Source organism: Herpailurus yagouaroundi, unplaced genomic scaffold (assembly GCF_014898765.1).
Source record: "Herpailurus yagouaroundi ecotype Mexico unplaced genomic scaffold, PumYag 210, whole genome shotgun sequence".
Lineage (NCBI taxonomy): Eukaryota > Metazoa > Chordata > Mammalia > Carnivora > Felidae > Herpailurus > Herpailurus yagouaroundi.
The window spans coordinates 22,712,635-22,784,723 of NW_024412441.1; positions in this window are offsets into that span (position 1 = coordinate 22,712,635).

Sequence of the window (72,089 nt, forward strand, 5' to 3'; positions counted from 1 at the left end):
CTTGAAAATAGTTTATGTGCCAGAGATGTACTTTTTTGTAACCAGATCCACCAAGTTCTGTTTTCCAAATTAATTTCCTATAAAAAAGCTTTTAGAAGTCATGGAAGCATGAGGCAAAAAGGGAGCTGCGCTGATTCCTGGACTTCTGTGGACACTCTGAATTCAGAGCAGCTTACTATCAGCCAATTTGTTATTCTAGCATTGCTATGGAACATTTCTTATTCACCAAGCTAATATGAATTTTTCCCCTTGTTGCTATATACAATCCAGCCACAAATAACTAGATGGCAATACCACCCGAATTAACTTATACGCAGAATGATTCCTGCCAAAGAAGAATGTATTGCAAAAATTTCTGGTTTTGCTCCAAAATCTACCCTAATGATTTACAGATGAGATCTAATTTTAGGGTAGCTAAAGTTGTTAGCAACCTGAGTTTGTTAAAGATTGAATCAAAGTTACTTGAAAAAAAAAAAGGTCTTTTATTCCCATACTTCTGAGTTTTGTTAAGGCCAACATGAATTACTGAGGTCCTATAGTAAACAAGCAACATCTGGGATAATGTGAGGTAATATGTGCAGACCAAGAACCCCAAAGTTTAACGGCAGGCATATATATTTTTGTATGTGTTCTTTTTGTGTGTGTGAGCTCATCTGACTTAATACTTGAGTGCGGGACTTTAAAAATGTACAAGAGGACAGAGAGAGCAATAGAAACCTTGATTGAACTCTTCTAGATGACAGCTCGGCTTGGGCTGATTTTTTTAAGAATGAAAACAGAAGAGACCAGTGCCCCTGCATTTTACCACTTTCGCCATGGATGATGAAGAGGAGGAGGAGGAGGGTGACCTGAGTGACAGGGGTGATGACAACCTGTGACCACAATGATCACGCTGCATTATCTGCTAATCCATGGCTTGTCATTTACATTATGATTAATTGCCTAGCGTGGCAGTAGGCTGTCTTAAAATGACTCCTTGTGAATTTCAGGATCTTTTCTTGCGAACAGGTATAAAATAACTATAGCTAAGTGTCTTTCTTTTTCCTTCAGAAAATGCATGAAATCATACCCGCATACTGCAGCTTACCCACACACAATAAAACTGGAGACAGAATTTGCTAATCAAAATCACACTGGAAACCTGGGTTGTATTATTCCAGAAAGCCCATGACCCCATTACTTGCTTTCTCACTTGGAAAAAATTCCTGTGAAAGATGATCGTGAGGTATTTGCACATATGCTGCATTTGACACAAAGATGGGATGCTCTCCATTTAGCAGTAAGAAAGGGACTAAGGAAAACTGGGAATTCATACTTAGAATTTTTTTCCTGGTCTAACAACAAAGTGGTATCTATTAGTCTGTGTGTTGCATTTCTAAAGCACATTGGATTTTCACCATTGCAGGCAAGTCTGATAACCTGTTACATTTATAAATTGCTTTTCTTTTTCTTAAAGATTTTATTTTTAAGTATTCTCTACACCCAGTGTGGGACTCGAACTTACAACCCTAAGATCAAGAGTCACATGCTTTACCTACTGAGTCAGCCATGCACCCCAAAATTGCTTTACTTTTTAAAAGCTCCTTGCATATACTTCTTTGTTTATTTAACAACATCACAATCCCAGGAGATTTGTTTTCATGTTATTTCCATTTTGGAGGTGAGGACAGTGGCTCAGAGTTGAAAGGGCTTGTCCTGGGCATAGCTGGTAAAGGTGTTTTCAAGCTCAGAGGCAGATCTGATGCTTAGGGCTTGTTCTACCCACAGAAATCTCATGCCTGGTCTTTGGGTATTTCATTGTTGCTGGAATTGTGTTGATCCTTCCCTAAACGTGGGGGAAATTTCTAGGACAAAACATAGCATTCAAAAACACAAGACTTACGTGTGAAATTCATGAGCTAGACTGGCGCTTTAGCTTTTGATCCATGCCTCCACCCTTCAAGACTTGGTGTTTTAAAAGAGTTCTCAGGAAGCATGTATTTATGATTATTCAATTAATGTTGACCTCTCAACAAAAGCAAATGGTACCCACTGCGAGATCACACTTACAGTGATTATATTGAGAAAATGTGTGAGAAAACATGGAATTTGAATTTACCCTCAGCCTACACAACACTGAATGTGTCGTCTGAATTTAAAGATACGTAGGGTATAGCACAACAAATAATGAAATCCACTGGACATGACCTCTAATGAACTTTGGAGATTTTAGAAGTATTCAGAGGAACATAAGGACCACTGGGGTCTACTTTTATTAAAGTATTGCATAGTTTTGTATGTTTCCGTTTCTTTATTTTGTTTTCTGTATGATGCAGTGTGAGTTATTGCATTTCCTATGGGGAAACAGTCACCGTATTAATCATTTTTTTTTATAAAGCTCAAGAGTAGTAATCAAAGAAATACTCAAGGAAAGGAAAAATTGGATTATTTTTGTCACACAGCCAATGAGAATTGACAAATAGAGTGATACTGGATGAAGACTTTCTTTGAAAAGAACTGTTAATTTCCATAGCTCCTCTAACTTCTGTTGGCTGGGAGAATTTGGATTTAGAAAAAAAAAAAACAGTAGAATTTAATATAACCAAGTCTTTGACATACAAAATCTTTTCCAAAAATGATACACAAATTGAGTACTATTAAACATATTAATAGTTGCAGAATATGTAGGGAAAATATGTGTGTGATTTTAAAGAGGTGCCTGAAATGGAAGATTGTAAGATCTATAGATCTGATTTCTACAGAGCATTCTTGGAAGGATTTTCAAATGTTTTAAAAGCCTTTGAGTTCAGTACACTAAATGCTTGAGGCTTAGGGGACATGTTCTATTTCTGGCAGGGTGCGGCGTATCACTCCATAGCACCAAAATGGCAGCAAGTTACCACTTCCTAAAGCAGCTCGGGGAACTTGCTCAATTACAGGCTGAGGCAAGTGTGTGCCATTAGGCCAGGGATTCCTTATCGTCATTTAAGAATAAGAGCTTGTGTTCCGTGGTGCTCCCAAGAGCTCCAAGATGCCCGGTGGATCCTCAGGGCACAGCCAGGGAGGTCATGCCAAGACTTCATTCTGGAGCAGCAGTCCTGCTGAGAATTTCCATCCTCACTCTCAGGTCAAAGAAGGAAACCTGAGGCATCTGGCTCTTGCTAGAAGAGGGGACCTGAAGAGAAAAATAAGGGCCTTCCTCATTTCTCTACCTTGGGGACACGTAACTGCATTCCCATCACCTTTATGCCCTCGGGAAGAGGCTCTCAAGGTGCAGTCCCTGGACTGGCAGCATCAGCATCACCCAAGAACTTGCTAGAAATGCAAATTTCTAGACCAACTGAGCAGGAAACTCTTGAGCCGGCTGCTTCCGTGTCTTCATAAGCCTTCCAGGTGATTCTGATGCATGCCAGTCTGAGAACCTCTGACCAAGTACTACTGTCTAATGGATAGTTCTGTCCTCTTCTCACCCGCAAGCTGTTCCACGCCTCCATCAGTTTGCTCAGAACTCCCCCCACCCCCACAACCCCCCGGATCACCCTCCTTCTCCTCAACCAGATTGCTCTCAGGCACCCATCGAAGTCCCAGCTTATAAGCCATCCCTGTAAAACCAGGTAGTGCCCAGGGCCCTTCTCTGTGCTTCAGTATCACCCTGAGCCCCTAGGCATTTAGCATCCAGAATCTTCTGGGCATATTGTCCGTCTTCGCAATGACCACGCTTCATGCAGACAGGCCTGGGTTTCATTCCCCGCATTGCTGTTCACTAGCCATGTGATCCTAAGCCGGCTGTTTGTACCACCCGTGCCATTTTCTCATCCCTTACCCCCCGGCCTGGCGCAGGGGTCAGGACTGCTGATCGAAGCAGAGGTTTACTCAAACGAACTCAAATGAAGCAAACCTAACGGAAACGCGTATTGACCAGCGGACCTTAAAAGCAAAAACAAAACAGAAACCTGAGCTCCCAGGGAGCCGTGCGACCACGGAGGTGGGTAGAATGTGGAGCGTGTACCCGATGTCACCTGCCAATCCTGAAGCAGGGGAGGGGCAGCAGCACGTCGTTTGGGGGGGAGAAAGACCACAGACGCGTGAGACCCGTGCTCATGCTACCTCTGCTGCATTACTGCTGCATTTTCCTATCTGTAGAGCAGAAGGTGGAGAGTCCTGGTGCCCATTACCCTACAGGGTTGAGACCTGAGAGTGTAGAAGGGCTGTGGAAACTGGAAGGATTGAGATAGGTAAAAATATGACAGCCTGAGGCAACTGAGTATCACGTGTGTGCCAGACACTTCACGTGTGCCCTTTAATTCTCAGGACTCACGAGGTTGGTGCTGTTCCTCTCCCCACACGGGCACAGAGACAGTGGGAGTTTCCAGGGGGTACTTGAGGGTCCCATACCTGGGAAAGGGCAACAGCAGGATTTGAACCCAGAGCTGTTGCCACCAAAGAGATTTTTTTTTTAGATCTTTACAAAATATTCATTCATTCATTCATTCATTCATTCATTCATTCATTCATTTTGAGAGAGCAGGAGACAGAGAATCCCAAGCATACTCTGCATTGGTAGCACAGAGGGCGATGCAGGAGTGGAACCCACGAGCCGCAAGATCATGACCTGAACCCAAAATCAAGAGTCGGAAGCCCAACCGACTGAGCCACTCAGGCGTCCCCAAAAGAGGAGCTTTTACCCAGCATGCTTTACAGCTCCCTTGCCCTCAGAGTTCTGATCATATTGGTGTCTGTGTGTGTCAGCAGTGCAGGAAGGGCCGGGACACCGGGTCAGGAAGCTGACATCAGGCCTTCAGTTCAGTTGCGTGGTGAGCTGGTGAGGGGCGCACGGGCTAGTCCGAGGAGGAGCTCATGCCTGCGCACTGCATGTTGCGCAGTCAGCCGACTGGGTCTCGGCCTCAGGGGAGCCCCCTTCCAGCCAGGTGTGCATTGTGCCAGCCCAGCGGGAGGAACCAGGACTCCTAATACCCCGGGCAGGCAGGTCAATCACAAAGTGCCGTGAGAGCAAGCACACACTGCATTGCAATGATGAGATCAAGTGGTGGAAAGGGAAGAAAAAACTAAGAGGGAGTTTCTGGTTTGAAACTGCATCACAGACCAAGAATCACACTACTCTTGCCGCTGAGGCACCTGCGGGTTAAATGATTTGCCCAAGGTCATAGAGAAAGTCAGTGGCAAGAGTAGGTTCAACTCAGCATCCTGAAAGTCCTACTTCTTTAAACGCAGCCCAGGGTGGCTCAATTTCCGGAACAATTCCTGCATGAGAATTCAGCCGCTCACATGCCGGGAAGGCCAGTCCTCATGGCGTGTATACCCGTGAACCCAGCATATGGGAAGATGCCTATTAGGTGGAGGGTATTTTTGAATCCCAAATTTTCTCCAAACTCCACATCGATAAGATGATCAGATCTTTGAAATATGCTGTGTTCTCATGTCTGAGGATTTGCTCTTACTTGGGCCATATGTTAAGGAAGCAACAGCTTAAAAAGAGAACCCCCTTCCCCCAAGCTCCCTCTTCCCCACTCAGCCAGTAAAGAATGGTCCCTTATACCTCTCCAGGCCAGAAGAGAGTCTCCCATACAAGCCCCATGAGCTGAGCTGATGAGGAGAGTTAAAGCATGTATTCAGGAATTGTGTCACTGCCTTCCAGAAACTGGTAGGGGCAGTGAGTGAGCCCTGCTGAGAACCAGGGGTGTTGAGCTCTGTGTATCCTGCAGGCAGGACCCCCTGCAGGCAGCAGGCTTTCGATAAAATGATTACTTACACTGTCTTGATTTCTTGGGTCCAAAAATGTATGTCACTGCAAAGTGTCCTGGATGGATTTCAAAAGGAAAGTGACACTTCATTCAGGATGGCTCTTTCAACGTCAGTGTCTTTGCTGCTTCCGTCTGCGGCTGCCCTTCCATAAATTATTATCACAATGACATTCTGACGGACCCAGACCCCTTGGTCTTGGCTCTGTGCACATGTATAAATCTAAAAAATGTCTGTACAGCTTTAATCGTCCTTTCTTATTACCTACAGAGGATGGCGTTTCTAAAGTGACTTTATTTTACATTATCCTTAATTTTTTTTAAAGAAGTAGGGGGGTCCAACAGTCTGTAGGAATCAGGGACCTAGGAGCTCTCTGTGGACCAGCTTCTATTTCTGAATCGACAGGGTCATTACGGTTAGGTGGGCTTGATCTTTGAATATAATTGTGTGTGTGTGTTTGTATCTGTAATAAGTATATAACCATAGGAAGCGTATTACTCAGGCAATTATTTAAATAGATTTACATCAGAACACGTTTCTGGCATTTGTAGCCTGCTTAGCATTCAGAGTGATACGGACTATAAAATTATTTAAATCTAATGATTAGTTGTTGCAAAAAGTCAATGTTATTGGGCTGATAATGTCTCCTGAAACAAATAACAGCAGCAGACGAAGCGTATCTCTTTCCCTTCCCTCCCCTTGTTGTTTAAGGCTAAGTTTTGTTTTAGGCTGGTGAAGATTTTCTACATAGATTTCAAATTCTGCTGCTTCGTCCTCACCATGGACATGAATTACAAATCTGTCGTCCTTGGCATAATTATCAACAGTGGCCACATTTATTAATTGACTGTTTTCGGTTCTCGAAACCTTCCTTAAAAACCTGCCTTGGCAATCTTTACCACCTAAGACATACACACAGATGCAGTGAAGATACACAGGATAACAAAAATTATAGAAACACATCCCAAGTGAAATTAATATGGGGAGGTTGCTTTTTGAATAAGAAAAGAGAGAAACCCTTTAAAGTGCATATGTAGGCCCAGAGATCTCTCATCAAAAGAGTAAATGCTGTTCAGACTCTTATACGACCATGTTATTGCCATGTTTTTAAAATACATTAAGCACATCACGGCTTAATGATAGACACGGAGTTCAACCTCCCAGGGAAGTCAGCCTCTTCTTGGCAGGGCTGAATTAGGCTCATTCGCTCTCTCTTTTTGTTTGCATTATTCAGTGGAAAAATACAAAGTGGCATAATGATGGGAATAAGTTATCTTTTATCAAATCTGACTTTAAAATTCAGGTTATGTAAAACATAGAAACTCATAGGAAATTCAATCAGAACCTCAAGTCACATTATGTACTCTCTGTTCTCGGGCAGCTGAACACTCCGTTGAGCCCCTTCCTGGGAGCAAGTCCCAGACTCTCCCTTCTTGGCTAGAACACCTTTTGCCAGCAACTTCCACCAGGGGAAGCTCTGAGCACGTCAGTGCTTCACAGGGAGCCGGCGAGATTCAGGCAAGACCGGGCAAAAGAAGCCGGCAGGGGAAGCTAACAAAATGTTCTGCGATCGCTTTCCCAGAGATTAATGAGACTGGATTTCTTTAGGATCATTACACCATAATTTAACTACTAGTGGAGAATGCGAAGCCTAGTAAATATGTAAACACCGTTTGGAACTAACACCTTCCAGAACCCAACTTCTTTAAGGGAGAAAACCGACTTGCTGTTTGCAAACTCCAGTCCTTCAAAGAGCTGAAATCCTGGTTTTGCTTCTTCGTCCCTCATCTGTCGGTTATTGAAAACTACTCTCATTCATTTTTCTAGTTCACCTTGGTTTTAAACACACACACACACACACACACACACACACACACACACACACTCCCCTAAATGATAAATTCGACGTCTGTAGAAAGACAGTCACCTAATTGCACAGTGAAGCAGAAGAAAGCCTTGCAAATGGTATACAATTTTCAAAGTGTTCCAAGCCTTAGGCAAAAGCCTTTCAACTGTGTCTAAAACTGAATGATAAAATATGTTGTACAAATTATCTGTGAACAGGAAACATGTGGTAGTGGCAGGGGACTGAAATGTAACACTTGTAAAGAAATGGGAACTGCCAGTCATTTAGACCTCTTTCTTTCCTTCCTTCCTTCTTTTTCTTTCTTTCTTTCTTTTTCTTTCTTCTTTCTTTCTTTCTTTCTTTCCTTCCTTCCTTCTTTCTTTCTTTCTTTTTCTTTCTTCTTTCTTTCTTTCTTTCTTTCTTTCTTTCTTCTTTCTTCCTTTCTTTCTTCTTTCTTCCTTTCTTTCTTTTCTTTCTTTCTTTCTTTCTTTCTTTCTTTCTTTCTTTTTCTTTCTTTCTTTGCTTTTCTTTCCCTTTCTCTTTCTTCCTTCCTTCCTTTCTTTTCTCATCCATTCTTTGTGTTTTTTAACTGCAAGTTTCATCTTTTTTTTTCGTTTCTCATCCGTTGATGTTCACGTTTATAATCAGACACTTATCAGATTTCACCAGGCCAACTGCAGCGTTATTTAAAAAAACAACAACAAAAGGAAACAGATGAGGCTCAAGCTTTGGTTTTGCACTCCCCCTCCCCCCTCCCCTCTCATCAGTAGAACTCCTTAACATTTCTCTTCTCTGTTGTTTGGAGGTCTGGTGGCTTGTGTGTGGAATTTTGAAAAGAACTGAAAGTCTTCTGGCATAGAAAACATGCAAAAGCTCAGGTAATCACAAGCGGAGTAAATGTTTCTTTAGCCTTCATTTTCACAAGGGAAGGGCACCGCTCAATCACTGCTAAACACGAGGCAGAAAGGCTTCACTGGGAAGTGATGTTTCTCTTTCCACTCTCCACGTTGATCTTGGAACGACCGACCAGTTGAAATTTTTGTCTTTCAGAGAAGCATCCTCTCTCCTCCTCAAGGAAGCCAATCACAATCGCCTGTGATCCTTACCGATGGGACTGTGATTAGCTCCTACTGTTTACCACCTAGTGTCTTCAATTCTGGATGAGCTCCCAGCAACTATATACATAGATATTTTAAGCCTTATGCAGCTATCTGAGGAAAGCTGAAGTGTTAGTAAATTTTATATTTACAGAAAGAGGAAAAGGGAGGGAAGTCTGTTCTGCTACTTTTGTTTTCTATCATGAAGTTACTCAGCTTCCATCTCATTGCTCAGTTACACTCTTATTTTAGCTCATCTTTTGGCACGTAACTGTTTAATGACATTAAAAATAGCATACTTAATATTCTGCCTGGTGCACAGACCCGCCTCCTTAGGGTTGGGGCTGCTTCTGAATGGAATGCCCTGGGAGAGTCATCAAAAATGAAAGAGGAACAAATTGTTTAGTTTGCAACCCAAACTCAATCAGCAGCAAGAACAATGTGTTGAAAGAGTCCACTCCGAGTGAAAACTGACAGAGATCATTAAAAGTGTGAGCCGTCCAGCCAGATATACACCCTCCGTTCCTGGAGTGACATTATATCCACCTGCTCTGACGATGAAAGTTGCCTTTCTCCTTCCTTCCTCCCCTCCCTCCCTGCTTCCCTTCTTCCCTCCATTTCTTTTAATTCTACAACTTATCGAACACTTCCTTCGTGTCACTCATAGTGAGGCGCTGTGGTTGTGACGCAGAGTAAGGTACGGTCTGTCTCAGGAGTTTGTGATGTGGCGAGAAAACTGGAGGAAGTTCATAGACAGACTCACAGCACCAGACTTCTCTTTCCCAACATGCCAGAGTGTGCGTCTTGCACTCACCAACACACAGTTATCACATTTTGGTGTTCTTGAAATATTGCTTTGGAATGCCAATCTTTCCATCCAATTTCCCTGAATTTCAGCATGTTGCTTAGAGGGCATATGGTTCTCCTTCTCTCCCTCTGCCTTATACAATCATTCCTATCTTTATGCCTTCTTGGTCTATTTTTTTTTAATCCTTTTCTGAAACGTCCCCTTTTCTCATTTTTATTTAGCTGAGCCCTTCCACTTCTCGTTAGTTCCTATCATGTAACTATTTTACGTGTACCCTCTAACACAGGTTATTTCTCGTTCGGATTGTTTACACGCTACAGTATATGCTATACCTGTTTTGTTTCACTTATGCTGTATCATTCTCTTGTCACCCTAAACAAAATGAGAGCAAGAATTATATCGTATACTGCACTTTAAAAACCTTGATAGCATTAATAATAACAAACACTGGCTGAGTATTCAATGTGTGCCAGGTGGTGTGCTAAGCTCTTTCCATGTATCTTTGTTTGTTTGTTTGTTTATTTATTTATTTATTTATTTATTTGGAGAGTGCATGTGAGCAGAAGAGAGGGGCAGAGGGACAGAGAGAGAGAGAATCGTAAGAGACTTCATGCTCATCATGGAGCCCAATGCTGGATTTGATCTCAGAACCCTGAGATCGTGACCTGAGCAAAAATCAAGAATCAGATGCTTGACTGACTGAGCCACCCAGGTGCCCTCCACATATCATCTTATACTCATGACGATCTTCTCATGTAGGGTGTTACTGTCTCCACATTTTTCTCTCGAGGAAACGAAAGAAGGGATTTTTAAAGTTAACTTGTCAAACTGGCAAAGTCTAAATTTGAACTCACATATCTTGGCTCTAGAGCCCATGCTCTTTTATGCTGAACACCTAGGAAGTTTTCAATAAACATCTGCTCAAAGGAACTGAACGGGAGACAATTTGCAAATCTGAGAACCATAAAGAAGCCTGTTATAGAAATGTCTTGGGTGAGTGAAGGGGGCAGGTGGTAAATACTTTTTTTTTTTCTGCCATATGATGGGTTTGGAGGTTTGCATGTGTTTAACCTTCATACCTCACAGGTATCTTTTGTCATGTAGATATGTGGAGGAGTCTGGGAAAAAGGGGGTAGGCAGGATAGGCAAATAGGGTTGGCTGTGTGTCTTGTGGCTCAAAAAAGAGCAAAGAAATGTAATGAATACCCCATTTTTGTGCCAGTGATTTTTCATATTTATTTACTATGGCTCAGGTGCTTCATAAATTCTGTTAACTTGTTGCTTAGATGTTTCCCCCTGACATTCCTCATTGTGGCCACAGGTGTGAAGGTAAATTGTGCCATCCTGGGGATTCCACCAAAATCAGAAATGGAACACAGCCCCACTGTTATAATAACATCACACAGAACCATCTGTTGACGCTCAAGCAGGGCCACTGATTACACAGGTAGATATTGAGAATGCTGCTATCCATGAACATGGGACCTCAGGGGCTCAGTAATAGGGCAGGACATTCTGTAACTTTGTACCTACTTTCCTGCAGCTACACACTGGTCTTTATGGGGGAAGCTAAACATGAAAACCGTGCCCTTTGTGAGCTGATAATCTCAGAGAAGAGTTTGGCACTTGCACAGTGGTCATTCTACAGCTAGTCATGTGACATTTCCACCCACTCTGCATTTTCATCTCGTGAACAGCTGCTGGTATTCTGGTATCCACAGCAAAGCAATGGATAGGGTATGATTAATCTCTGAATTATACAACATGATCACATTGCAAACGACGATCATGGAAGATCCAGGTGCTTACACCACCCAATGTTAACATACAACAGCCTGGTGCACGCACTGTGAAGGGCTCCCCATAGTGACAGGTAACAGTGACCCTGTCTCTTGCTAAGCCATCCTCCTCTCCATTTCAGCTCCAGCCATTACTGTTTGTGTGATCAGTCTATTTTCCAGGCCACATTCAATAGGGTTTGCTTCTGCTCTACTTAACCATTCCTCACCTTAACCTTTTGTTGTCTGCAATTGCTCCCCTGTCATGACTTTACCTTCTCCACCTGTGCCGTTTTTTCACAGGTACTTGACTCCTAGGCTGTTTCCTCTTGACCCCCGTCTATCAGACTTCTCCTCTTAGCTTTTCTGATCCTTCATCCAGCCTGATCCCCATGATCTACTCCAGCAGCATCCACAGCCATAATGTCCCTGCTGTTCTCCGACACGAGGCACGCTCCCCACCCCCAGACTAGATCATTCCAGGGCTGATGGACAACTTTGACCAAAACACACACCATTTGCAGCCCTACATGTCCCTGACGAACGCTGTTTCCCATTTCAAGCCTCCATGTTTCCTCTTGGACATCTTTCCCCATCTCCGTTCTCATTCTCAAGCAAGGCCAGCCTTGACCCTTCTCTCCTTGACCTTTCCCTGCCTCCTCTTCTCTTCTTCTCCCTCCCCCTTGCTCTTTATATGTCTTGTTTCTCCAAAGAGATGGAGGAAAAGTGCCAACTACGCTTCTACAAGTCTATCTCCATCTCTTCTCGAGAGCCCACATTTTCACGTCTCCCTTCATGCCTCTCTCCACCAGTTAGCTCCTCTATTTCAAAGACTTTTCACGTCCTCTTTTCTGCTAATTTCCATTGGTATGCAAACATGCACAAGCACCTCCCATCATTAAAAGTGTTATTCATCTTGTGTCTTTTATAGCCATTAATTCCCCATCCCTCTCCTTCACTTCTTAGCTAGACCTCCTAAGTGGGTAGCCCCCACTAACAGTTGCTACTGTCACTTCTTTAATTCACTGAAATCTGCCTCTTGCCCCTGTGCTCCTCTGGGACTGCCCTCTTTAATGTCAATAATAATTTCCAGATGCAGAATCCAGTGGACACTTTTAAGTCCTCATGCTTGCCTGATTGCCTAGCAACATTGGGCGTCCTTAGCTACTTTCTTCTTGAATTTCACTGCTCTTTTTGCCTCTAAGACACTAAAGCTTTCCTCTTTCCTCTCTGGTACTTCTCATTTCCTTTATTGGCTACAATTCCTCCGACCATCACTAAAGACAGGGCGTCACAAATAGTTCCCTTAAGTTTCTTTTTATATAGACTGTCAGGAGGCCATTTCATCCATTGTCTGTCACTTAAACACCAACGACTTTCATGTTTGTATTTCTAGCCAGATTGCTCTGCTATTATTAAGACAATGACTTTGACCCCTTACTCCATATTTTCATCCAGGTAAACAAAGGTACCTCAACACAACACACTCAAGCATAGTTCAGTTTCTTCCCACACAAACATGGAATCCTTCTATTCCTTCTCTGGCTAAGCAGTTCTGCCACCTGCCCAGCTGTCTGATGTAGACATAAAGGAAACACCTTGCATTCCAGCTCTTCCTCATACCCCAGAACTAGTTCATCACCGAGTCTTATGACTTCTAGTTCCTGAGTTTTCACGAATGCATCTTCACCGCCCCCGTGGCCATTGACTTCCTTTGAGTGAGTTGCTCACTGAGTGGGAATGAGCAAATGCCTCTCCTCTGGGTGCATGAATGTCAACCAGACCATGAGCTTGCCACATCCCCTTTCCGCTTTGCCCATCTCTCCTCTGTTGCAACCACCTTCTTCTTCTCTCCTCCCTATTGCATTCCTGCTCATGCATTACCTTCTTTGTAATTCTTGTCCTGACTTACTCAGGTTGTCATTTGCTTCTGTGTATTTCTGTGATATTTCTTGGTCTTCTGTGTATTTCTGCAATATTTCTTGGTCTTCTAGTGGGGCACTTTTATCATTTTTTTTAATAATAAATACCTCTTTACTTCTTTCAAAACTAAACTGTGAGCTCCTCCATAGTGAGATTTTTTGTGGTTATTGTTAGGTTTTATCCAGTGTTTTCAGCACCTGTCGCAGTGCTGGGCACATGCTTATTGAATGAGTACAATGAAGTATGAGTAGATTAACATTGCTAAAGAGATTAAACCCTTCCTCATAGGTATCTGCCACCCTTGTATTTCAGTTATTTAGTTGGCAAACAAAGAAAGTTAGTGAGTCATTGCATACTTCAGTGGAAAGAGCACTGATTCCCCTTGAGAAGAACTAGGCTAATCCTGGTAATTAGGTATATGACTGTGGGCAGGGAGTAGCCTCTCTGGATTTCTGTTGTCTTATCTTTGATAACAGAGAATAGAATTAGCTTATTTTAAAAGGTATTTCGAACTCCAAAATATTATAATCTAAAATGCTGTCTTCTAAGATTCTAAACAAGATGCTTCTTAGCCTTGGATCCTTGGTTAGGATTCTGGAGTTCCCATAAACCATGTGAAATTGCATTCAAGTTTCTGTTGTTGTTGTTACTTGTTGTGGAAGGGATTACTCATTGATAATGAATATGTATTCACTTCCATGAATATGGTATACAGAGTTTTATTTGGTCAGATGGCCACTCAGATGAGTGTATTCCCCAGTCTCCCTTGCAGCTGGATGTGACACAGTCACTAGGTTCTGTGTGACAAAAAGACTAAAGGAGCATAAGCAAAAGTGATATAGGCAACATCTTGTCACGTTTGCCTGTCCTCCATGCTTCCCTCTCTTTCCTCAGGATAGAATGTAAATATGATGTTGAATCAATTTGGGCCAAGAAGGGCAATACCGCAGGAGTTGATTGAACATTAAATCAGAAGGAACCTGGGTCCTTGGATGACCATATGTGGCTAAAGCTGTACCCCTGTCATCCTAGACTTCTGTGTAAGAGAGATTCAAGCCTTTTATCTTATTTAAACCACTGCTATATTTAGTGTTTAATAAAATATTGAGCTAATATCCAGCTTGGTATATTTGCACGTGTTTATTTCTAGAAAGAGGGCTCATAAAGTTCAGTAAATTTGCAAAGGATTCATTGGCCCATATAGTGGCAAATTAAAGATGGCCACAAATTAAAAAAAATGTTTTAATGTTCATTTACATTTGAGAGGGGGGAGGGGAAGAAAGAGGGAGACACAGAATCCCAAAGCAGGCTCCAGGCTGAGCTGTTAGCACAGAGCCCGATGCGGGGCTTGAACCACGAGCTGTGAGATCATGACCTGAGCCGAAGTTGGACGCTTAACTGACTGAGCCACTGAGGTGCCCTGCCAAAAATTTTTCGATAGACTTTCCAATTGAAAGGTGGGCTTATGTACCTTTTCCTTAAATCTGCGACTGATTTGCCAAAATGAATATATTGTACATAAAGTTACCAGTTTCCAGTCTAGGGCCTTAAAAGAATGGTAGCCTCTCCCTATCTCTTGGAAGACTGCTTTTTGGAACCTCACTGCCATATATCAGGAAGCCCAAACAGCCCAGGGAGGAGGTTGTGTGGAAAGGCTCCAAGACCTCTCCTTTATCTCCATTAAAACTCACAACAACACTATGAAGAATATATTATGATCCTGGGGCGCCTGGGGGGCTCAGTTACTTAAGTGTCTGACTGACTTCACCTCAGGTCATGATCTGGCATTCTGTGAGTTCAAGTCTCGTGTCGAGCTCTGTGCTGACAGCTCAGAGCCTGGAGCCTGCTTCAGATTCTGTGTCTCTCTCTCTGTCCCTTCCCCGCTTGTGCTCTCTCTCTCTTCCTCTCTCAAAAATAAATAAAAAACATTAAAAAAAGAACGTATTATGATCCTGTATTACACATGACAACAACCAAGAACAAGGACTTTAAGTAACTTGCCTAAGGCTACTATTAGGAAGCGGTAGGTTTCAACTTTGAACCCTAGCCATCTAACTCTGAAGCCTGTATGCTTCATCACTGAGCTTTGCTGCTCAATCAGACACTAATATGTATTAGAAGAGGTATAAAAATTTAACCAGATTTTGTATGCAACTGTCTCTTTACTAATGGACCTTTTAAATAGTACTATGGCAAGCTAGTCTTCATACAATCCATTTCTATTTTTGTGGATTGCCGTGGAGACCCACAATAAAATTTAAAAATATTTTATTGTGATCTTGTTAGCTATTCGTCCTGCCCAAGAAAGCCCTGAGACATAGAACTTTGTAATCTTGCTAACATTACCAAGTCCCAAGCACTTCCGCCTGCTTTCTTTTCCCAAGTATACCTTAAAGTATCTTGACATTGGAATTGCATCTTACAACATGCACCTCATGTTCTATATTTCGTAGAGGTGCATGTCCAACATTCACATCCCCGAGTTAGCACTGCTTTTTCTGCACAAGAATCCAAGTGTTCAATCTCTGCTCATGAGCCTCCTTAAGATTCTGTTGGAACAAGCCCAATTAATGCCTGAACATGACCCCTTTGTGTGGATTCATGCACAGTTATATGCACAGCCAATCTGCCAGTCCGGACCGACAGCCTCACACCAAAGCCTCCATTTCTCAGCAGGAATCCAGCAAACCAGATGTCAAGTGCATATTTCCTGAGTATTTTATGGGATCCATAGAGAGGCTCTCACAGTATGGTTCAGGCCTCAGTTTAGTGCAACTTGTCAAAATGAATTGTTTCATTTCTGTACCACAAATGCCAGGTTGAGGGGAAAAAAAATTTTTTTTAAAGAAATTCTACATTCGAGTTTAGGCTTTCATGTTCTTAATGAAAATCCCATGGACTTGCGGTTGGGATAAAGTCCCGAGGCTGGGGGTGGGGAGTGCGAGAGTCTGCTTCTTAAACAAGGTAGAGGGTAGGACAGTGTCATCTATCTCAGCTTAGTCAACTCTAAGGAAGAGGAGATAAGGACGCCTCCAGTCAGTTCCATCACACCCCCAAGGTGGCTGGGCAGACATGTGACATTATGGCGTGGGGCAGAGTTTTAAAGATCTGCAAATATAAGCAACGGGTCATTCAATAAATTCTCATGTTCCCCCTGGGGTTTTCTAACCTGGTGTCCACCCCTGGATCCCAAATGGTGGCTTGCCTGTTTCCTAACTGCACAGTGGAACTGTTTATCCTGGCCTTTACAAGTTAATCGCTTAGGAGAAGATTGCTTTTGTCACACAATGGTTAAGAAGCTGGCGTCTGCATTAGGCAGAGTGGGGTAAGCACACTGATTCCGGCACTCATTAGTGATGAATCTGGGCAAATCAAGGAGGTGATTTTCAGATGTGTAAGATGTGGATGGTTACTGTACATTCAGCTGTACTTCCACTTAGCTGAGATATGGTGTGTACCGTGCTTAGCCCAGGGCGTGCCAAGTCAACGCTCTATAAGTATGATTATGCATTGCAAATGCTCCTATTGATATTGCAATAATAATTATACTTATCGATTCTGATCCATGATAGCTCTTTAATCAACTATCTTACAAGAGAGAGATCTTCCGGTGACATAAATTGTCTGTAGGGGTGCCTGGGTGGCTCAGTTGGTTAAGCATCTGACTTCGGCTCAAGTCATGATCTCATGGCTTGTGGGTTTGAGCCCCATGTCAATCTCAAAGCTGTCAGCTTCAGATTCTGGGTCTCCTTCTCTGCCCCTCCCCCACTCATGCTTGCACTCTCTCTCTCTCTCTCTCTCAAATAAATATTTAAAACATTGTCTGTAAATTCTCCTTTCTGAATTAATAGTGTCCTATTCTAGGTCCCCCGTCCCTCTCAGCTGAGTTACATGTAAATGTTGTGCTTTCCACCGTCAGTGACTTTATTTGTCGTGCCTAATTTTCTCAGTTATTCAGCCACAGCCTTCCTTTCTCACCAAACTGAGCTGCTGGTGCTCAGTGATACCCCAGCTAACTTGCATTTTTGAGCCCAGCTTGGGCAGGCACACTATTTCAGGAGGTTCAGAGCCAGCAGCCAACTGGTAGCATATAGACTGAGTGTGGCTACTGTAGATTGGGCGTCTGTACTTGGATTACTACTCTAAGGTGTCCACAAGGTCACTGTCTTCCCTTAAACCCAGCAGACCACCATTTTTACTTTTCCTGTTTAAGCCCCTGGAACCTTGCCTTTAGTGTGGGCTTGTCTCAAACTCCAGTTCGTGTGTCTTTGGTACTTACTTACCCAATCCCCACTATCCTATGGACTAATTTCCAAGAACTATATAAAATTCTGAGTCCACTTGGCTTCAGGTAGAATTTACCACCTTCTATACATATTCAGTCTCTCCTTCCTTTGAAGCTTTTTGGCAAAGTCTGAATCAAGTCCAACCTATTTTTTCCTAACTATTGCAATCACCATTGATCTCTTGCCTCTTAGCACTTCACTTAATTACGGATTATATTTTCCTTTATGTCTAATTTGTCTCCTTTACATGGAGAGACTATCTCTGAGATTTCTCTGAATCCTTGACTGGTCAGCCCTATACATAATCTTTATTAATGGATGGATTAAATTGCAGAATAAAGAAAGGGGTTTCTATGTTGTCATCACTAGAAGTCTTGGATATTGTCAAAAAGTGAATATTTTAGAGAACGAATGTTTCAGCTGAAGGAATGCTAACATTAGAATCCTAGGAGCCTGGTTCAAGTCTTAGGCCTTCCACCCACTCGTTTGTTACAGAAACTCAAACGTTCTGACTCTCTGTTCGCTCATATTTAAACTAGAGACAATGTATCTACCTAATATTTTTTTCCTGGAGGATTAAATTCAATGATTTGTGTGAAAATGCTTTGTAAAGCACGATGTTATCATTACTGGGAATCCTATATTTTACAAATAACGGCATCAAGATGAATTTCTGGTATACCCTTATTATGATTCTATTACCAACATCCTTATATTGTAACCAGGTCATGTTTAGTTTTGAACAAATGGTTTTGCTTCTAACATGTGGGTACATTTTTGGTTGTCATTTGCAGATGTATTATTGGCCTGATGCTGTTCACCATTGGTTGGTTGTCATTTGAGAAAGTGATCAAGGCTGTCTTACTCATATGGCCAGATTCAGATCCCAAAGGGAAAGAGAAGATAACATCTAGAAACTTCTGACTTCAAACGCTGGGATGGGAAAAGGGAAAATTCTTTAAAAACATAAACTAAAAAGACAAGTGCAATTCGTTGGTTCTACTCAGACCAAACCTCCACTGTCTTCAGTACTTGAGTTGAGCTCACATCCCCTATTAACGTGGGTGGGCTCTGAGAGGCAGAAGAGAGCCCTGGTGATTCAGAAACCCCTCCATGGTGTCGTAAACAAAAATGAAAGAGGCTGCATTTGACTTTGATTTTTCTCTTGAATCAGTTGCTTTTTCAAAGCCAGTTACTTCCAGTGACTATTTGTCTTTCCCGTTCTGCAAATTTTTATGTAAGGAGTTCTTCAGAAACAGTTCTTCGGAATTCTGTTTAGGAGGATGCTTTGAACATCTAAGGTACAAAATTCCCTTATTAGTTGTACCCTGCACATCCCTAATCAGATCCTGCAGGCTCTGAGCTCAGGCAGTGCTCCTGTAAGAAATGATGAGCTGCTTGTGGGGCGCCTGGGTGGCTCAGTCGGTTAAGCGGCCGACTTCGGCTCAGGTCATGATCTCGCGGTCCGTGAGTTCGAGCCCCGCGTCGGGCTCTGGGCTGATGGCTCAGAGCCTGGAGCCTGTTTCCGATTCTGTGTCTCCCTCTCTCTGACCCTCCCCCGTTCATGCTCTGTCTCTCTCTGTCTCAAAAATAAATAAACGTTAAAAAAAATTAAAAAAGAAAAAAGAAATGATGAGCTGCTTTTTTGGCAGCTGTGGCAAGGTTAGAAGCATCGCGTGTCCCCTAACTGGCTTCTTTTAAATACTTTGGGCAAAGCCTTCAGTTAACATTTTTGCTCAAGTAAAAATGCTATTGCACTTTGCAGACTTCGTGAAGAAGAGGCATTGGGCTGGCAAACAGAGCTGGTGGGATTTACCTATTGACATAGACAGCTATTTGAAGACATGACAATGTCATATGCATCGTATCACAGCGTCTGGCAGAAGGTATACAGGAAATCTCGCTAAATTAATGATGCCATGGATAGAGTCCAGCCTCGCATGTGATATTTACATCCTGTCCATGGTGTTCTTGCCAGCTGAGTGGTTGTTCAGTCTATTCTAGAACACGTCCACTGACAAGAAGCTCCCCATTTCTGGGCATAGCAAACAAGAAACAATTCTGAACCAAGTCAGAATTAAAGTGTTACTTTTTATCTTCCCATTCTGCCTCTTGCCTTCCATGACTTTCCCACCTTCCTAAGCCAACCTGGTCTAAATTCTCACAGCATGTCTCCTACACTATCAAAATTTACTCGTAAGAAAGGCTTTGACAGGGGCGCCTAGGTGGCTCAGTCGGTTGAGCGTCTGACTTCGGCTCAGGTCACGATCTCGCGGGCCGTGAGTTCGAGCCCCGCGTCGGGCTCTGGGCTGATGGCTCGGAGCCTGGAGCCTGCTTCCGATTCTGTGTCTCCCTCTCTCTCTGCCCCTCCCCTGTTCATGCTCTGTCTCTCTCTGTCTCAAAAATAAATAAACGTTAAAAAAAAAATTTAAAAAAAAAAGAAAGGCTTTGACAAATCCTTCACCCTGAGGTATATACAAGCAATAGCGGCTCAGAATATTACTTCCCTAAGGATGATTTGCATTTAACCAGAGCATAGATCTTTACATTTAAACAAGTAAATATCTAAGAGTAAAATTTCAGGCTTTTATCAATGGCTGGGAGAGAATTCCTCCATTCTTCTCTTGCCAGCCACGAGGCCTTCCAGGACCCTGAAATCATGGGCAGCTGTCTTACATCCTTGTGCAGAATCTAAGAAGAAGCATAAGCAAGCATCATAGAGTGTTATGCCCTCAAAGTTAGCAAACTCCCGTTTATTTTTTCTCAGGAATTTGCATTATCCTTTCTGTTTCATCAACGACAAAATATTTTCCAACCTCAGCACACTGATGCATTTTATTATTTTCCGAGTAAGTTATTTTCTATGATTTTGGAAATAAAAAAGAGTTTTGGACTATCCCATTGCTAAAATATGCCATCTGGTTTTTTGATGCTTTCATTCCCCTAAGAAAATAGAAACATTTTTGCATTAAGGGAACTATTTTGTGGACGCTCTACTCAATCTTAAAGAAAGACCCCCTCAGTTTCAGGGGGCAGCCAGAACACTAGCCTGGAAGTGATCTTAGCGCCAACCCCAGACCCAGGGCTGGCAACTAGCAGAAGCTCTGAGCAGATGCCTGGATGATGAAGATTTGTAAACCAGGTCCTTCTGACTCCCCAGTCCTCGTGAGGCCCATTGCAGTCTAGGGAGGGCTTGTAGTGATTTTTGCTCCTGCTCAAAGATCTATAGAGTCTGCCAACAGAGTGAGAGAATGGTAGAATTGAAAAGAATGAACGTGTGCATCCCTCCTGTTGCCAGATTTGTCCTGGTACATGTACCTTTCCCTTTGGAACCATGGCAAGGAGTCATCCTTTTTAAATGGAGGTCTTGGGGCGCCTGGGTGGCTCAATCGGATGAGCGTCCGACTTTGGCTCAGGTCATGATCTCGCAGTCCGTGAGTTCGGGCCCTGCGTCCGGCTCTATGCTGACAGCTCAGAGCCTGGAGCCTGCTTCGAATTCTGGGTCTCCCTCTCTCTCTGCCCCTCCCCCCCACTCTCTCTCTCTCTCTCTCTCTCTCTCTCTCTCTGTCAAAAATAAATAAACATTAAAAAAATTTAAATGGAGGTTTTGCCTGAGACTGGAGGATGTCCCGCTATTGTTTCCTGGGGGAGAAAATGCTGAAGGGATATACTCTATTTACAGCCCCTTGCTCCCCATCAGGGTTACAAATGCGCAGATAGCAAAGTAGCAGTGGGAACAGCAAAACAAAAGCACGAAGTTGGTAGTTTGGTATGTATAAAGAACAGAGATTATTCCAAAGGAAAAAAGACAGGCTGCAGACTATCAGGGCCCTTAGGGAGATATGGGTGAGAGCAAGAACATAGTTCCAAATATGAATAGAGGACAAGGATGATTGCAGTTCATCTGAGCAGAGCATACTGAGCCTGAAAGCCCTTTCCCACTTGCCATGGTGAATATTTAAGGGGAGGGAGGCAGGGAACATATTTCCCTCCCTTGCATAGTGAGTGTCTAGGATCATTAGGACCCGAAGTAGAAAAATGGAAATAATTTGACAAAATGCCCAGAGGCACCACATGATATAAAGCATGACATTTTTCACATATGTGTAGGCTTGTTTCAAAACGGGCATTGCTTCTAAAAAGGAGAGCTTTGAAAAAATACAGATACAGAGTCAACTTTTAGTTGTCTGAGCTAACGCAGTTGCGGAAGATAAGCAAAGAAAAGTACATTTTTTTAAAGGCAGATAATCACAAGCATGCATGTCTGGTTCTACAGAGCATTGTGGTGTGTGTGTGTGTGTGTGTGTGTGTGTGTGTGTGTGTACAGATTTGGCATTCTGTGAGTTGCTTAGTATTAAAATGAATTTGTCTTTCTGTGAATACAATATAAGATGACTGAAGAAACATAATTGTAGACCTGATTTCTAGTTTTCTTACTGCCGGTAACCCTGGAGAAGTCAGATATCCTCACTGGCTGTCACTGACAAACTGAGAGAGTTGGTCTTCCTATCCCTTCGAGGTACATTCCAGCTATGAAATGTAATGATTTTATTGGTTAGAGTGTCCAGGCATATTCCAAGTGTTCCATGATAGGGAAGCTATGTATGTGTGTGTGTGTGTGTGTGTATATATATATATATATATATATATATATATATTGAAGCTGGTGGACAGATGGAAGGGACAAAGAAGAGGAAAACAACGGAATTAACCCAGTGATGCAAAGGAAAATGAATATCGGAGGGCAGAAAAGGTTTGAATTCAGAAGCGGTTCCTGAGGGTAGGCCTAATGATCTTTGCCACAGGTTGTTCTGTGTGCCTTGAGGTTGGGCGCTGCATGAGCTGGGGGGCTCTGCTTCTGCCCACAGGAACTGGGTGACCCGTTGTCCCTGTGCAGTTGGGTGGGAGGATAGTACCACTGGAAGCCTCAGTGCCGGCTTTGGTCAGTCCCCTCCTTGTGGCCTGAATTACAGAGTGAGGCCAGGTCCCTAGCCCTGCTGGGCAAGTCTGTCCCTTCAACCACTGGCACCATCAGCCCCCCCCCCCCCCCATGGTGGTTCAGCCCATGTGATGGTAAAGAACAGAAGGCAGTTTCCAGGAATGTGAGAAAGGGACCAAGAAGAGGGTCCCTTCTTCTTGGGAAGAGGGTAAAGTTACCATTGAAGGATTTTTTTTTAATAAACCCAATATTTTTCAAATATAATGATTGTCTTCTAATTCTTTCCTTCACGTTATGTTTCCTTATGGCTGTCTAGTCCTCAGGCTGAGTTCTGAAGCTCCTGGCACAAGGGAGCAGCCTTCTGGCCACTGCTCATCCATAGTCTCAAATCTCACTTTCTTGACTTTCTCAGCTAAGCGATGTTTTATAAAAGTCAGGTTTTGTGGAGAGAGGAAGGGATTCCTAAATGACTAAGAGCCACACAAAGAGAGAGATCTGGTGGGCTCCCTCTTAGTTTTACCATATGTCAGGGACTGAGGTAAGTCAGAACCGGAAGTGATGGGGAAACCCTTTCACTGGCCTTCCGGAACTGGGGAGAGGGAGGGAGAGGTGCAGGACAAGGGGGCCCAGATGGACCTACCCTAATCATCCTTCTTTGTCATCGGCAGGCCTCCTGGGACTGGGAGAAGGTGCAGAGTTTCCCACATTCACCCAGGGGAGGAGGGGACATTTCCCTGTGACTTCGGCGGGGTGAGTGGGCCCAAGGGTATCGCAGGGGAGCGTAAATTGACCCAGAGTTGAGGACTGTCCCGTGGGCCACTGAACAGGGTGACCGGGCCTCTAAATTCCTTCCATAACGTGAGTTTTAATGAGCCACATGCTATTCCGCTGTAAGATGTGTCCTATTTTCATTCAAGAAATTCTCTATTCTTATGCATTAGGGTATTTCCAATTTCTTTACAAAATTACACTTTAAATCAAGAACACCAAGGCAGTCCTTGGAAGCATTTAATTTTCTGTCTTTGTTATCAGTGAAGTAGCTATTCCACTGGAGAGAGAGAGCTCTGTGGCCTTGACCAGACGAACATAAACACAAACCAAAACAAAACAGCCGCGCTGCACCGGAACAGCCAGAGGGGAAGTTACTCAAGGGTCTGTGTGTTTAAGACTCCACAGGTAAATGTGGTGGGCATCCAGTTTTAAGAACCTGTTTACTAACAAGGCCACTGAGATGCTGTTTTCTATTTATAGATTTAAGAATCAGCTTGTTTCTCCGTCTATTCCCCTTGGGGTGTACTCTTAGGTAAGGTTCTGAATTCCTCTAAGAAACAAACAAAGAAAAAAAGTAAAGTAGCCTTTACTCGGCGGTGTTTGCCGAGAAGCAGGCATTTTCCCCAGCGAAGCACAGGGTTGGGTTTATGCTTCAACAGAAGGGTCTAGGAGCGCTCTTCTATGGGCATTATGGGGAGATGATGCCATTCTTGTTATTGTCCCTGTGTAGGGGACTATCCAGAGAATCGGTTAGGTGGAAGTTGAAGAATATTTTCCAAACCGTGCTCCGCGGAACACGGAGAGAGATGGGAAAAGGTTTGAGGGGCAAATAAAATTTGTAAAATGAAGCATATTTTCTCCCATGGGAAGGTCGCAGTTGGTATCAGAAACGTTGAAACGCGTGAGAAATCCTACAGGCGTAAGAATTACTTAGCTACTTTTCGGACCAAATGATACTCCTTATCTTACCATTTTGTGGGACACTGGTGCATTGTGGAAATACATTGACCTACGACACCCTATTGGGAAGGCTTAATGAATAGCCCTCCAGTTATGACAGAAAGAAAGTGGCTTATCTCCTGGCTGTATGAATGATTCTGGTCCTCCATTCCCTTAATACCACGGACTTAATCTTTCTGAGCCTCAGTGTCGCTGCTTTCAAAATAGGGGCAATAGGAGAGCCGAGCGAATTAATCCCACTACGGTCCAGCCAAGTGTCTGCCATAGTGTGGATGCTTCTTTGGTGTTTCCACCTGGTTCTACTCCCTCCAGAATCTTCATAATAGTGGCTGAATTTATACCACGTAATCAAGTGCAGGGTCAACCGATCTACCTGCCTTGGTAAAGGCTCAGACATGCGCATGTCTACTTACGTGAACTCGTTCTCCTGACACACGAGCCCGCTATGCCTCAAGCAAGCTCGTTTGAGGCAGATAGAGAAAGCTTCCTTGACCACTAAATATCAAGGACTTGCACAGTCTTCACAGAGGTGTGTAACGAGGCAGTCCTGCTCCAAACTGTGTAACACGTGGTAGGAATTTGGTGTCTTCTATTAGCTGTTACATTCGTAGCTTGCCATTCTAATTATTTGGGGTTCTCCCCTCTTAGTGAAGAGGAAGTTCAGCTTTGGTGGCCTTGTCCAGACTCAGAAGTAAGAACTGATGAGGGCTGGCTGGTAGGAACTCCAAGTTAGACCAGACATTGCACCTCCTTTTCTACCTTTTCTACCTCCTTTTCAATGCTTCCATGTGTGCATTCTGATGCCTGCTGAACATGCTGTTCTGGAATCAAATGTAGACCATTTAAGTTCTCCTACCAGTAAGGGAGGCCTGCATTCACAGGGCATAGGCCTAACATTGCAAGGGTGGGGAAAAAGAGAAGAGACTCGATACTTCGCTGATCATCTTACACACGTGGGTCACTCTGCCGAGCACTTTTGCTATTTCAACCCTCACAACAGCTTTGTCTCCATGTTAGATGACCCCTGGATTTAACTAAAGGGCTAAGCACGCATAGTTATGTCTTCACAAAAATGGAGCCAATATTTTTATTCCCCTCACCCCAAGAGAATAAACAGGCCCGGGTTTATTTAGCAGTTTTTCCAAGGTTACAGAGTGGGAAAAAAATGGCCTAAACTATTCTGACTCAAAAATCTATGCGGTTTCTTCTCTAACACATACCCTTCAAGAATAGATAAGGAAAGGGGGCTTTGTTCACTGAAGTATAATGCTACTTTCTTCCCCTCTGTCTTTTGTTTTGACCTTTTAAAATTGGAAAACAGGGGTGCCTGTGTGGCTCAATTGGTTGTGTCCAGCTCTTGATTTCAGCTCAGGTTATGATCTCAGAGTTCAAGCTCAGCGTGGGGCTCCATGCTAACAGTGTGGAGCCTGCTCGGGATTCTCTGTCTCCCTCTCTCTCTGTCCCTCCCCTGCTTGCTTTCTCTCTCTTTCTTTCTCAAAACAAATACATAAACATTTAAAATTGGTGTGTATAATGCAACTAAAGAGAAAATGTAATAATCACAAGTACATCTTAACGTATTATGAAACAACTAAAACTGTGAAACCTCCATCCCAACCTCAGGCCCACCCAAGGAAAGGGTAACCATGCCTTCTTAGGTAATATTCCTGGTTTTCCTTTACAGCTTATATGTATCTTTAATGTAATTTGTCCTGCTTTAAGAACGTTATATTAATGGATCATGTGGAATGTTCTGTGTCTCGCTTCTTTCAGTCAGCAATATGATTGTGAGATTTGTCATACTATCACATGCGTCATTTCTTTTCATTGTAGGATGAAAACTCATCCCAGTTTTCCCCAAACTGCCCTTTGCTTTTTTATCTAACAGACTTTATTTTTAGAGCATTTTAGGTTCACAGGAAAAATGAGTGGAAAGTACGGGTGTTCCATGTAACTCTGTTCACCCACATTCACCCACCTGCCAATATCCTGCACTGCAGTGGTACATTTGTTGTAGTTGATGAGCATGAGCCTACAATGACATGTCACTATCACCCAAAGTCCATAATTTAGTGTTCACTTTTGGTTGCTGTACATTCTATGGATGTGGACAGATGTAGAGTAACATGTATCCACTATGACAGTATCATACAGAGTATTTTCACTGCCCTAAAAATCCTCCATGCCCCTCCTGTTCATCCTTCCCTCCATCCGACCCCTGGCAAGTTCAAGTATTGTATTGTCTCCATAGTTTTGCCTTTTCCAGAATGTCAGATAACTGAAATCACACAGAATGTAGCCTTTTCAAGTTGGCTTCTTTTACTTTGTAATATGCATTTAAGTTTTCCCATATCTTTACATGACTTGATAGCTCATTTCTTTTTAGCGCTGAATAATATTCCATTGTCTGTATGTACTGCAGATTATTCATTTGCTTCCTGAAGGCCATCTTGGTTGCTTCCAACTTTTGGCAATTATGAATAAAACTGCTATAAACATTGTGTGCAGGTTTTTTCATGGACAGAAGTTCTCAACTCCTTTGGGTAAATACCAAGGACTGTGATTGCTCAGTCATATGCTAAGAGTATGTTTAGCTCTGTAAGAAAATGCCAAACTGTCTTCCGAAGTGGCTGTACAAGTTTTCATTTCCACCAGCAAAGAATGAGAGTTCCTGTTGCTCCACATCCTCTCTAGCATCTGGTGTTGCCAGAGTTTTGGATTTGGGCCATACTAATAGGTGTGTAGTGATAACTCATTGTTGTTTTAATCTGCAATTCAATGATGACATATGATGTTGAATGTCTTTTCCTATGTTTACTTGCCATCTGTATATCTTCTTTGATGAAGTGTCTGTTCAGGTCTTTTGCCCATTTTTAATAGAGCTGTTCATTTTCATATTGTTGAGTTTTAAGTTTTAAGTACATTTTAGATGAGTCCTTTATCAGATGTGTCTTTTGCAAATATTTTCTCCCTAATCTGTGGTTTGTCTTCTTATTCTCTTGACATTGGCTTTTGCAGAGCAGATGTTTTTAATTTTAACGAGCTCCAACTTTTTTTTTATGGTTTGCAGTTTTGGTATTGAATTTAAAAATCATCATCACACCTAAGGCCGCTTAAATTTTCTTCCATACAATCTAGGAATTTTATAGTTTTGCATTTTACACAAAGATGTGAAGTCAATGTCTAGATTCATTTTTTGCATGTGGATGTCCAGCTGTTACAGTGCTGTTGAAAATACTACCTTTGCTCCATTTTGTTGCCTTTGCCACTTTGTCTAAGTCTAAGATCAATTCATTATATTAACGTGGTTCAATTCCTGGGCACTTTATTCTGTTCTATTGATCTATTATGGTCTATTGTTTTTCTAATATAGTAAGTCTTGATTATAGTAAGTCTTGAAATCAGGTAGGACCAGTCCTCCAACTTTGTCTTCAATATTTCACAGGCTCTTCTGGGTCTCTTGCCTCTCCATATAAACTTTAAATTTTTTTTAAAGAGAGAGACAGAGAGTGTGAGAGGGGGAGGGTCAGAAAGAGAGGGAGAGAGAATCCCGAGCAGCCTCTGCACTGTCAGCACAGAGCCCAATTGGGGACTTGAACTCACAAACTGCGAGATCATGACCTGACCAGAAAGCAAGAGTAAGATGTTTCACTGACTGAGCCACCCAGGTGCCCCTCTCCATATAAACTTTAGAATCAATGTGTCAGTATCTAGAATAACTTGCTGGGATGTTGATTAAGTGTGCATTGAATGTACAGATAAAGTTAGGAATAACCAACATCTTGACATTATTGAGTCGTCCTATCCAGGGACATGGAATATTTTTCCATTTCTTTCTTTCTTCTTTGATATCTTTCGTCAGAATTTTGTAGTTTTCCCATATAGCTCTTGTAGATTTTGTTAGGTTTATATCTAAGTATTTCATTTTTGGTGCTAATATAAATTGTAATATGTATTTATTTCAATTCCACTTACTCATTGCTAGCATACAGGAAGGCAATTGGCTTTTGTATATTAACCTGTACCCTGCACATTGCTATAATCACTTGTTAGTTCCAGGAGGTTTTTTGTCAATTCTTTCAGATTTTCTACATAGATGTTCATGTTGTCTGAGATCAAAGAGTTTTATTTCTTCCTACCCAAACTATAGACATTGCATTTCCTTTTCGTGTTTTATTGCATTAGTTAGGACTTCCAGTACAATATTGAAAAGTAATGGTAAGAGGGGACATCCTTGAGTTGCTCCTGATTGTAGTGGAAAAGCTTCTCGTTTCTTGCCATTAAAGTTGACGTTAGCTGTAGGTTTTTGGGTTTTTTTGTTTTTGTTTTTGTTTTTTAGATGCTCTTATCAAGTGGAGGAATTTCCCTCTATTCCTAGTTTGCTTAGAGTTTGTGTCATGAATGGGTGTTAACTTTTGTCAAATACTCTTTATGCATCTGTGGATATCATCATGTGATCTTTCTGTTGATGTGATGGACTACAGTCATTGATTTTTGGATGTTGAACCAGTTCTGCATAACTGGGATAAATCCACTTGGTAATAATATAGGATTCTTTTTATTCATTGTTGGATTTGATTTGATACTATTTTGTTGAGGAATTTTACATGTCTGTTCATGACAGAAATTAGTCTGTAGTTTTCTTTCCTCATGTTGTCTTTTTCTGGTTTGAAATTAGGGTAATGCTAGTCTCACAGAGTGACTTAGGAAGTTTCTATTTCTATTTTCTGCAAGAGATTGAGGGAGTTGATGTAATTTCTTCCTTAAATGTTTGGCATAATTCACAAGTGAATTCTGGGTATGAAATTTTCTGTTGGGGTAGGTTATTAATTATTGGTTACATTTCTTTAATAGATATAGACCTATTCCAATGGTTTATTTCCTCTTTTATGTGTTTTGGAAAATTGGGTCAAAAAGGAATTGATCCATTTCATTATGTTGTCAGATTTGTGGGTATGGAGTTGTTCATAATATTTGATGTTTGTCCTTTTAATATTCATGGGACATGGGGTAATGTCCCCTCTTTCATTTCTAATATTAGTAATTTCTGTCTTCTTTCTTTTTCCAAGTTAGCCTGGGTAGAGACATTGATTTTATTGATCTTTTCAAAGAATCAACTTTTGGTTTTGTTGATTTTATGTTTTAAATGTCACTGATTTCTGCCCTAATTTTTATTATTTCATTTTTTTCTGCTAGGTTGGATTTAATTTGAGTTTTTTGTTCTAGTTTCCTGAGATAGAAGCTTAGATTATTGATTTTAGATCTCCTTCTTTTCTAATATATGCACTCAGTGCTATAAATTTTCCTTTATACACTGTATTTGTTGCATCCCACACATTTTGATAACTTGTATTTTCATTTTCATTTAGTTCAAAATAGCTTGGTATATCTTGAGATTTCTTTTTTGACCCATGTGTTATATAGAAGTGTGTTATTTAATCTCCAGATATTTGGGGGTTTTCCAGCTACCTTTCTGCTATCAATTTTTTTTTTACTTGATTTTTAGTTTAATTCCATCGTGGTCTGAGATCTGATATTGTATAATCGAGTCTTTGAAGATGTGTTTTGTGGCTCAGAATGTGGTCAATCTTGGTGAATCTTCCTTAGAAAGAATGCATATTCTGCTCTTGTTGGGTGACATAATCTATACCTGTCAATTACATCTAATTGATTGATGATGCTTTTGAGTTCAGTGACATTCTTACTGATTTTCTGCTGCTAGATTTGTCAATTTCTGATGGGGGATGCTAAAGTTTCCAAGTATAATATGGATTTAGCTATTTCCCCATGAAATTCTCTTCAGTTTTTCAGTTTTTTCTTTTCAGTTTTTGCCTCACATATTGCTGATCAGTGTTAGCATGGTGTATCTTTCTCCGTGTCTTTACTTTTAATTTATGCTTCTTTAAATATATATATTTAAGTTTATTTATTTTTGAAAGAGAGAGAGAGCACAAGTTGGGGAGGGGCAGACAGTGGGAGAGAGAGAGGACCTCAGGCAGGCTCTGCATTGTCAGCACAAAACCCAACATGTGACTTGAACCCGTGAACCATGAGATCATGACCTGAGCTGAAATCAAGAGTCAGATGCTTAACTGACTGAGCCACCTGGGGGCCCCAATGTTTCTTTATATTTAAAGTGGGTTTCTTATAGACAATATATAGTTGGATCTTATTTTTGATCCACTCAAGTCTCTGTTTCAATTAGTGTATTTGCTTAAAGTGAATATTGATATAATTGCAATAAAGCAACCACAATTATTTTTACTTTTTTCTATGAGGTATCCTTGTTCTCATTCCTATTTTTGTCTTCTTTTTCTTGTCCTTTGTGGTTTTAAGCATTATATATGATCCCATCCTCTTTGTTTTCTTAGAATACCAATTTTCCTTTTTTTCTCTTTCTTACCATTTTTTTTTTAGTGGTGGCCCTGGAGTTTGCATATACCTTTATGACTAGTCCAAGTCCATTTTCCAAAAAACTGTATATCGCTTCATGTATCACAAGTACCTTATAATAAGAAAATATTTCAAATTCTTCTATCCTTTCTTTTGTATCATTGCTGTCATTCATTTCACTTACACATAATCATATATGAGCACATATGTACACTTTTGTATATATGTATGTATATACATATATATGCAAAGATAATCGAAAACATTATTGTTATTATTGTGAACAAACTATTATTTTTATATATGTTTAGAAGAATAAAAGTTTGTATTTTACCTTGACTTATTCATCATCTGATGTCCATTCTTTCTTCATGTAAATGCAAGGTTTTCCTTAATTATTTTTCTATTCTCTGAAGAATTTCATTTACCATATTTTACAAGACAGGTCTACTGGCAACAAGTGTTCTCAATTTTTGTTTATTTGGCAAAGTCTTTACTTCATTTGGAAGGGTCATTTCTCAGGGTGCAGAATTCTATGTTGGTGGTTTTCTTGTCTCAGTACTTTATTTCACTCTACGATCCATTTAGTTGAATGATTTCTGAGAAGTCCGATTTATTCTCATCTTTGTTTCTCTATAGGTAAAGTGTTTTCTTCCATGGACTTCAGCCAAGATTTTTTCTTTATCTTTAATTTTCTGAAGTTTGAAAATGATATATACCTAAGTGTGTGTGTGTGTGTGTGTGTGTGTGTATATATAATTTACCCTGCTTCGTGTTCTCTGAGCTTCCTAGGTCTGTGGTTTTGTGACATTAACTTAGGGAAACTCTCAGTCATCATTTCTTCATGTATTGCTTCTATAATTGACCCTTTAACAATGTGGATAGAGGCTAGATGTACTGATCACCGCCCCCCCCCACAATGCAGATGAAAATCTACATATAATTTTTAACTCCCCAAACACTTAGCTACCAATAGCTTCCTGTTGACTGGAAGCCTTACTGATAACATAAAACATCAATTAACACATACTTTGTATGTTACATGTATTATAAACTGTATTCTTACAATACAGTTATCTGGAGAAAAGAAAATCTTAAGGAAAAGAAAATACAATTACAGTGCTGTGTTTATCAAAATAAAAATTTGCATATAAGTGGACCCACACAGTTCAAACCCGTGTTGTTCAAGGGTCCACTGTATTCCTTTCCCTCTTTCTCTTCTCATGTTCCTATTATGCGTATGTTACACCCTTTGTAGTTGTCCAGGCATTCTTGGATATTGTGTTCCTTTTTAAATTTAGTATCAGTCCTTTTTTGCCTTTCCTTTCCTATTCTGTAAGTTTTTATTGTCATATCCTCAAGCTAAGAGATTCTTTGTTCAGATATGTCTGCTACACTTATGAGTCCATCAAAGGTAGTCTTTATTATATTACAGTGCTTCTTATCTCTAGCTTTCCCTTTTGATTCCTTCTTAGAACTTCCATCTCTCTTACATTATCCATCTGTTCTTACATGTTTTCTATTTTTTTTTTTTACTAAAGCCCTTAATGTATTAATCATTAGTTTCAAAAAAAAAATACCTTGTCCAATAGTTCCAAGATTCCTGCCACATTTGAATCTGGTTTTAATGTTTGTTCCATCTCTTCAAACTGTATTTTTTTAAGTTTATTTATTTATTTTGAGAGAGAGAGAGAGAGAGAGAGAGCACAAGCAGAGGAGGGACAGAGAGAGAGGGAGAGCGAGAGAATCCCAAGCAGGACCTGTGCCATCAGGGCAGAGCCCGACGTGGGGCTCTATCCCTCCAATGATCAGATCATGACCTGAACAGAAACCAAGAGTGGGATGCCTAACCGACTGAACCACCCAGGCACCCCAAAACTGTATTTTTTTGCCTTTTGGTATGCCTTATGATTTTTGGTTGAAATGTGGACACAATGTACCGGGTAGAAAGAACTGTAGTGAATAGGCCCTATTCATGTAGTGGTAAGGGTGGGGGGCGGGGTGACCAGATGCGTAGTCCTACGGTTAAGTCTTAGTCATTTTTAATAAGTCTGTACCTCTGGGCTGTGATCCTTGCAGGAACTTCTCCTTCTCTCCAACCCCCATCGTCCCCCACATGGAAGACTACCAGCAGATAGAATTGAGTATGTTCCTTCACCCAGGTCATGTAGGCTCTGATAAAACCCCAGGATGTACAATTTCTCTTGAAGCCTTGTCTCCTCCCCCTGCAGGAAGCATGAGGGGATTTCTCCTTGATACTCACCGTGAGGATCTTACAGAATTCCTAGAAATAAAACTCACACAAACTGGGTCCCCCTAGAATTTTTACCTCTCAGAACTCTTGGGGCCACACTGGGCCTCCATAGTCTCCTTTCTGTGATGTCAAGAACTGTGGAAACAGGGCTTTGCCAGGGCATTCACCTGCTGACCTCTTGTGGCCTGTCACCTACCCCATACCACTGATGTAAATAGATATTTAGGGTTTAGAAAGAAGTTGTACACGCATTGGCTGTCAAAGCTGCTCATTCAAGGTTTCTAAAGGTTCCTTGCCCCTCAGGTGCCGGGATAACATTCCCTAGACTGTGGAGTGGAATTTTTTTCCCTCCTTTTCGACTCTTAATTTCCCCGAAAGACTGATTTATTCTTCTGTTTGTTTGTTTTTCCCTTTCTTTTAAACAGTTTGTTTGTGTGTGAGGGAGAGCATGAGTGGGAGAGAGGGACAGGGGGAACTGAAGAGCCCCACGTGGGGCTCAGTTCCACCACCCTGGGATCGTGACCTGAGCTGAAATCAAGAGTCAGGTGCTCGACTGACTGAGCCACCCAAGCGCCCCTGTTTTTGCCCTTTCTGACCGACGTGACCAGCGAACGATGTCCCAAGTGTCCGCTTAGCCCACATCTGCTTTTCCTAGTGCCTTATCTTTGATTCCAGGCTGGCAAGGAGATGTAGAGCCTCCATGACTCCTATTGCTTGAAAATTTGGTTTGTTCTTTGTGACCCCTTAACAAATATTGAGCCCAGCTTTGGTGACTTAGGAAAGGATCATGCCTCTCACCTTTCCCAGAAGAGAAAACACGGACAAAGGCAGATGTCCAGAGACCCTCACGGAAGGTGGACTCATTTTCAGGGCCACGGGCTTATTAATCCTCTACGTAGATCAGCACGGAAGCACATTTACAAACCATGTTCTTACAAGAACTAAACGGTAAGCAGAATTCCAGGACTTCCAAGGAAAGAAACAACTCCCTCCACTGTTCCCACATATCCAAATTCAAATGCTGTTTATGATTTTATAATGGTATATACAATCACACAACAGAAAAGCGCCAGAAAGGGCTTCTGGCTAAGATAGACACCCAAAAAGTGAGGCATTTGTTTGAAAAACTTCAGGCTCTTTTCCCCCAAATCCTTTCCTATGCTTAATATCCAGAGAGTTGAAAGAAACAGAAATACATGTTTTATCAATTGTTCAGGAGCTCTGGATATCTTGCTATAGTTGCAGGCTCAGCCTGAGACCCTGACACTAATCCATGAACTGCCTTGTCCCCTCCTGAGAGTTTCTGCTCACTGCTCTGAAGATGAGGCTTCAGGGTCATCCCAGGCCACTCTTTAGCTTGGAGCGGAGGTCTACACACAGTGGATTTGGCTGTCTCACTGTAGCACCAGCTGGTTGTCTCTGGTAGGAAAGAATTGAGAGAGTATTTTACACCATGGAAATTGTCTTCCAGGCCCAGATGGACCGTCGCTGTTCTAGCTTTGACAGGCCAGGATAGATATATTCAGAAAGCCTTCCAGCTATTTAGTTCCTCTTCCAAAACACTGTCAGCACCCATGCTAGGAGGCAGGGAGTGGGAAGGAAGTCTAAGTAGGGAACTAAGCCTAGTTAGTATATATTTGCATAATTATCCTGCAGTGAATGGATGTGTGACTGGCGTCAGGGTGGCGGTCGCCCCCGTGGACACTGGAAACCAGGAAGGAGTTGAGCCCCCCTGGGCCCCAGCACCTGGGACCCCTTCACACAAAACTCCTGTGCGTTTGAAGTGTCAGGTTTAAAAAAAAAAAAAAAAAAAGCAAAATTCCTCCAAGTCAGCTCACCTGGGAGCTGAAGTGAGAAGTTTGGGCTCCAGGCCTTTGGCTATCCTTTCCTGTTCTCTCATGGCTGGGGGTCAGCCTGTGGCCGCCTCCACTTGCAGGGTGTCCTGGGGCTGGGGAAGAAGTGGGAAGGGCAGTAGGATCTCCCTGGTCACCGGGGAGCAAAGATGATGTGCAAAAGCGAGTATTTTATAAGAAAGATTATAGAGATACTATAGAATTCATGGCAACAGCACCCTGAATTTAAATATAGCTCTGTGACTGTTAGCAAAATGATGTGGTTATGAGCTGACTATTAATATAGCTGTTTGCCTGAGACAGACAGAAGGGGGGGGGGGGGGGGGAGAAGGGGTAGAATGGGGTGGGGGAAGGGGAGAGAGAGGGACCTTCACCTGAGCTATGAAAACTCATTTAATTTTAGGCTAAATATGTCCCTTTTAGGACTAACCTTCACTTTTTTTGTTGTTTGTTTTTGTTTTGAAACTTCTTAAACTGGAGACTCTCCTAATTTCTGAATTGATCAGTCAGGGAAAGCAGGGGAAGTAAAGTCAGAAAGTGGTGGCCCTGGGCTGGCTCTTTTACCCTACAATCCTTGTCCCTCACAAAACAGTTTCTTAGGTTGCAGAAATTCCTAAAATGTCGAATATTTCCCCCATTCACGTCATCGCAATTTTGAAATGAAATTTCTTCAAGCTCCCTAGACCCACACATTTGAAAGAAAGGCAGTGCCATTCTTGACATGAAATTTAGTGGTGATGCTTTTCCATAAGAAAATCTTGAGTGTTTTTTTCCTGTCTATCTATCTATCTATCTATCTATCTATCATCTATCTATCCATCCATCCATCCATCTATCCATCTAATGTTTTGTTTTGCATCAGTCTCTAAAAACATAGAATTAAAAACTCTGGTGTCATGATAGTCTGTACTTCAAAAATCGCTTATGAAGTATTTTTACTGCTTCACCATTTTTCATTCAGCACATTAAACAAGTCACTGCTCTCTTTAGGTGGGAATTACTAATTGTGTTTTGACGGACCAGTAAGTAATCACTGGGCTGTTCACTGCCTTACATAACTCTATTAATGACCCTATGATGGTTGTTTATGAATAAGCTTGAAATAAACTTCCTTAAAAGAACAGCTCTGGACGGGAACAGGCTCTCTCAGGTAAGGCAGCTGACTTATGCTCGGTGCAGTAAATGACTCTGTGTTTTAAGTGAAACACCAGACTGTTGGCTATTAGCCAGTTTCATGTAAATAGAAAAAAAAAATACTCTTCTCCTGTGGCAGTATTTCCGTCACTTCTCTCATTTAGTGGTCCAACAGGGTCCAGATTTTGCCCAAGATATTCATTAGAGGGGAAAGGAAAATACGAATATTATATTTTCCACTAGAACCAAAATTAGACGGCTTAATTGGGCTGGCTTTGAGGAGCCACAACTGCCCCCAATTTTCTTTTTTGTTTTAAGTCAACATTGCTCTGACTACTACAGATGAAGTCAGCAGGTTCATGAAGAAAAATAGACATTTCCTCTAAATAATCAACCCAGAACGAGGTCTTCCCTTGTCATTATTGTTATGAATCACAGGGTAAGTTTTCAGCTAGCTGCTTGAGTCAACTGAAATCACTTCCCCTCATTCTATTCAGTATTCATATATTGAACACTCAATTGGGGCGTGCGGGGGGCAGAGGGAAAGATGTCTGTGTCTGAGCACTGCCTCCAAGTGGGGCGTAAGCATTCAGGGATTGAATATACCCTACCAGAGAACCGCTCCTTGTAGGAGTGTATATTTCTCAAGACATTTCCATGGTTAATTCCTCCTCAAATCATTCCCTTGAAATGTAATGTATCACCTGGAATGCTAAATATATAAATTTCTGAAAGAGATCAATTTCTGAAATTCCTGAAAGTATAAATTTCCAGTAGACTATTTTCCTATTTTAGTATTGAAATGCCTTGGGCTAAATGGATTTTCGCTATCCATGTGAAATTTAATATGAATTACACTACATGCTATACTGAGATATGTCGAGAAGGCTCTGATCATTCCCATAAAACACTCATGAAAACTATGCATACATTTGACCCCTGAACAACACAGGGGTTAGGGGACGCCAATCTCCGTGCGGTCACACTTTATCGATAGCCTACTATAGACAGGACGCCTTACTGATAATGTAGTCAATTAACACAAATTTACGTGTCATATGTATTATATACTGAATTATAGAATAAATTAAGCTAGAGAAAAGAAAATGTTATTAAGAAAACATAAGGAAAAGAAAATACATTTACGATACAATCCCATATTTATCAAAATTGTATGAGTGGATTTGAATAGTTCAAACCTCTGTTGTTCAAAGGCAACTATTTGTGTGTGAGACAGACATGTTTTCTGTTAGGTTTCATTGGTTGTTTATTGGTAGTCTCTACACAAAACACCATAATTTATGTTTAAAAAAATACTACCCACCGAAAAAGCCATTAATATTTGTAGATACTTCTTCTCTAACACTGGAGCTGTGTTTTTTTGGTTTTTTTTGTTTTTCATTTTATGCCCCTTTTCTTCCTTCATGTGATCAAAGATATTTTGACATTAAGTTCACCAAAATTATTGGACATGCTTTTCAGGATGATCATGTTTCCTACATGTATTTTGCAGATGAACATTTCAAAAATGTATGTTTGAGCAAAGCCCTCCCCGTATTTGGCTTTGACTTAAGTTCCAGTTACGCTAATTACCGAAGCAGAACTGGGATTTCCTTTTCTCATTATTAAAGCACACAACTCCAATCATAATGGGCTACATTATCCTGCCACAAAGACACTGATTCTCAATAGCTTAATGCCTTGGTCAGAGCTTATTAGCCTCTTGCAAGTGATGCCTGGGCAGGCAGAGGCTGCTGGGAAGGAGAGGTTGCCAGAAGGCTTGACCTGCGTCCCCAAATGAGGGAATGAATGATGTCATTCCAAGTATTTACAGAAAATAGAAAGAAAGGAGAGAGGGGAAGAAAGAAAGAAAGAAGAAAGAAAGAAAGAAAGAAAGAAAGAAAGAAAGAAAGAAAGAAAAAGACAAAGCAAAGAAGAATCACATTATTATCACAATGTTCCCAAACACCAGAGTCTCATTATGATAATTCAGTTTTTCTCAATCTGCATTTAAAATTTCACCTGAAAAAACCTTTATGCTTTCTTCCATTTAAAGTTTGAGTTAAAACAGAATCTGGCCAATGTCCATCAACCTGAAGGAGGCAAGCTGGGAAAATGAGCATTCTCCCCAAGAAAGAGGTGCTGCTACCTTGCATAGTTTTTTGTTGTTGTTGTTTGTTTGTTTGTTTCTTTTTTGGGGGCAGGGAGGGGCAGAGAGAGAGGGGAAGAGAGAATCCCAACCAGGTGCTGCATTGTTAGCGCAGAGCCCAACATGAGGCTCAAACTCACGAACCATGTGATCATGACCTGAGCTGAAGTCGGAGGCTTGACCAACTAAGCCATTCAGGAGCCCCCTGCCCTGCATGTTAAGAGAAAACAGGCAGCAGGATTCTAGCAATTTTTTAGGAAACTAGTCTTTGTGACTCCTGTACTTTCCCCAGGGCATCTATAAAGACAGATGGAGTCCATGGTCCCAGGAGCGTGCTGGGGGTCGACTTGCTCCTGGTCACATCTCTTTCCAAGCCTGTGTTCCGTCATCTTGGGAGTATGAAACGAGCCACGGCGGATGGGTTTCCACCACAAAAGTCAGCAAATGCTAGGAGTCAGGTGTTCTTCCCTCCATTCAGAACTGGTTGTTAAACATTTCCAGCACACCACCTGGAGGCGAGAGGGGAGAAAATAATAAACGATGAGTCTGTGTTAAGTCAGGTGACGATTATACTATGAAGATGAACAAAACATGGCGGGGGATAGATGGAGTAATGGATTGGAATGCCTGAAATATTGTACCTTCTGTTTGTTTTGGGTGTTGGTAGATAACATTTAAGGCAATATGGTTTGCCTGAAAAGGTCCTTGAGAAGGGGAGAGGGGAGGTCTGGGTGCTTGCCCTTGTAGTTCTGTGATTTTTTGCAAGTCACTTAACCTTTCTGACATTTATGACATAACTGGATTGAACCAGATCCTCCCTAAGATTGCGCTCTGCTCTGGGATTCTCTCTTGATTTTTTGAAAAGGAGGACGAGGTAGAATGTCTTTAGCTAGACCAAAAAAGTTATACAAGGGCAGAAAAAATAATATTTAGAAATCATATTTAGAAAAAATAAATAATTGGGGCACCTGGGTGGGGAAAGTGGGTAATCTGATTCTTGATTTCGGCTCAGGTTCTGATCTCATGGTTTGTGAGGCAGAGCCCCATGTCAGGCTCTGCGCTGACAACGCAGAGCCTATTTGTGATTCTCTCTCTCTCTCTCTCTCTCTCTCTCTGCACCTCCCCCCACTCATGCTCTTACTCTCTCTCTCTCTCTCTCTCTCAAAATAAATAAATAAATAAATAAATAAATAAATAAATAAATAAACAAACATTAAAAAGATCTTTCCTCTCTCTTTCTAAAAAAATAAGAAAAAGGAAAAAATAATAATCATTACCAGATTCACTACAGGCCTCCTGGGATCTAAAGGTATTTGTGGAAGAACAGGGTCTTGGGAATCAAATGGAATCAGGTGCAGTTGCTATCTGTCCCAGATTACAGAGAAAAAAGGGGCATAGACACCGTGGACGTGTGACCTACAAGACTTTTACAGAAGGAAGGCCTGTGTGTGTTCATAGCAGGGAAATGAATTCCCTTGAAAAACATTTTTTTGACATAGTTCCCTAGTGATGAGCAGGACCCCAGGAAGCTCCAAAGTTTTCACATGACTGAATTGCCCTGAAGTCCCTGCTCCCCTTCCTGCCTTTGCGTGGCAACCAGAGAAGAGACCACAGTGGTAATGGAACATGTCCTCCTTACCAATGGCCGCCTTCCAGAAAATCTGAAACACATCTCCCTCCGGCCCCAGGTGAATGCCACGCACCAGTAAGGTGGCTCTCCTTATCTGGGAAGAGCAGCCTGCGGGAAGGGATATGGTGGAGTGAGCAGGGACCCCAGACTTGAAGTCACACATTCAAGTTCTCCTTCTGCCGCTGACTAGCAGCGATGTATTAGAAAACTGGGTTAAGTCTTTGGTCTTTTTTTCACCCATAAACTGAGAGGGCTCATTGTCTCCTACAGCTGCTGTATGGATTAAACGGCGATAAAATATACAGTAGTGCTTCGCAAACTGTGTAATTATTAAGTATTATTACCACGACATTTCCCCCTAATTAGTAGAATATTCTTTCTTGATAGGGGTTCCCCATTCTGGCTACAAATATATTTGATGTCGCTTAGCTCAAGCTCTAAAACGAAGCTGTTTTCTTGCTAGTTTTCTATGAGAGAGACATTTTGTAATGGTTATGCAGTGGAGTTGAGGAGAGAGGGAAGGGAAATCAGATTAGCCGGGCTCAGCTGAACACCGAAGGGATGTTTCAAAGCTTGGAATAATTATAGTTTAGACGCCGAACCACAAATAAACATATTTCCAATGATGAAAATAAGCCCTGTGGATGTCTGGATGTAGTAATTCTTTTCTTTACAACTTTGGAGCGCTCGGCTCACTGAAAAAAAATAAAAGGGCAATAAAAGGAAACATGAATATGAAAACTGCTTTCCTTCCCATCCTGATTTTTTTTTCTTTTTTGTCCAGAAGTGCATTGTAGCTGCATACTGTCCTCTCCAGCATCACTAAAGCTTTTATATGACTTTAAATTTCAAAGCTACAGGTGGCCCACAAGTGCCACACTTCAAAGACAGTTTTGATTAAATGAAACAATATTTGTGTAATACAGACCCTGGGATCTTTGAACTTTTCCTGTTCAATTCATCCTACAAAGGTTCAATCAGGGGAGATCAGAAGATACTGCGCCCTGAGCCATTTCCATCTGTCACTCAAGTTTGTCTTTTCAAATATCTTTTATATCAATCCAGGAACAACAATTTATTTTGAGGATGTAATAATCATAATTCAAAAGCCGCTTTCAAAGAGGCAATGTCCTTTGCTAGCAAGTGCGGTGTAGGCCCACATACGCACTATTTGAAGTGAAATTTTAAGCCTTGGCAGCTTTGTGATTCCTCGTCATGTTACAACTTGTCTTACTATTGATAACTTGCACTTACTGCCAACAAAAAAAATCTAGCCCAAGAGACCCAGCGTTTGGTGAGCCTTTGTATCAGTGACTGGAGCGTATTTCACTTCTGAATCTTGTGGTTTTGCCTTCAGTGAAAGAAAAACTGATCCTAACAGTTTTAAACTTGTTAATTCAAGCCATATGTCAGAAACCCAGTCTCCATATGGCGCCATACCACCTTATATTTACAGGGGCCTGCTTTTCAAAACATTATTCTAAAAGCTATATTTGCCCCCAAGTTAATATGTGTCATCCTGTGCCATTGAGCACTGTTTTTAAATATTGCAGGCTAGGAAGCTGCATGCTGATATTGCAAAAAAATATACTGGTTATTAAAAACTAATTACCGACTGCGTTATTGGCAAAAATGTGCTAATCAAGTCCTTGAGTAGGGAGCGTACTGAAAAGAATGCCTTGCCAATCCTCTCTCGGCAAATATGGCAACAAGGAAAGAGGAAACAGAGAAAGGAAAATCATAACCTTGTTGCTGATAAATAAGCCTTGAATGTTTCCGTGCAAAGTGTCCACAGCAGAAGTACAGTTATCACCAAGAGGCAAAATCTCTTTCCGCTCTCAGCTTTGAGGAGAAGGTAGAAATGAGGTGGCGAATCAAGTATCTGAAAACTCCAGAGACTAGCAAGTGCCTCCTTCACTCCATTGCTTTTAAATTGGAGTCTCTAGCCGGCAATCCTACGGACCCCGAATATTAGGGAAGAGTCTCCTACCGACTATGGAGTTCACTGTCCCAAACACCTACAAGGAGACTACAGATGGATTAGAGCATAATTATCTTCAAACAGCTTTGTTTGCTCTGCAGAGTCCAAGCAAGCATGGTTTTGATTTGAGAGATGAGCTTTTGAACGCAGTTGGCACTATATAGACAGTCGGTGCATGTACAACATATCATTTTTCTTTTTCTGGATTAAAAAAAGTGTTTTCCTTGTGTCTGTTTCCTAGTGGGCATTTGTATCTCCGTCTTACTTTGGAGACTTGCAAAGTTCACTGGCAAGATTCTTACATATGGAGGACTGCTTGCTCTAATTCAGTTCATTCCTGAGTCAGTTTCTCTCTCTCTCTCTCTCTCTCTCTTTTGTATTTCATACATTACTTCCCTGTTCCTTCGTATTCTTTCTCTTGTGTAACTCCTTACCCTCCTAGATCCTTCTCCTTCCTTCCCTTCCCTTCCCTTCCCTTCCCTTCCCTTCCCTTCCCTTCCCTTCCCCATCTCCTTCCCTTTCCCCTTTTCCTTTCCCCATTCCCTTCCTCCCTTCCCCTCCTTTCTTCCTCTCCCTTACTCTCTCACTCTCTCTTCCTTCCTTCCTTCCTTCCTTCCTTCCTTCCTTCCTTCCTTCCTTCCTTCCCAACAAATCAAAACATGAGGTTTTTCTCCAAAACCTATGAAAGGATTCCAAGGCATTTTCTAAACCATGAACACGATTTCAGTTATAAATATTGCAATACCTTTACAACTTTTTCCATGATGATAAAAAGGTTGTTACATGCATTGTTTCCAAATCATGACAACTAACCTGAAAGAGACTTAATCTGAGACTCCACCTTTTTCCTTAGGCCTCAACAAATATGCAGATCAATGCTTCTGCTTTAAAATCAGGACAGGTCTGTAGTGGGGCAAGAAATGATGGGTGCATTCAAGGAAATGACTAAGTCAATTTCATGACTTAGTAACTCTTCATGGTTTCCATAACATCCTCACTCCTTAGAACAAAATTTAGCAGTTTTCCGAAATGAAAAACATGTACATGTGAATGGTCTGGTCAAGGGTGGAGAAAAAAAAAACCCCAATCCTTTCAGGATCTTCCCAGTTAGTTTAAGTTCCCAACCAATCAAGCAGGCAGGTTGCACAACCCCCTTTACCGCTGCTGTGTAGGAAAGGATGGAGTGAACTGGAGCACTGCCTCTCACCCTGAGTCCCTACTGGATTGGGAGGACTCAGCCAGCCACTGAGAGCAGGACTGAAGGGAGAGTGCTTTCTCTAGACTATTTGGTAAAACCCAACTCAAATAGCCCACTACTTGACATGGTGCTCTGTTATTTGCAGCTGACATTTGGTTAAGACTGAGAAATGATAACCGACTATGATTTCTGATAGCAGATTAGCCCAATCACTATCTTAGTCTGGGAAACATGTCCCAGATTCCCTGCAAATGGAACTTTGCTTTGTCAGGCATCTGGTTGAGACCGCTTGAAGTCAAGGTCCACAGACCTTCCAGGCCAGCCCAAAGATGAGTCCCGATGGATGTCAGTTACCCTAGTTTCCTTCCCACCGGCAATGACAGTCAGTCACTCAAATTTCCCGTGCTATGGAATAAAAGGAATGTTTCCAAATTAGTCCAGTAGTAAAATTGCTTAATTCTACCCATTACCAAGGTAGAAAACTAATCTCTTATAAATAGGTATTTCTTAAGGATCTCAAACCCTTTAGTTGTTTTTGTTTGTTCGTTTGCTTTATTTTTTTCAGTGTTCCTCTCCTGCTTGTATCTCTCACAAATACCGATGCTCTACTACAAAGGCCACTAGTGAAACCTGTAGAGCTCTCCCCCTGCTTTTTATTTGGTATTATAAGAAAATTCTGGTTCTGATATACATTCACTTTCTTAATCAAAAGAGACACTTTCTGATTGATGCCCACAATAAATACCACATGAAATTCTGTGACTCTGAGGGCTCTCGAGTTATAAAAACAAGTAAGCTTTGGTCTTGGAAGACTGAGATGTGTTTGCATGGTGTAAGAATAAAAACATATTACCCTAATAGAGCCCTGTAATTGTGCATTCTCGGTACACTGCTATCAGGAAACATCTGGCACTGCCATTGAGGATTTATGTAAGTGCTACCTGAGCACAATCTAGTATTTAATCTAAGCCCGTACTGTTTCTAGCATGACTCCCATAGAACTTTCTGTGGAGGATGGCAGTTGATGGAATTTCTCAGGGAGCCAACTGCCGGACAGTTACTAAATTCTCTTCTAACAAGCCGAGTCACTCAGGACATACTAGGTTAACTGACCATCAGCAGTGATTCCACAAGATAAATTACACACAGTGAACGGCCCCCCAGGCTGCAGCTTCTGATAAATTATTAATGTCACAGAATCAAAATGATTAAGTTGTAAGCAGCATTTTTTTTTTTAAACTGAGGCTATTTGAAATGTTCTCCCTTTTTTTTCACATTTATCCTCTGATGTTACCACTTCTGTTGTTTACAATAAGGATAATAAAACATTAATCGGATCTTTAAAACTTAAGTAATGGTGTCTTATTGAAGTAAATAACAACTACAATCTGAGAGTGGCGTTTCTCCTTCCTCCGTATTAAGTATAGTTGCCTTTTAGGAATTCTACATTTCATTATATATAAATGAGTACATTTACGCATTTTAAGTGCTGTCTAGGATTTTGTTTTCAAAAATACATAGTTCTAGGTCATGGCCTTTTGAAATAATGGCGCGACACTGATGCCATGGAAGGAAACTGATGTTTTACTAGAAAAAGGAGGCAGCATGTGTAGTAATGACATTAATCATCCCATTTTCTTAGTATAAGAAGCACTTTGCATATTTCAAAACTGCAGATTAGAACGTGTTGGTCTGGAACAGGCATAATTTAATTTTAAGGAAAGTGAAATCACAAGTCCTAAATTACGTTTTCGTATCAATTGGCTTCCACACGTGTGGTCCCAGTCCTTGCTTTATTTCTAAAGGTAAATACAGACGTTTTAAAATGATGTTTTTGTTGTTCTAGTCCCTTCAAATAAAGAAATTTACACTAATTTTTCAATGGAACTACTACTACACTTTGTAAAATAAAAATTCTGTCATTGATATGCAGATGCTTGGTGGTTACTCAGCAGTCATCCACCCTTACCCCACTCCAGGAATCCCTGTAAATGGAACTTTGCTTTGTCAAGCATCTGGCTGAGACTACTTGTGTCAAGGTTCAGGCCAGCCCAAATGTGAGTCCTGTTGGATGTCAGTTACCCTAATCTCCTTCCCATTGGCATGACTGGTTCAAGAGTGGGCGTGTGTGCATATATGCTCAGTATGATCAATGAGACCTAAAGGGGGATCTACTTGCGGGTGACGGGCAGGGACAGGGGGTATGGGGCAGGAGATGGATAGGAGGAGAGGTTCTTTCCCTGAATAACAAGACCAAATCTCTTGAGACAAAACCCTCTGATCTTCCTGTCTGTCTCCACCTTTTGACCTTAAACATGAATGTGATGCTGGAGATGTAGCCACACCTATGCCTTTGACCCCTGATGGCATCATGAAGTCCAGAAACCTGTTCCAGCATCTGCCTTCCGCTGGGCTTCCTGTCACGGAGAGAAATAAGCTCCTGGCTTTTTAGTTCACTGTACTGGGGTTTCTTATGCCTTGCAGCCAAATGTAGCCTAACCGATAACAGTTACCAGGAGATCATGCTCTTTGGAAATGAGACCAGCCAGTGTACCAATGTCCAAAATTAACTCATGCGATGATATTATAATTGCTTTTCCAGTAAAGTGACTATTTTAAAAGATACTAGCTTTGTACACTTTCTCTTCTCTAATAAAAAAAAAATGTGTTATTCTGAAATCTGGGGTGATACTTCCTGAATTAATCCCAATTAGATTTATTAGCAGAAAATGCTTGCTGTGTCAAAGAAAACAAAGCCACAATTATTTCCATGCCTTTGAGGGACAGAAGGGCCTTTGTCAAACTTTCATCAACTTCTTTTAACTCATTTGTTTGAACCCAGATGTCTGGATATTCCCCAAGTCTTCATGCCCACTAGAGTAATGCTGTCCTTTAAGAATTAGGGAATACTCTAACACTTATCCCATATGTTGTAGGAATACTGTTCTCCCTGGCTGTGGTCGGTGATGTTACATTTAAAAAAACCTTTTTAAAAAATACTTATTTACCTTTGAGAGAGAGAGAGAGAGGGAGAGTGCAAGCAGGGGAGGGGCAGAGAGAGAGAGAGGGAGACAGAGGACTTGATGGGAAGCAGGCTCTGTGCTGATAGCAGAGAGCCTGACATGGGGCTCGAACTCATGAACTGGGAGACCATGACCTGAACCAAAGTCAGAAGCCCAGCCAGCTGAGCCACCCGGGCACCCCAGTGTCCTCTGGTCTGATCTCTGGCTCCGTTCGTTGCTGTTTCCTTCTCTCCAGCACGGTGTTGACCCAGGCATAAAATGCAGTTAACTTTTCCTGGACGACATTTATTTTTTCTAAATATACTTTTTGAACTTCCAACCATGTGGATAAAGATTAATGTTGCTGAGGTCAAATGAAGTATTGTATGTAAAGTGCCTAGCACCGGTGTGCACATGAATATCTTACCTTTCAAAGCAGAATCCATTCCTGTTTGGCCCCTGACAACATATTTGGTCTCTACACGCTTTAACAAAACGGGACCCCTAGTAACACCTAACAGTTACAGTAGCTGAAAGGACTAAATGCAATACTGTAAAAAAAAAACCTACCTGGCAAATAGACTCTCTATTATTATTATGGTTGTGACTTTTTTCCCCCCTCCAGCCTCTCTTTAGCAGGTGCATGGCTGATACCACTCTTTCCTTTCTTCTTGTCCATTAACCTATGGATATCAAAATAGCAGTTACAATGCAAACTTACCCGAGAGTCTGTGTAATCCACAATGCTGTATATGATTTATTTCATTAAAACAGAATCTTGCTAGGTATCGAGGATTTTATTTGATTTTTGTTCTGTTTTGATGTGTGGACTACACATTGCTTTTGATGTCCTTAGTGCTTTTACGGGCTCATTTGATGGGGGTTTGTATTTGATCTGGGGCTTTTACTTTCCTGAATCTCAGATGTGTTTGCACAGAGAGAAACATTTATGCTCGTTACTAATCCTCTCTCAAAACAACAGAATTCATGGAATATACCAAGATGGTCTGTTTTGAGTTCAAAATTAGCTTATTCTCTTCGTCCCTTTAGAAACTGGAAGACTCGATGGCCTTCAATAAACCCGAGTTTTTTGTCCTTTAGCTAAAAAGAGAACATTCTAAATATAATGAGTTCCTTCTGGGAGAGTTTTATTCATCGTGCTATACTCAAGTCAAAAACAACTGTCCAAAAGGTTTTGATGGTCCAATACATTCCTGCTCATTTGGGTAAGGCCAACGAACTCATCTGAAGATCAATTAGTTTCTATCAGTGGGGTAACACACAGATTCCTAGGTGCCTTCACGGCGAATATTTTAATACAAATGCTTTATTTTTGTTTCTTTTTTTAAGAAAGAAAACAAAATGCCATTCTCCACATAGGAAAGGTGACATTTTTGAAAATCATTGACATTTTTCTATATCCTGGGCTATTTCAAGCAGTGACATTATTGAATTAATTCAGCAGAAGTAGAAAAATTGCCCACAGAGTATTCAGCCAAATAGAAAGTCCAAATGTGTAAATATGATCAACTGCTGAAGAATTCACATATTTAGAATTACCCTTAATTTCGTGACCTTGAGCCTCCTCTTATCAAGCTGATAAGATCAAGCAGTAAGGATTGGATTTAAATTTGTGCATCACATTTTAGTTCCATTATTTCTGTTCATATAAACATTTTTTGTATATAAAAGCATCAATAATTGTGCTTAGAACAGCTATATTTCTGAAAAAAAATTGTCTATAAAGTGGAATTTTATATATGAAACCCTAGAAATGAATTTGGAGTGTTCTATTTGTGGATTATAAAATCACAAGCGATTTCTTTGTTGTAATCTCAAAAACAAACAAACAACCCTTAGATTAAGTCCAAAGGTCTTAAGGTGGGCTTTGGGAAGAGAGTGTAATAATTAATTTCTGTCTATATTTACTTAAATAAAAAAGAATTTGAGTTTCACTGGGATTTAATATATAAACTATCTCACCCTCTCACCCAGTTGGAATGTCAGAGGATCAGGGATGTATCCCCCAAATATACACTGACCAGTCAGACCGATCAGGACGAGCACCAGCCACAGAGCTGCAGGTGTTGATGCTTAGATGCTCTATCTTGGGGAGATATGAAGTCTAGGGGGAGAGTCAGGTTAGTAGGTATTTTGGGAGGCCCAGGAGAGTGGCTATTTACATCCAGAATGAAAGTGATTCAGCTATTTTAACAACCAATACTGCATTCCACCTGTATATCAATCCCATATGAGACCATACGGTGTCCATGGTAAACTGAGGGAGAAAAACTCTTCCATCTGGAGCCATGGACAGGGAAGTTTCACTCACAAAGATGCCCAATGCATCAGTACCTAGTGCAGTGTTTGTGCACCTAGGGAAGCAGACGTAAGAAATGGATCCCGTAGTTTTGAGCAGACTCACCAGCACAAAATGGACAAATGATTTATACTATTCTTGTAAAGAAACCTCTGATTTAAGATACAGCTGGTGACATAAGCCCACGTTGCACCAGTCAACGGAAGAGCTGGGGTATGACACTCCTGGCAAAGATCTTCCTCAGCCACATTGTGACATTTAACATAGCTAAGTGACAAGAGGCTGAAAAAAGGAAATACGTAAACGATCAATAATATTTAAAACAGGGATTTATATCCAATATGAGTAATGTTGAACTGCACTCCAGCGGTGTCTTGTATTTTAGATAATATAGAATGACACATGGTGGTTAGGGAGACATTTAAAAATATTGTTTAATATCATCATCACCGACTCTAGGTTTTAAAAATCTAAATTTTAGAAACTCTAGTACATAGAACTGGGTTAATTTCATTTTTTTAATTATTCCGCATCGACCTTGCAAGGTCCCCTTTTGTTTAAATTGTTCTTTTTCATTTGCCGTAAGAAGCATCCATGATTCATGAGTATACATGAATCCCTCGCCCAAGGCAAGAACTAACAGTTACCAATAATTTACATATGTATATATCCTAGCTTTAAAATGTTTCTAGTTTGTATATGGGTCTATGTTTCTAATGAACATAATATAACAATACACTAGTACTCTCCTTTCTATTCCCCCAGGCCTTTATTGTTTTGCAATAATATCAAACCATCCATTTACAAATTTTCTGGTCTCCCATAAGCTGCTGGAATTAAGTAGGTATATCTTGGGATCATGTAGCTGTTTTTATTCACTTTGGTGGATACAAGAAGGGCCAAACCAACAGCTAGAACAGACGTTCTACCTCAGCTGGAGTCCAGTGGGAACCCTGGAGCATGCCACACTGGAGCACGTAAGGGGGGGTGGGGAGGAAGAGCTGCTCTTCATTGGTTTGCAAAGAGAATTCACTGGAGAAGTAGTGAACAAATAAATGGTCATCATGAGTCAAAGGTATTAATCATTTAGACCTTCAGCCTACGCCACAAAGTTTTTCTTTGTCTGATACCCTCCCCTGAAATAAATTTACCAGTGAATCCCAAAGATTGAGTACAAAGAGGACACTCCATATTTGCTTTCTTTTCTAGAATTTGCCATTGTCTTCAGTCTTTATGGGGAAGTCTAATAATTCCTACAGTAATTTGGGGGTTGAGTGTCTATGAAAATTAGCCTTGCTCTATGAGTTTTAAGCAATGCAAATTTCAGAGCACATTGGCTGTTATAGAATTTTTTATCCAAAATAATGCTAGTTTAGTGCATGCATGCATGCATGCATGCAAGGTTGTGTGAATATATATATATATATATATATATATATATAGCCATAAGATAAAGTCCACCTGTCACCAATATAATGAAGCCTATCAAAGCATACAGGAACCATGTCCGTTTGACTTACTATTTTATCCTTGGTATTTAGCAGAGTAAATGGCACATACTGGGTGGTACTTACTATATATTTATTGAATGAATGAATGAGTCCAGAAAATCTTGCTTTGTTGACAAATTCTTTTGAGCCTATGTGTATCATGTAGGCAGTTCTGAGCTTCCAAAAGCTTGGCTTCAAAGCCCCTTCTCTTACTCATGAATCCTCAGTCTCCTGAGTGTTTCTGTCATCTGCAATGACCTCTCTAAAGGGCCACGTGACCACAGCTGGGAGACTGATTCTACAATGCAGAGATGTCCGAGCTGTTCCCGGTACCCATGGCAGGAGCTTTCCCCCCTAGGTCGCTTACAGTTTGCTTTTTCATTCTTTGAAAGGAAGTTCTTGGGAAGGATTTTCCAATTTGGGGTATTATTATTGTTATTTGCCATCTCTATGTACACGTATATACCACAAATTCACCACAGTGTCCAGTTTTGAAGAGAAAACATAAAACGTCTCCCTAGAGTCCAGACATCCTGCCCCCAGCTACAGCCTCATGATTCTGCTTTTTTTCAAGGTAAACAAATATACAAAAAACCCAAAACACCATACAGTAAGTTGTCTGTATTTGTCATCTCCATTTTCTCACCTCTTATTCTCTTTTTAATCCATTCCACTCATGATTCTGTCCTTACCCCCACCAAAATCCCCTTACCTGGGGCATCTTGGAGTTAAGTACCTCAGCAACAGCTGATACGTTGGCTCACTCCCTCTGTCTTCTCTTCACTTGCATCATGATGCAACACTCCTGGTTTTCCTCCTGCTGCTCTTTTTTCTTTTTTAAGTTTATTTATTTCTGAGAGAGAGAGAGAGAGAGAGAGAGAGAGAGAGAGAGAGAGAGAGAGATTGAGAGGGAGAATCCCAAGCAGGCTCCACACTATTAGTGCAGGTCCTGATGTGGGGCTTGAACTCATGAACTGTGAGATCATGACCTGAGCCAAAATCAAGAGTTGGATGCTTAACCGACTAAGCCACCCAGGCACCCCTCCTACTGCTACTCTTAGCCTCCTTTACTGCTTTCTTCCTCCCTGATGGGTCCCATTTTGTTGAGAAGCTACATTTTCTCTTGTAGGCAATTCCAAGCAGTTCCACAAGTGTATATGTCTTCTAAGTCTCCAGAGTCACATATCCAAATATTTACTTGAAATATCTACTCTGATATTTGCATCTCAAACTTTACATGTATAGGGGCACCTGGCTGGCTCAGTCGGTTAAGCATCTAACTCTTGACTTCAGGTCAGGTCATGATCTCGCTGCTCATGGGTTTTAGCCCTACATTGGTCTTTGTGCTGACAGTGCAGGACCTGCTTTGGATTCTCTGGAGCCTGCTTGAGATTCTCTGTCTCCCTTTCTCTCTGCCCCTTCCCCATTAATGCTCTCTCTCTCTTTCTATCTCCCTCTCTTTCTCTCTCTCTCTTTCTCAAAAATAAATAAATAATCAGGGGCTCCTGGGTGGCTCAGTCAGTTAAGCAACTGACATTGGCCCAGGCCATGATCTCACGGTTTATGAGTTCAAGCCCTGCATTGGGCTATCTGTTGTCATTATGGAGCTCTCTTCAGATCCTCTGTCCCTCTCTCTGTCTGTCCCTCCCCTGCTCTCTCTCTTAAAAATAAATACTTAAATAAACAAAAATAAATATAAATGTTAAAAAATTTACAGGTGCAAAAGAAAGATCCTGATTTGGGGCTCCTGGGTGGCTTAGTCGCTTAAGCGTCTGACTTTGGCTCAGGTCATAATCCTCATGGTTTCAAGCCTCACATCAGGCTCTGGGCTGACAGCTCGGTGCCTGGAGCCTGCCTCAGATTCTGTGTCTCCTTCTCTCTCTACCCCTCCCCCACTTGTGCTCTGTCTCTCTCTCAAAAATAAATAAACATTTAATAATAATAATAATAATAATAATAATAATAAAAAGATCCTGATTCTCTACTCCCCAGTGCATCCCTCTCTCAGCCTCCCCTGTAGCAATTAATTCCACCACTAACAAGCAAGTCTTCAAGTTGGACCCCCCCAGATCATTCATGACCTTTCCCTTCCCCACATGTCTCCACATTGAACTCTTAGCAATCTTTTGGAAAGTATCTTCAGAATATAGCCTGAACTTATGACTTATCAGCCCCATTTCTACCATGTATGTCTAAGACTCCATTGTTTCTTGCCTCGAGATAATAGACAATAACCTTGTAACTGACTCCTTCTTTTACTTTTTCTTTTTTTGCTCCTCTATAATTCATTTCCTCCAGTAAAGTCAGAAGGATTTTTACATTCATGACTCATTCTCCTACCTAAGAATTCCTGCATCTCACCATCACACTCCGGATTATAACCAAACTCTTTTTCAGAGCTTACCACTGACCTGGATTCTGACTCATTCTTCTTCTTTATCTCCTAACCCCAAACCAAGTACAACCTTCACTCCACACAGTGCTCTTGCTGCCTTTGAATACACCAACATATTTTTCCCCAGTCTCTGGGCCTTTGAACCAGCTGTTCCCTTTTCTTGGAAAAAACCTCTGCCCAGATATTCCAAGGGCTTATTCGTTTCTGTCATTCAAGTCTGAGCTTAAGTGTCATCTCCTCTGTCATCTTGTATGAAGATCAGCCATGCAATTGCAGCTGATAGATCCCCACCAGAAAAAAAAAAATAAGCACATATACTTTATATCCTCTCCCATTGTTTTCTTTTTAGCACTTTTCAATATGTGACATTGTCTTCTTTGTGTTTGCTCATTTGTCTCCCCAACTGGGACAATGGTCTGACATGTGCATTGTATGAATATTTGTTAAAACAATGGCTGGAACAAGGGAAGGGAGTGTAACTTTCCATCCGGGTCTTTTTAGAAGTATAATTTTTTAATTGCAAGGATTTCTTTTTTAAAAATTTTTTAATGTTTATTTATTTTTGAGAGAGATCGAGAGAGAGACAGAGCATGAGCGCGAGAGGAACAGAGAGAGAGAGGGAGACACAGAATCTGAAGCAGGCTCCAGGCTCCGAGGTGTCAGCGCAGAGCCCTACGTGGGACTTGAACTCAAGAACCACGAGAGATCATGGCCTGAGCGAAGTCAGAGGCTCAAGAGACTGAGCCACCCAAGCTCCCCTTAACTGAAAGTATTTCTGAGGCGCCATAGGTATACAATATCAGGCTGCTTCCTCGGCATAGATATCATGTTTTGGTATTTTAAACGAGGAGTCTAGCTAATTTCCAGTGGGTGCCTGTGGATTGCTCTCTGACAGTTGGTCAGGTTTATTTTTTTATTTTTTTTATTTTTTTTTTACTTTTATTTTATTTTATTTTATTTATTTATTTTTTTTATTTATATATGAAATTTATTGTCAAATTGGTTTCCATACAACACCCAGTGCTCATCCCAAAAGGTGCCCTCCTCAATACCCATCACCCACCCTCTCCTCCCTCCCACCCCCCATCAACCCTCAGTTTGCTCTCAGTTCTCAACAGTCTCTTATGCTTTGGCTCTCTCCCACTCTAACCTCTTTTTTTTTTTTTTCCTTCCCCTCCCCCATGGGTTCCTGTTAAGTTTCTCAGGATCCACATAAGAGTGAAACCATATGGTATCTGTCTTTCTCTGTATGGCTTATTTCACTTAGCATCACACTCTCCAGTTCCATCCACGTTGCTACAAAAGGCCATATTTCATTTTTTCTCATTGCCATGTAGTATTCCATAGTGTATATAAACCACAATTTCTTTATCCATTCATCAGTTGATGGACATTTAGGCTCTTTCCATAATTTGGCTATTGTTGAGAGTGCTGCTATGAACATTGGGGTACAAGTGCCCCTATGCATCAGTACTCCTGTGTCCCTTGGATAAATTCCTAGCAGTGCTATTGCTGGGTCATAGGGTAGGTCTATTTTTAATTTTCTGAGGAACCTCCACACTGCTTTCCAGAGCGGCTGCACCAATTTGCATTCCCACCAACAGTGCAAGAGGGTTCCCGTTTCTCCACATCCTCTCCAGCATCTACAGTCTCCTGATTTGTTCATTTTGGCCACTCTGACTGGCATGAGGTGATATCTGAGTGTGGTTTTGATTTGTATTTCCCTGATAAGGAGCGACGCTGAACATCTTTTCATGTGCCTGTTGGCCATCCGGATGTCTTCTTTAGAGAAGTGTCTATTCATGTTTTCTGCCCATTTCTTCACTGGGTTATTTGCTTTTCGGGTGTGGAGTTTGGTGAGCTCTTTATAGATTTTGGAGACTAGCCCTTTGTCTGATATGTCATTTGCAAAGATCTTTTCCCATTCCGTTGGTTGCCTTTTCGTTTTGTTGGTTGTTTCCTTTGCTGTGCAGAAGCTTTTTATCTTCATAAGGTCCCAGTAATTCACTTTTGCTTTTAATTCGTTGCCTTTGGGGATGTGTCGAGTAAGAGATTGCTATGGCTGAGGTCAGAGAGGTCTTTTCCTGCTTTCTCCTCTAGGGTTTTGATGGTTTCCTGTCTCACATTCAGGTCTTTTATCCATTTTGAGTTTATTTTTGTGAATGGTGTGAGAAAGTGGTCTAGTTTCAACCTTCTGCATGTTGCTGTCCAGTTCTCCCAGCACCATTTGTTAAAGAGACTGTCTTTTTTCCATTGGATGTTCTTTCCTGCTTTGTCAAAGATGAGTTGGCCATACGTTTGTGGGTCTAGTTCTGGGGTTTCTATTCTATTCCATTGGTCTATGTGTCTGTTTTTGTGCCAGACAGTTGGTCAGGTTTAATGTAGCAGCATGCTTCCCTAGAATCAGCAAATCTATGTAAAATTTCACTGACTTTCATATATATCTGGGAAGTCCTATTCAGGAAAATCAGCTGCAGCTTTTGGCATCGTCATGACCATACCCAATTTTAATTTTTCCTAGCCATCCTGCTAAGGGATTTTGGAGGGTAAACAAGCATGAAATGAATTTTCCATAGCAATTTAGTCATTTAAGGAAGACTCAAGGTCTGGGAACACTTGGAGAAGTGGTGCCAAGTTCTCAACTTCCTCTTTTCCTTTTTTAATACCGATTTTCGTTGGGTGAAAACACCAAAGGCGACTAACACATTACTAAAACACAGCTATAATATAATTGTGGTTCTTCCTTGGTAACTCTAGACAGCTTACGATGGTTTATCGGGGTCAGGTGCCCTGATAATAAGTTGTCACAGCTGACTGAATGATGCTGGCTCATCCTCTGAGCCAGACGTGGCTTCGTGGCTAGCCCCAGCTCAGGTTTTTTTCTAATACAGAAACTTAGACCTTGGGAATTGTACAAGGATTATTTGTATTAAATCATCCATGAAAAACTAGTAGGTGGGTCTTACCTACCAAAATCAGAATTCAAATGATCTTTAAAAGCAGGCACTACCCTGCCTCCATGAATACCCTAGACCTTAGCTTCTGGACCATGCATCTTACATGTTTCTATCATGACACATTTCTATTTAGTGCTAGTCCCCTCCTCAAGTTCTTCTAAGTGTATTGCCATGTTCTCTCGTTAGCAATGTGGAAGAATGGTCCAACTTTCACTGTCAAGTGCTCCAAGTCCATTAGAAAATTAAAAGGTGAGAGAGACTCTGACGAGCAAAACCATTTCCTTTAAATGAGGAAAGAAGAAATAGACAAGTCAAAACCTGAATAGTATTAATAAATTATTTGAAAATGTATGTATTAGAAGAGAGATACTTAATTAATTATATAAATATGAAAAGGGACAAGTATAGCCAGCAGGTTCGTAATGAATATTTCAGAAGCCGGTGCTTAAAAAATATGTTTCTTAATTATGCTAATTTACAGATTTCTGAAAGAAAGGGTGTTAATGGGATAAAAGAATTTCAATACGTAATATAAAGATGAATCAAAATGAATTGTGAACAAAAAAATGAGAGCAGATGACACACAAATAGGTTATAAATATTATGGTTTCTTTTCTCATGCGTATACCTTGATAGAAAATGTTCTCTTTTTGACTTTAGAGTTTAGAGATTGAAATTTAATAAAGTGTTAGACAAAGAGAGATAAACTCTAATGGCTTCCAGTTGTTTTGTATATTTACTTCTAAAACCTAGACTTCTTACAAGACAATACTTGGTAGCCAAAGATTAAAGTCAGATTTTACTTACAAAGCAAATAAACAAGCAACTCTTTAACGTTTGAGGAAATAAGGGTTGGAGAAATCCATTTAGGGGTGGAATCTATCAATTGCAAAGTGTAATTTGCTGAAATTTTGACTTTTATTGTCATATTTACTTGAAAGCTACAGTCAAAAATATTAATATCAGGGATTGTCTATGGATTTGAGCTTTGGTCGGGCACCGTGATTTGCCTACACTGGACCTTTTGAGGGATTCTATTTGTTTTAATGCAAATGACTATCACAGACTGATACAGCTAAATTCAAATTTAGAAATCACTGTGTACCACGCCACCCCCCACCACCGACCCCCTGTGGATAAAAACTTGGAGCTCCTGATAGCGTAAGTTGTAGTTCACACAGTGAGTCAGAGAACAAGTTTATGGAGATATTAGGGATATCAAATCCCAGGCCTTTCATTGCCCTACCGTGAGATAGGCCAGTCCAAACTTAGTGCAAATGTCACAAAGAAACAAACTTCAGAACTTCAGAACTTCTGAACTCTGTTCAGAACAGAACTCTGTTCAAAGGGCCACCATGCTGACTCAACAGTCAAGGTAGACTAGGAAGCTTGTATCTTCAGTTCCATGGGCAGTCTTGTGCCTGTTCTACCAAAAGGAGCTTCTGTTCTGGGTGCCCTTTGTCTTACTTTTTCCATCGTTACCATTTCTCAGAGGACATTTGAAAAGCCTCACATCCTACCAATAGAAAAAGAATGGCAGATTAGAGATTAGTGATTTGAAAACACTCCTACAGCCATTTAGCAATGAAGGAGACAACCAATCCTGCATACCTTTCATTTTCCTTAAGATATTGCCTGAGAAATAGACACCGTAGTCCTGGAAAGGTCAGTTCCAACAAACACTGAGGCTGAAATGCCTCACATTTCAATTAAATATTTTTCTGGCGGCGTTTGGAGGTAATTCCATTTATTTGCTCCATGTAAAAGAATTTACCCAGCAGGTTTTCCTGGAGGTGGTCTGGCCAAGTCAATTTTCTAAATATAAAGAAATATAAGAGTGTAGCAAATCTTGTTGGTTGTGAGGCTCAACGGAGCTCTTGCCTCCTTCTTCCTTTCTAAGAAAGCATCAGTTTGACTCAGGGTCTCTCTGTCTTCCTTTGTCCTATAGCCACAGGCTTTCCCTGGGCCAGTCACAGAAGCCGCAAGTCTCTTACACGTGGTTACTTTTGGCACGGGCATGTGGCGTAACTCAGAATGAAGTGTGAGGAAGTATCTGCTGAATTATTTTTGAAAAAGGATTTCTTCTTATAAAAAGCGACAAGGAGGAAGATATTTAGCTGTTTCTCTTGGACACTGTCACGGGTGGATGTCACATCCAGGTTGAAATAGCCATTTGGCAACAGTGAGGCCAGCCAGCTGGAGAACAGAGCTAAAATGCCCGGGAGGAGAGACAGCAAAGACAGAAAGGGGCCTGGCTCTCAGTGACATCACCGAGCCCCTGCTGTAACCAGCCCGTTACTAGAATGTCCAAGGCATCCCGTTACGCAAGATAATACCGTTCCTCTCATTGTTTAAGACAGCTAATTGTGAGTTTTCTGTTGTTCTGCAGAAAGTCCTAGTGGATATACGAAGAATACAGAAGTGGCCTTTTTCTCTGGTATTTTGTTTAAATGTAGTGACCCCTATCAAGGACTCCCACTTCAGCAACATACTTCCATCACTAAAGATGCCGCTAAGAATATATAGTTGGCTAGATTACTATCCCCAGTGATGGAATATTCAAAATCTAATCAGTTTTCAGTTCAAGGAAATAACCGCTAATAAAAAAAAAATGCTTTTGGATCATTTCATGAGCTAGAGTACTTTATTCCATATGGCATCCTGCACGTCCATATGGCTTCAGGAATTAGAGAGGTATATTTGTCAAAATATTCAATCAATTGCAGCCCTTAAAGTTGATAATGTTATGTGTTTGGAGCATACACCATCTCTTGAATATGGGGGAAAGTCAAAGGAGCAAATGCCAGCCAAAGGAAAATCGTAGTGAGTTTATATTCAGCAGAGAGAGAAAAGAAAGAAAAGAGCCCCATGCTGCTGTAATTTAATCTAAATCATGTGAACGATATTGACTCAATGCTGCAATAACCTACTCACGGGCAAAAGCAATGTGTAATAAGGTTTATTCAAATAAGAATGGGGCAGGAAATTCTGATTATTTTACATTTCAATTGGCATAATTTCAGAATTTCAGCCATATATAAAGCAGTTACCTTGGAGAAAAAGACTTGTAATAAGCAAACTTGAACACTTTCAAAATATTTCAGATTTTTTTTTTTTTTTTAATTCTTCTGTACCACTGATCTTCTCAACCCTACTTCAAAGATTGTTCTTAACCCCTTCTGGCTTTGGCCGCCTGTAAACGGTTTCCGCCGTGACTGATTTGTGAATTCTGCAAATTAGGCTTTCCAGATATAAGGCTTAAGGCAAGTAGCTGCCCGTGGAAAATACACGACACCGCAGACTCTGTCCATTTTTATGTACCATCGTTCGTGCCCGGCGGCTCTCAGAGAGAGCGGGGCAGGCCATTCAGCGGGGCAGGCAAAGCTTCCTGGGCAACAGGTCTTTTTGGCAGGGTGAAAAAGAAAAGCAAAGGAAAGAAAAAAACGAGGATTAGCTGGAGCTGTAGTGCAGTGAAATTCTCCCAAGGGAGTGAAGGCAGAGAAAATGTGGGATTCCAATGCTATGTAGAAAAGAGAGTTAGCTACCAGAGAAACAAGGTCAGTTTCCCTGGGGGGGAAAAAAAGAACCAAATACGTCAGTTAAGAGATAGGCAGAAAAGTCTGCAAGGGCCACAAGGCACAAAGAGACCGGTTTTCTGAAATGCATTTCATTTGGCATTAACTACTCTCAGATCAGGATGCAGAATAGACCCAGAACAAGCTAGGTGAGTAAATGCAATGTGTGTGTGTGTGTGTGTGTGTGTGTGTGTGTGTGCACGGTTATGCTTGCACACCTGTGAATCTTCATACAAAGGAACTTCTACATGGCTAAATTCAAAATACTTTTCATTTCATCAGAGAATTATCCTCCAGATATGGGAGTGAAACTTGAATGCCACAAGCATCAGCTAATTCCCTTCATTTCCACTCGTACCCAGTACTTCCCAGTCATCAGAACCCCAGGAGTGCCCAGCACTGGGGTTCACCTTACAAATTGGCAAGACGGTGCCTCGTGAGTAACATGATGAAACCACCAAAGTTGGAGTCACTGCAGGCGAGAACCTATTAAAAAACAAACAACAGACCAAGGTATGGGAGCCGAATGAACCTGTCCCTATGACATCAGGATGGATAATACTCCCTTCTCTAATTTTTACCGAAATTCTTTGATGTGCACGTATCACATCTCAACACAGTTGGCCTGTCCCAAGCTTATACAACGTGAGCACCTTGAGAGCAGGGCAGTGTCCGTCGAACCCAGCAAGTGCCTGGAGTCCCTCTGGAAGTCAGACACAAGTGCAGGCGGGAACTGAAGGCACCACGGGCTTAAGCCCCATTGGCGAGTCTGTCCAAATTCTCTCTTCTCTGCACAGACTTCTGGATTTCCCCAGATCCCAGTGCTTCTTCCTTTCAGGGACTTCTAGCCCTGTATCATTTAGCATTTAATAACATTCTTCAACTTTCCTACTCCTGCCCTGGTCTCTCCAAATAGTTGCAAACCCCTCGAAGAAAGAGCCATGACTGTTGATCTCTTAGTTCCTTATCATCAGTGCTTGGCATGGTGTTGAGGATTTATGAGGTTGATTGATTTGGGGGTGAAGAGAATGGGGATTTCTAAAGCACAAGAGAAGACCTGCCCGTCAGTTTATGCTGACCCCTTGCTTGGTGTAAGCAGCTACTGGGGATGAGACATAATGCCCTTAAATGAAGCCACAATGACATCGCTCTGACTTTTCTCCAGATGGCGGCTCAAAGAGAGTAGAATCAGCAAGAATTTGGAAACAGAAAAACAGGGGCAAATAACCTCTCTGTTTTTTCGTTAGTAAAATTGGAATAATGCAACTTTCTTGCACGTTTCAGGGAGTAGTAAACGAGGTAGTGCATTGGATAGGACCTAACACATAGGGGCAGAGTGCTGTTCCCGTGATTCCCTTCCTGCGCTGGTAGCCAATGACTTTTTTTCCAAACTTCTCCCTGGAACTAATTTCTGTTACCTTAACTCTTTACATAAGGGAGTTCCCGTGAGGAAAGTCAGGGGATTCAAATGGCCAGAGGAAGATTTCTGTGGGTGACTGTTCCAAGACTCCCTGCTTATTATATCTATGCCCCAGCGATTAGCGCTCCTAATCATAGCTAAACACACACACACACACACACACACTGAATTTCAATATAGATTTGTAGCTATATAAGTAACCGTAAACGATTGTATTAGTTTTTTATTGCTGTCACAAGGATTACCACAAACTTGAAACAATATGATAATACAGGTTATTATTTTACAGCTCTGCTCACATGGGTCTCACGGGGCTCAAATCAAGGTGTTGGCAGGAAGCCGGATTCCTTTCCTGAGGATCTAGGGGAGAATGCATTCCTTGACTTGCCCAGCTTCTAGAAACTGTCTGCATTCCCAGGCCCGTGGCTCCTTCCTCCTGAAAGGCAACAGCGGCAGCGTTCCTTCTCACATTGCCATCTTTCTGGTTCTCCCACTATGACCAGGAAAGGTCTGCTCTTCAGGATCCATGTCATCAGATTGGCCCACCTGGAGAAACCAGAATAATCTCCACACCTCAGAGTCGTTGACCTCACTTATGTCTACAAGACCCCTGTTGTCGCATAAGGTAACATATTCCCAGGCTCACACGGTGAGGGTATGGGCATTTTTTGGCTGGCGGGCACTATTCTGCCTACCACAGTTTTGAGGCATGCGTTTCAGACTTCAGGCCTGCGGAAGTCACATGCTGCTGAGAATTCCGAAGGCACCTCAGTGTATAAACTCATCCGTCTCTTCGGCAAACTTCTGATACCTCAAAACTCTGCTCAGGCTAGTGTGTCTGGCCTCTTAGCTCCTCCAGAGTTCACTGCATTCATCAGAGGCCTCTACGCAGCTACTGCAAAACCAAAACTCTCTCGGTCTCCCTATTTCTGTCTGACCCACCACCTTCTCTGCCAGATCCCCCTTTGCCTCTGGTTGTCAAACTGGGGTCTCTGCCCTCCCTGAAAGCTTCAGGGTGGGCAGAAGTGTTGGAGACCTGACTCAGTCCCTGTAATTCCCACCCAAGGCCCTCTCACATCCCCAAATCTTTTCTGATGTCTCCAGGGCAGGAGGAACCCAGGAAGAACGTATTTCTGTTTTCAAGAAGTTGCCATCCTATCTCTCATTGCAGGGTTATTCTTGCACTGACCCCTCCCCACCCTTGCGTGTCCTCATTCTTCTTCTGGTCTCTGCTCGCTACCCACTGGCGCTCTGCTGGAAGACCATTCCCTCTGCAGCTCTCAGGCCACCCATGCCCCAGCACCAACACGGACATCACGCTCTGCTAAATGAGTACTTTCATGTTGGGACAGGGATAGGCACTTGATCTAATTTGGTCCCATTGCCAGGAGTCCGGGACTTGAGTGGCAGTCCTAGGGAAGAGATGCTTTCATTCCCTGTGTGTCATACTGACGACGGCATGAGGCTGGTGCTATCAGTAACCGCCACATGCAACCTGGGATGAAGCCAACACAGCAGAGTCAGAGAAGAGACGAGTAGAAGGTAGGTCCTATTGGTTTTGGTTGACATTCAGATCCCAACCATGTCTGAAATCGAATATCCAAGAACTTGTCCTGTATAGGTTACAAAATTAAAAAAAAATAAGTTAGTTAAAAATTTTTTTTTAATATTTATTATTGAGAGACAGAGAGAGACAGAGCATGAACGTGGGAGGGGCAGAGAGGGGAGAAGACACAGAATCCGAAGCAGGCTCTAGGCTCTGAGCTGTCAGCACAGAGCCCGACGCGGGCTCATGACTCACAAACTCACAAACCACGAGATCATGACCTGAGCCGAAGATGGACGCTTAACCAACTAAGCCCCCCAGGCGCCCCCCAAAATATGTTAGTTTTAACTAGATTAGTCCTCACTTGATTTTTCTCTCTTGAAAATGTAGGTAATGCCTTCTCCTGCTGGGCCTCATGTTTTCCTAAATAACATTACTCTGGATTATTATCTTGTATAATATAGTTTGGGCTGGCACAGACACTCTCACATTTATTTATTTATTTTTAAATAATCACATTGGTGAAACAGAGGGTGGGTGATTAGACCATGTCCCTCTAAATCAAAACATACCAATGAAACCTGCAAGTCATTTTTTTCCTACTTTGGAATGACCGTCTGTCTGGTTCTAAACGTATGAATATCATCAACATTCAAGTTTCACATTATGATCTTGTTCTGAAAAATAATAAGAAAAATACTTTTCTTAATATTTTCTAGGAAAAGCTATCTTTGCATTTTGAGCCATGTGTTTGATAATGAAGTTGAAGACTTTATTTCCCTGAGATATAATTATATCTTGTCTCTTGCTACAGTGAATGTTTTCCACATCAAGTGAATATTTTTCCTCAAGTTTGGCCCAGATAAGTGTTGATTTGATGAAACAATTAGCATTTCATTTATTTGTCCCAACTTCTTTTTCAGAAAGGAAGTAGATGGTATTAAAGGGTATATTGTATATTTTACAAAAATTCTATCTGAAGATTCCTGTGCCCAATGGAAACTTTTTTTTCCCTTTCAAACTGCCTAACTTATTATTCAACCATGAGTTCTAACAGTTTTCAATGAGGTGAAATTCAAATAACATAAAATTAACCATTTCAAGTGTATACCCCCAAAAGAAAACCGTATACCCAGTAAGTATCACTTCTAATTCCCCACTAGTCCCAGGCCTTGGAAAACACCAACCTGCTTTCTCTTTCCATGGATTCACCTATTCTGAATATATCATAAAAGTGGAATCAAACAATACCTAACTGTTTGCATCTGACTTCTTTGACTTAGCATAATGTTTTTGAAATTCATCCACATGGTGGCATGTACCCCAACCTTTTTGCATGTGTACATCATAACTCATGATCCATTCACCCACTGCTGGACATTTGAATTGTTCCAACCTGTCAGCTACCGTGAATAGCGCGGTTCAACTTTTTGTGTGGACACCTGTTGTCGAATCTTCTGGGTACTTATCTAGGAATGGAGTGACTGGGTAATCTGGTGATTCTGTTTGACATTTTGAGGAATCATGAAACTATTTTCCACAGTGGCTGCATTATTTTACGTTTCTATCAGGAATGTACATGTGTTCCAATTTCTTCATCACCATCGGTTTCGCTAAATTCATTAGCTCTAGTAAGTTTTTAAAAAACTCTTTGGAAAAAAAATTCTTTGGACTTTCTATATAGGTAGGATCACATCATCTGCAAGCAAAAAGAGTTAATTTTTTCCTTCCGCATTTGAATGCCTTTTATTATTATTTTTCTTGTCTAATTTCTCTGGGTAGATTTCCAGCACCATGTTGAATAGCATTGGTGAAAGTGGGCATCCTTGCCTTGTTCCGTAACTTAGGAGAAGGATCCTTCTATCTTTCTCCATTAAGTATGATGGTTGCTGAGCTTTTTATAAATATCCTTTACCATGTCGAGTCAATTTTCCTCTATTCCTAGCTTTCTGGGCATTTTTAAAAGATGTTTTGGTGTTTATTTTCGAGAGAGAGAGAGAGAGATAGTACAAGCTGGGGAGGGAGAGAGAGAGGAAGACACAGAATCAGGCTCTGAGCTGTCAGCACAGAGCCTGACGCGGGGCTCCAACGGGGCTCCAAAGGGGCTTGGACTTGAACTGTGAGATCATGACGTAAGCCGAAGTTGGAGGCTTAACCGACTGAGCCACCCAGGCACCCCGCTTTCTGAGTGTTTTTAACATGAAAAGCTATTGAATTTTGTCAAATGCTTTTGTCACATTAATTTAGATGACCATCTGCATGTTTTTTCTTTGTTATGTTATTATGGTGTATTCCATCAATTGATTTTCTTAGGTTTAACAACTCTTGCATTACTGAGATAAATCCTACTTGGCCATGGCGTGCCACCCTTTCCCCATGCTATTGCAGTCAGTTTACTGTTGTTGAGGAAATTTGCATATATGTTAATTAGAGATGTTGATAATTTTTCTTTTCTTTCGGTGACTTTGCTTGAGTAACAGGGTGATGTTGGCCTCAAAAAAGGAATTAGGAAATATTTCCCCCTTACGTTTTTTGGAAGACTTTGGGAAGGTTTGGTGGTAATCCTTTGAGTGTTAGTAGAAGTCATCAGTGAGCCACCTGGGCCTGGACCGTTCTTTGTTTGGAGGTTTTTGATTAGATTTCCACTTGAGTCAGTTTCGATAATTTCTAGGAATTTTTCCATTTTGTCTGTGTGAGCTGTGTTTGGTATATGGTTGTTCTTGGTATTCTTTGTAATCCTTTTCTGTAGGATTAGTAAAAATGACACCTCTTTCATTAAAAACATTTTTTTTTAATGTTTATTTATTTTTGAGAGAGAGAGAGAAAGAGAGAGACAGAGCACAAGTGCAGGAGGGGCAGAGAGAGAGGGAGACACAGAATCCATTTGCATGACAGAGGCGTGCGAGGTGCTGTGGGAGCCCCAGGGAAAGGATGTGATCTGGTCAGGGGGCAGAATGTCAGTTACTGAGTCTTACAGGAAAAAAAAAGTGGGCCGTGGGCTTAGAGGGCTTCGTGCAGAGGAAATAGATGGGACAGATTTGTAAAATCCTGCGAAATTCTGGGTGTGACACATAAACTGGTGTAAGCCGAAGGATTTGTGACGCGGGTCTTGACCAGATTTTTTTCTGCCAAGAAAGGTACCCGGTGGCATTGTGGACACAAAGGAGGGCACTGTGGACACTGTCAGGCTTGAGGCAGAAAGAAGAGTCAGCAGGCCATTAAACACAAAACGTGATGAAAGTTTTAGCTAAGAGAATGGCATGGGGTGGAGAGCAGACACGGATTTATACTTCAGGGGTTGAATCGGTGTAACCTGGTGACCAGTGAAATATGGCAACAGAAGCTGGGGTACAGAATAACTCCCAGATTTGTGGCTAATAATAAAGGAAATAGAAGTCTTATATTTGACAAGGGAAGATGATGGGCCCAGTTTTAGGTCTACCATTTCTATATTTCCAAGGGACACTCAAGTGGACTTGACTTTTCAATTGCTTTTTCGTTTATTTTACAAACACTTGTCAAAGTATCTGGGACACCAGAGAAAGGTCTAGACTATGGACATACACGTAAGAATTATCCAATACAAAACCTTTGTTTTCTAAACTGCTAGCTGATTGCTTTTTAAAACAAAAACAACAAAGAACATTCTTGTGAGGTATTTTTTTTTTTTCCTGGCTAAAATCCCAAACAAACAAAGCCAACCAAAAAGATCACTTTTGACAGAATATTTTTGCAAAACATATATGTGTAGAAAGGTTTATACAGGAGGGACTTGTGTACATAAATAATAATAAGAAAAACAACCCAATAACTGGGCCAAAGATTTGAACAGCTTACCAAAGAAGAGAACAGAGGGGCCAGTAAGCACAGGAAAGGATCTCACCCTCTCTGATCACAAAGGAAGTGCAAACTAAAGCAGATATACTGCTCTGTACTCACAAGAACACATAAAGTTTAGAAGACTGACAAGGCCGTGTATTGATAAAGATGTGAAGCAACGCTCACATATTGCGAGTAGGAATGGCAAATGATACTACTGCTCTGGAAAGAAGTTGAACGGTATTGTAAGAAGTTAAACTTAGCTCTGCCATATGACCCAACAACCCTGTTGGAGGCGTCTACCCACGACGAACGAAAGCACCCGTCCACACAGGTACTTTTACACAAATGCGTGTAACAGCAAGATTCATGATAGCCCTTAGCAGCTCACGATGTTCATCAACTGTTGCAACTCAGCAAAATAACAAAGTGCTGATAAATGCAACACCACGGGTGAACCTCTAAAATAATGTGTAGGGGTGCCTGGGTGGCTCAGTTGGTGGAGAGTTGACTTCGGCTCAGGTCATGATCTCATGGTTTCTGGGTTCGAGCCCCATGTCAGGCTCTGGGCTGACCGCTTTCTCAGAGCCCGGAGGCTGCTTCAGATTCTGTGTCTCCTTCTCTCTCTGCCCTTCCCCCACTCACGCTCTCACTCTATCTCTCAAAAATAAATAAATGTAGAAAAAAATTTTTTTTAAATAATGTGTAAAATAAAAAACCTCAAGGATTATATGCTTTTCTTAGTCTGCTTCACTTTCTGTAACAAAGATACAGCAGACTGGGTGGTTTATAAACACTGGAGATTTATTGCTAACAGTTCTGGAGGCCGGAAGTCCAAAGTTAGGGTGCCAGCATGGTTGGGTTCTAGAAGAAGCCTTCTTTAGAGTTGCAGACGGCCCACTTCTCACAGTGCCCTCACGTGGTAGAAGGAGCCATGGAGCTCTGCGGAGTTTCTTTGTAAGAACACCAATCCTGTTCATGAAAGCTCCGTCCTCATGACCTATGTACATCCCAAGGGCCCAAACTCCTAATACCATTATCTTTAGGGATTAGGATTGGTCAGACCATAGCAGTAGCTTATATTCCACTTACGTGACCTTCTAGAAAAGGCAAAGCTATAGTGACAGAAAGCAGAGCAGTCTGTCTGGGGGTTAGGAGAGAAACTTGATTTAAATGAGCCAGGAGGAGCTCTTCAGTGTCGACGGACCAACTCTATGTCTTGCTTGCAGTGGTGGTTACGTGACTGCGAGCAACTGCCAAAATTCATCACATTGTACACTTCGTGTGGATGGATTTTATTGTGTGTAATTTGTACCTCAATAAAGCTGAAAATAAAGAACTAATCCCCGTAAAACAATGAAGTGAATACGAACGCGTTTAAGAAAGATCTTTATAAATACGCACTTGTTGAAAACAGTAATTTGTCATCATGTTGACATTATTTTTGCTCTGCGATATCGCTTTGGCTTCATTTGGTCTTTTCGTAAAATATATTTGCTAATAAAAGTTGTGCGGCCTAAGATCATGTGAGGCAGCCCCACAACAAACCTCATCTCCATTTAACTTTTGGAGATATTATTACCAGAAGCTCTTATTTTCGCTCCCTGAGTAATGGCTAGGGTCATGGAAATTCTTAACGGCACAGAGCTGTTTCATGCCACTTTAAAATAGCAGCATGGACAGCACTTTGTCCTCGTTCCTATCACCCACAAATGGTTGGTGCCATCACCCGGGAAAGACTGTCCCACTTTGGGTTCTAATCGCAAGCGCGGCCTTCTTTACAATGGCTCAAATGCACCGTTTGAAATGTGGCAGAGCTGTGAGTTTGTACCGGCCACTTTCCCTCCGTGATACATTAAAAGGTGTAATCCAACTGAAATGTAAATCACTGTTCTTGAAAACAAATCACAAATGGAGATAACAGGGCTGCAGAGCAGCTTTAAGCTTCCGAGGGCCCACCTATTTCTTTCAGGTATAAATCGCAGCCGCACTGCTATCAAGGGTAATAGGGGGTTGCTGAGGCATGCTGATTACAAGGTGATGGTAAACAATGCTTTCAAATGCAGTGCCTGAATAGAAGAACACACAACATTAATCACCTGAATTCAAAAAGACTCACGGGAGGAAAGAGCTCTAGCCAGCCCCTGTAGATGGCCCACAAGTATCCCTTGGTAAACAGTATTTTTTGTTCCTCAGTAATCATCACCAGCTTATGTCAAGTCCTAATTGTTAGTCCATTGGTGAGAAGAAAAACAACGATGAATGTTGTTTTGTTCGTGACCAGGATGAGCTATTATTACTGTATTATTATTACTATTACTATTAATTGCTATTACTATCATAATAAATGCGGTTTGAGGTTTGGGGATTTTAGGAGTGGAAGAGGAGAGAGGAATTATGCAAGTATCTCATAGTGTGACTTCTCTTTCCTTGGTAGGAGGCGATGAGGACGTTGCATGGGATCATAGGTCTGTTCCAAGATGGAAAGGTGCCTGAAAATTTCCTAAGTCCTGACAGCCATGTTTCGTTAATGAGTTTCTCTAGCTTGTGAAATTATAAACTGAATGCCAGGCCTGAACTTACCATAAATTAGTGTTCAGGCCTGACGGGCATGCAGGTAACTTGAGACAAGACAAGAGTCTTCTGGTTGATTGGTTTGCATTCTTTCTTTTCTTTCTTTTTTTTTGTGTGTGTGTGTGTGTGTGTGTGTGTGTGTGTGTGTGAAACTGCTTATAAAATGTTTCTACCTCTAGAGAATACCGTTTATAGTTTACCTCTTCTATATTTAATTAGATCAGAGACAGAGATAGTTAGTCCATACCAACTTCGACTTGCTAGGTCACTACCTCCAAAATGTATAAATCAAATCTCTTTCTATCCCTTATTAACTTTAAGCAGGTTGTTCTGTTACATTATAAAAAACAAAACAAAACAAAACAAAACAAAACCCAGTTCCTTATTTGAGCATTCAAAGTTGTCAGTGATCTCCTTTCATCACTGCCCTTCTCAATATCATCTTCTACTTGTCCTACTAAAGCTCACCCCAACTGACACTAGTTTTCAGTAATTCTCTGCCTTTTTCCATTTTCTTAAATCTATTCTTCCTAAAATACTTTTTATCAAATTGCCTATTTTAGTCTCATTGAATGTTCTCCTCATCCATCCATTCATCCATCCATTACACAATCCTTTATGAAAGAGTTCATGCTGGATGCTGTGGATGAGAATTGACATTGGCCCAATTCTCAAAGTGCTCATGGTTTACTTGGAGAGAACAGGTTGGAGAGCCAGCACAATCTTAGTCCATTTCAGTAAGTGTAGTGGTAAAAGTTATATTCAGAAAAGGGATAGCGTGAAATTATACCATCCTCCTATCTGGTATTTCACTGCAGTTACTTAAATAGGTCACTGCTCACTTCACTGGTCCATTATCTTCACGGTACCATTTGAACTCTTCCCGAGGGGCTCATAACCCCTGCAGTTAGGAATGTGGATGAATCAGCACGTGATATAAAGACTTTTTTCTATAGGAAGCACTTACCAGCTATGAAGGTATCTTAAAAAACTTCCAAATTCACCAAACATGGAGTAAACAACTTTGGTGTGAACTAGGTCAGGTATCATGGGGAAGGGCATAACTGTGTTCCTTGAACTCTTGGAGAACAGCAGTGGGGGTTGTGGTGCCAAGATGCTTAGTGAAGCTACTAAAGAATAAGGAAGGAAAGAAGGAAGGAAGGAAGGAAGGAAGGAAGGAAGGAAGGAAGGAAGGAAGGAAAGAAGGAAAGAAGGAAGGAAGGAAGGAAGGAAGAAAGAAAGGGAGGGAGGAAGGAAGGGAGGGAGGAAGTCAGGGAAAGAGGGAGGGAGGAAGGAAGGAAGGAAGGAAGGAAGGAAGGAAGGAAGGAAGGGAGGGAGGGAGGATGAAGGAAAAAAGGAAATAGCTCGAACCCTGACTCTAAAACTATCTTCCTCCATGATCTTGGGCAAATTCATCTATCTTTCTGAATCTAAGTTTCTAAGATTGATTGGAAGATACTGAGCTATATATTATTTCTCAGATTCTATCTATTCCAATATGCTATTAACTAAGAAGTTCTGGAAGCTCAGCAATTTCAGCAATATTGTTTTAATGAGAATTAAAAATTTATCTCTGATATATAGATATATATCTCTTATAGATCTTATCTATATAGATAGTGATATAATAAGATGTTAAATACATGGTACTGCACCCAGATGAACACCCTTTCCTACATATACATGACTATGTTAGTGAGTAACATCAGTGGCCTGTGTTTTTAAAAATTTAAATGTATGAGCTTTCTCTTTCTTTGTGATATAAACTTGGTTGATTCCACTCTTCATACTAGAAATGATTAGAGTAGCTTTGATTTTGTAGTTTGAATCCTACAGTCTGCAACCCGTAGGAGAGAAATGCTATAAGAGATAAGGTATAATTAGATTTCCTGCCAATGTATTTTATTCTTTGTTGCACAATAAGATATGGCATAGTACTGTGCGTGGGGGTTGGTGATAATTAAATGGCAATTCCGTGTAACTATTTTTGAAGGCCTAAGCCAGTTGAACATTAACACATAAGAATCATATCATACCTAGCATCTCTGAAGCCATGGTATATCCAACGGAGGGTTCTCTGGCTGTCTTATAGAAAAAAGAAATCACTTGTATCTAACTGTGGCCTATTTGGATGAGTGCCTTTAATTATGTTTTTATAACTGTGATATTACTTTTCCTAAATGAGACGTAGCTAAGTTTTACAGTGTTATTTTGTCAGACTTACAAGGGGGATGTCTGTATGATTGGTTGTTCAAACCCACCTGTAAGGATGGAAGGGGTCTGTTGAAACATATGCATGGGCTACAGGCATTAACCACAGGCCCATTTCCTGGGCCATCCCAGGAAACAGGACTGTGTTGCCATCTTATGCATAAGATGCTTAGGTATTTGAGATAGGGAATTGTGATAGTTTTCGTAGGCAAAATTTCTCTCACACACTCTCTAGCATATGCTAATTTGGGGATTTATGTCACTTAGGAAAAGTAACTGTGGTAAGCTTTTGAGAATCCATTACATTGCAGTTTCACCTATACGAATAATATTAATTTATTTCGTAAATATCATTTCTGACTTCAGAGATAGATCACAAAATAGAAATTTTCACCTTTCATTATGCAATCTAACTCATGTTGTCCCTAGATGCAAACATAAGTGAAAGACATGTTTACAAAGTTCAACCCAAAATTTCAGTTACAGTCAAACTTAAGAATAAAAATACTGTGCCTTCATAATTTCTACACACTATTTAATATAATGCTTTATGATCACGAGGTCTGCCGATGTCTTTGTTTATTTTGCAAAGCTGTAGTAGAAGACATGTAAAAAACGTTCTGGAGGGCTTTGTCTAATTGTGACTTTGTCTAATTGTGACTTTTATCCTCAGAAGTAACCATTTTCCCCTTCTCCATGGACCTAAGATCTTTGAAAAGTATCAAGTTTGCCTTGTAATGATCAAAGTATTCAATAATGTACACAAATGAAAGGTAGCTTCTATTTCATTACTAATTCAATTCAATCACAAAGGCAGCTGACAGTACAAATTTGTAACAAATTGGGCAATTCAAGAAGCTATATTAATGAATGCTATGAAACCTAGGGATCATTTGTGAATGGAGTTGAAAAATGCACCTGTTGTTTCCAGTCAGTGATAATAATCATATATCTAGGCCATAGGATAAGGCCGGCTTTCTTGGTTCATGCCAGTTAGGAAACAACCCTTCATTGTTACTTTGCATGTGGAGAAGCCTTGCAAATGGTGGGGGCTACAGGAAACGAAGCTGTGGGAATTATTTAGTGCAACTCTATACTCAGACAGGTGCCACTTTTGGGACATTTTAATTGATCTCATTTGTTAGTTATACCTGTAAATCACACTGTTATCGTCCCTGAACAAGGAATGGAAACCAGAAATTGTCAAAGACTAAAGATAGCAGACCAAGCCCCCAAATGGACCAGCCATATAGATTTCCTGGCTTAATTTCACAACAGTACATTAGATTGAAATTGGATACTTGGAAAAATCCAAATTACATGAGGCCTCTTGTTTCTTTATATCACACTGACAGAAAACATGGTTTAATATTCTACTGCAGCCAAAGCTGCATATCATATACTAAGATGCGTGTGTGTGTGTGCATGTGTGTGTGTGTGTGTGTGTGTATGAAAGGAACTTTTGAAGTTGTGAAAAGATCCTCTGTTTTTAGTACAGTAGGTAGTGCTGTGGTACAGTAAATATAATGCTTATCCAAAGTCTTGTTAGAAAGTACCACTTTGCATCTGGTTACAATACGCTCCAGTATCTGAATGATGGAAAGATATGGGCCAAGAATATCAATGGATTGAGAAGAAAGAAGCTTTCAAAGGTTGTGGATTTCAAGGGAGTCCCAGCCTGGGTGGTGGTGGGCTGGTGCTTTTCTATGTTCCTTTAATGAATGACTCAGAAATAGATAACCTCCATAAGATCCCTGAATGAAGATGGTTTTGAATTAAATGTAGCTGCAGCAGAAAGCCCATGACCCAAAACATACAAACAACGTTCACTCAGCATAAAAACAAACTGATTCTCTCTTTCCAGCAATGTCTCTAGGCTTACACAATCATCAGTGACAGTAATGCCTAGAGTCTGCATTGTAGATCCATTCCCCTGAACATCGTCTCAAAGCCTTTAGCGCCAGCATCTCTGCTGGCTGGGACTTTGCTTAACTTGGAGGCCAAGCCAAATCCCATTTTAGCTTCAACTCAGTGAATCGCT